This window comes from Ylistrum balloti, unplaced genomic scaffold (assembly GCF_031769215.1).
Source record: "Ylistrum balloti isolate Yb309-2 unplaced genomic scaffold, AGI_CSIRO_Ybal_v1 Utg371512, whole genome shotgun sequence".
Taxonomy (NCBI): domain Eukaryota; kingdom Metazoa; phylum Mollusca; class Bivalvia; order Pectinida; family Pectinidae; genus Ylistrum; species Ylistrum balloti.
In genome coordinates, this window is record NW_026782781.1 from 123,321 (window position 1) to 195,409 (window position 72,089).

Below are 72,089 nucleotides of genomic sequence, written 5' to 3' on the forward strand. Positions count from 1 at the left end.
CCGTGATAAAGTTAGTCATATGTTAAAGAATGTTTGTAATTCTATTTTTAAACCTCTTGAATTACTTTTAAATATGTCTCCATCTGCAGGTGTTTATCAAAAATGGTGGAAATTATAGAAAAAAAAAGATGGCAGACATCTTCTTTCAAATTACCGACCTAATTCTCTCTTGTCTTCTGATCGCAATGTCTTTGAACGAGTTATGTTTAAACATATCTATAACCAATTTTTTAGATTTATTGTTTTGTAAATATCAATCTGGTTTTCTGCCAAGACATCTAACGGTATATTAATCAATGGTTCACATACAAACTTAAATACTGCACAGCTGGTCATTTTTGCAGGTCAAATTATTCGCGATTTTCTTTTAAGACGATCTTGTTATGTTTTGACGAATTAAGATTTTGCAATCTGACAGTAGAAGGACATTATACCAATGTGTTTCATCATTACACGCGCTAAATTTGAGCAATTACTTTTATGTAACACGTAATAATGAAAATAACCGGCCATACGATAGTATGGAATAGATAGAGAGTTATCAAAGATATTTAAAAAAAAAAAACAAAAAAAGCAGATGTTTATTAGTCGTTTCCGAGATTTAATCCTAGTGATGCAGGGTTTTAATTAAATCAAGCAACATATCACAAAAGAAATTTCTAGACGTTATTAGTCTAGTTGTTTCAATATCGTTATCCGATGTAATTGTAATATTAAAATGAAATTGAACATGTACACTACTTATCTCGGTGCTTATTCAATAAGTATGACAATGGCGTTGGTCCACTTTGGTTTGCACGACGAAAGACTACGGGAAAGACAATGTGGCTACAGAAAAGTTCTGAGAACTGTGGTTGACATTTTGTAGCGAGTAAGAATATGTATTTACTCCAACTTGATCATCATAAATTGTAAAGAATGTTTGATTTTTCCACTCTATAAAAGGTTCTCTTGTTATCACAACTGTCTTTGCAATGAAAAGTAAATGGCATTGTATCATAAAAATGATCGATTTTCTAGTTTACATCTCCGTCGAGTTCGGTGGTACATTGTAAGACTTTGAACCTCTGTTGGCTGACTTGTCCTTGTTTATCTACCAGGATGAATTCAATGGTGAGCTTATCAAAACAGGTCACAAAACCCTTGCGAAGTCATTCAATCAATTTTTCTGATAAATTGATGATGATTTTGATTGCCCTTTTGTGAATTTTCCATTTGTAGAGAGCAACATTCCTGTATCACCTAAATTATGGTGTTAACAGGTCACAGTTTATTCGATATTCAAGAGTCTGTTCCCGATATCACGATCTTCGTGCAAGATGTTGGCAACTGACAGACTAACTCCCGACACAGGTTTCGAAAGATGCAGGCTAAGTTTTATGTCATAATGATCTCATTGTGAAATGACATATTTCCTTGTATATGAAATATTACGTGTTTGATGCTCGTTAGTTTACCTGTTGGTTCCATTGTTATTTACCTTGTTCTCATTTGAGAACGTCACATTGATGGTGGATATCGTCTATGAAGCAGAAGACGCTTACTCTTCCCGGGCACCTGGTATTATTCATGTACTTTTCAGAAGCTCCGTGTAAATCTTTCTTTTTTTTCCACATGTTTCCCGTTTTACTGAATTTGAGTCTGGATTATGACTGTGTTGACATGTTAGTATTTTCTTGTTGTTTTTTTTCAGCCCTAGAAACGTCATGTATCGTCTGTATAGTGCAATGCGCATATTGTAAGGTCAGTGTATCTTTGCAATTGTTTGTCAGGACTTTAAAAAGTCGTCTACTGTTTGTATCGTTCAATGAGCTTATTATAGTCCATATATCTTGGCAGATATTTGTAAGTTGCATGAACGTCTTCTACCATCTATATGGTTCAATGAGCATATTATGTAGTCAGTTTATCATGGAAGTCGTTTGTCAGCCCTTGTAACGTCATATACTGTTGCGATGATTCAATGATCTAATTATATAGTCAGTTTATCTAGGAAGTCGTTTGTCAGCCCTAGTTAAGGCATCTACCGTCGATATGGGTCAGTGAGGTGATTGTGTAGATTGAAACGAAGGCGTTGATGTTTGCTCCTGAATGTTCCAAATCATGACCATTACTGTATGATGCTCTTGTGCATGTATAACCTGTAACTAGTCGGACAGTGATGTGACATTACTGTCGAAGTGGAGGATAAATAACAGATAAGTCAAAATCTAGACGGGGAGGTGCGGCATCCAAGTAATTAAATAGTGTAATGCTAGTGTTACTATCTCGTACACTACGTATGTCAGTGCTAGTGTTACTATCTCGTACACTACGTACGTCAGTGCTGGTGTTACTATCTCGTACACTACGTACGTCAGTGCTAGTGTTACTATCTCGTACACTACGTACGTCGGTGCTAGTGTTACTATCTCATACACTACGTACGTCGGTGCTGGTGTTACTATCTCGTACACTACGTACGTCAGTGCTGGTGTTACTATCTCGTACACTACGTACATCAGTGCTGGTGTTACTATCTCATACACTACGTACGTCAGTACTAATGTTACTATCTCGTACACTACGTACGTCAGTGCTAGAGTTACTATCTCGTACACTACGTACGTCAGTGCTAGTGTTACTATCTCGTACACTACGTACGTCGGTGCTAGTGTTACTATCTCATACACTACGTACGTCGGTGCTGGTGTTACTATCTCGTACACTACGTACGTCAGTGCTGGTGTTACTATCTCGTACACTACGTACGTCAGTACGTCAGTACGTCGGTGCTGGTGTTACTATCTCGTACACTACGTACGTCAGTGCTTGTGTTACTATCTCGTACACTGCGTACATCAGTGCTAGTGTTACTATATCGTACACTATGTACGTCAGTGCTGGTGTAACTATCTCGTACACTACGTACGTCAGTGATAGTGTTACTATCTCGTACACTACGTACGTCAGTGCTAGAGTTACTATCTCGTACACTACGTACGTCGGTGCTAGTGTTACTATCTCATACACTACGTACGTCAGTGCTTGTGTTACTACGTACGTTCAGTGCTGGTGTTACTATCTCGTACACTACGTACATCAGTGCTGTTACTATCTCGTGTAACTATCTCGTACACTACGTACGTCAGTGATAGTGTTACTATCTCATACACTACGTACGTCAGTGCTAGAGTTACTATCTCGTACACTACGTACGTCAGTGCTAGAGTTACTATCTCGTACACTACGTACGTCAGTGTGCTAGTCTGATGAAGTACCGTGTAGTCTCGTACACTACGTACGTCAGAGCTAGTGTTACTATCTCGTACACTACGTACGTCGGTGCTAGTGTTACTATCTCATACACTACGTACGTACTAGTACGCTCCACACTGGTCATTTGCTAATGAAGGTGATCGTGTAGATCTCATACACTACGTACATCAGTGTAAGACGCTGATCATTTGTCTGATAAAGGTGACCGTGTTACTATCTCATACACTACGTACGTCAGTGCTAGTACACTACGTCCACACTGGTATTTGTCTGTTGAAGGTAACCATGTAGATCTCGTACATTACGTACACGTTACGCACTGGTCATTTTTCTGATAAAGGTGACAGTGTATATCTCGTGCAATACGAACTTCAAAGCTAGTACGCTCCAAACTGGTCATTTTTCTGATAAAGGTGACAATGTAGATCTCATACATTATGTGCATCAGAGAAAAAAGTTCCAAAGTTTTCATTTGTCTGATAAGGTGACGTGTCGATCTCCTACACTACGTACGGCAGTATAAGTACGCTCCGCACTGGTCATTTGTCTAATGAAGGTGACGGTGTAGATCTCGAACATTATGTACGTTAGTATAAGTACGCTTCGCACTGGTCATTTGTTTAATGAAGGTGACAGTGTAGATCTCGTACACTACGTGCAATAATGTTTGTAAGCTCCTTAGTAGAAATTTGTCTAATGAAGGTGACTGTTGTAGATCTCATACACTACATACGTCAGATGAAGATGTTAAGATCTCATACACTACGTATGTCAGTGCTAGTGCTCTATACTGATCATTTGTCTAATGAAGTTGACTGTGTAGATCTCTCACACTACGTACGTCAGTGCTAGTGCTCCACGCTGGTCATTTGTACTACTGAACGTACAGTGTAGATCTCTACACTGTATGTGAGTGCTTAAACGTTCCACACTAGTCTTATTTGTCTGATGAAGGTGACCTTGTAGATCTCGTACATTACGTACGTTAGTATGCTAGTACGGTGCTAGTGTTACTATCTCCAAAGTGGTTATTTGTCTAATAGTACATGACGTATGTCAGTACACTCCAAACTGGTTTTTCTGATACTATCGTCGTACACTACGTACGTACGGTGCTGGTGTTACTATCTCATACACTACGTACGTCAGTGCTGGTGTTACTATCTCGTACACTACGTACACGTCAGTGCTATATGTGTTACTATACGTTCAGTGCTGGTGTTACACTGCACTACGTACATCAGTGCTAGTGTTACTATCTCGTACATATACGTCGTACACTATACGTACGTCAGTGCTGGTGTACTATCTCGTACACTACGTACGTCAGTGCTAGTGTTACTATACGTCTATGTTACTATCTCGTACACTACGTACATCAGTGCTAGAGCTGGTGTACGTTACTATCTCGTACACTACGTACGTCAGTGCTTGTGTTACTATCTCGTACACTACGTACGTTCAGTGCTGGTGTTACTATCTCGTACACTACGTACATCAGTGCTGGTGTTACTATCTCATACACTACGCACGTGCTGGTGTTACTATCTCATACACTACGCACGTCAGTACTAATGTTACTATCTCGTACACTACGTACGTCAGTGCTAGAGTTACTATCTCGTACACTACGTACGTCAGTGCTAGTGTTACTATCTCGTACACTACGTACGTCGGTGCTAGTGTTACTATCTCGTACACTACGTACGTTCAGTGCTGGTGTTACTATCTCGTACACTACGTACATCAGTGCTGGTGTTACTATCTCATACACTACGCACGTCAGTACTAATGTTACTATCTCGTACACTACGTACGTCAGTGCTAGAGTTACTATCTCGTACACTACGTACATCAGTGCTGGTGTTACTATCTCGTACACTACGTACGTCAGTGCTTGTGTTACTATCTCGTACACTACGTACGTTCAGTGCTGGTGTTACTATCTCGTACACTACGTACATCAGTGCTAGTGTTACTATCTCGTACACTACGTACGTCAGTGCTTGTGTTACTATCTCGTACACTACGTACGTTCAGTGCTGGTGTTACTATCTCGTACACTACGTACATCAGTGCTAGTGTTACTATCTCGTACACTACGTACATCAGTGTTGGTGTTACTATCTCGGACACTACGTACGTTAGTGCTAGTGTTACTATCTCGTACACTACGTACGTCGGTGCTGGTGTTACTATCTCGGACACTACGTACGTCAGTGCTAGTGTTACTATCTCGGACACTACGTACGTTAGTGCTAGTGTTACTATCTCGTACACTACGTACGTCGGTGCTGGTGTTACTATCTCGTACACTACGTACATCAGTGCTAGTGTGCTCCACACTGGTCATTTGTCTGATTGATGAAGGTGACCGTGTGGTCACACGTCACACTCTAATCTTTTACTGGCTTTTATAAGAGCTTCTTTTCTATTGACATTACCAGCCCGAGGAAAATGTTCCGAACTATAGTAGTTAATGCTGTTTGACGTTCAGCCCCGAGATTTGTCTTAACCTACATGACACGTTTTCATTCAGTCAAATAACGGAAACGTTGAGAACATACACATGTGTTTGACTTGCTTTTGAAATTATCAAAGGAATGAAAACTACAAAAATTACTCAACCATGAGGATAGAGCACCTTCTCGTTTAGATTTTGATATTTTCAATCTATTTTGATTTCCCTCAGATGCCTCTTAGCTTTCAAGACTTTGAACCTTTGCATCACTGATAAGTACTAGATGGAGGGAAACAGCTGTATGACGCAGTGTTGTTTATCATTTGGCTTTACCGTATCTAATTCCAAATTGTATTTAAAAGGCGCTTATCATTTGTATGTCTTTTATTCAATTTTTGAACCAGCGTTTTGATATCCACCGAATCCAGAAAATAGGTTGATGGGCTGGAATTCATGCAAATATTTCGAGATACAAACGATAATGAATCATTATAATACTTAACTGTAATCGAGATACTATATTAGAATAAACGATTAAAGTACAATTTCTCTAACTTTACAGATAATTTCGTCAATAGACATAGTGCAGTAGCTGTACCGACAGTCAGTGACTACACGGTACACCTGTCGTCACTATTAAGCCTTTCTACCATGAAACATCATTAGGATTTATGAATGACGTAGATAATCCTGCGAACAATAATTCTGATTTGATTGTTTTGACGAGAAAATAATGTGAAATCTTGTACAGTACTATTACAACAGCAAGCGAGTACTATATGTTATTTGAAACAATGTTGAATTTGAACTAACGGTTTTTCAACGTTGTAAGAATATTACATAATACGTGTATTTTTTATCATCACATGTTCATAAACGAAACAAAACAGTTTCAAGACAATAAAATGGGTTCATTTATATACATACATAATATATAGAGCAAACACGTACTTAGATTTCTATACGAAATATACCACTTGAGTATCAATTCTTTGACAGCTAACAAAACAATAAAAAGGGTGCCGTAATTTTAGATACATAGATATTCATTCAGAAATGAGAGGAGTAGAAGATGGTAGGTAGGAATCACCAAAGAGTGACAGGAGAGAAAAGTGGTAATTGCAAATGTCAAGGAGAGAAAGGCGAGGAAGGTGGCATGTACAAACATCAAAAAGATATAGGCGAAGGTGGCATGTACAAACCGTCAGGACAAGAAAGACGATGAAGGCGGTAGGTACGAACCGTCAGGACAAGAAAGGCGAAGGTGGCATGTACAAACCGTCAAGACAAGAAAGGCGATGAAGGTGGCATGTACAAACTGTCAAGACAAGAAAACGATGAAGGTGGCATGTACAAACCGTCAAGACAAGAAAGACGATGAAGGTGGCATGTACAAACCGTCAAGACAAGAAAAACGATGAAGGCGGTAGGTACGAACCGTCAGGACAAGAATGGCGAAGGTCTCATGTACAAACCGTCAAGACAAGAAAGACGGTGAAGGTGGTAGGTACGAACCGTCAGGACGAGAAAGACGATGAAGGTGGTAGGTACGAACCGTCAGGACAAGAAAGGCGAAGGTGGCATGTACAAACCGTCAAGACAAGAAAGGCGATGAAGGTGGCATGTACAAACTGTCAAGACAAGAAAACGATGAAGGTGGCATGTACAAACCGTCAAGACAAGAAAGACGATGAAGGTGGCATGTACAAACCGTCAAGACAAGAAAAACGATGAAGGCGGTAGGTACGAACCGTCAGGACAAGAATGGCGAAGGTCTCATGTACAAACCGTCAAGACAAGAAAGACGGTGAAGGTGGTAGGTACGAACCGTCAGGACGAGAAAGACGATGAAGGTGGTAGGTACGAGCCGTCAGGACAAGAAAGGCGAAGGTGGTAGGTACGAACCGTCAAGACGAGAAAGACGATGAAGGCGGTAGGTACGAGCCGTCAGGACAAGAAAGGCGAAGGTGGTAGGTACGAACCGTCAAGACAAGAAAGACGATGAAGGTGGTAGGTACAAACCGTCAGGACAAGAAAGGCGAAGGCGGTAGGTGCGAACCGTCAAGACAAGAAAGACGATGAAGGTGGTAGGTGCGAACCGTCAAAGGAAGAAGGGCGATGAAGATGTTAAGTACGAGTGGTCAAAGAGATAGGCGATGAAGGTGGTTAGTACGAGTGGTCAAGGAGATAGGCGATGAAGGTGGTTAGTACGAGTGGTCAAGGAGATAGGCGATGAAGGGGTTATTACGAGTGGTCAAGGAGACAGGCAATGAAGGTGGTTAGTACGGGTCGTCAAGGAGAAAGGCGTTGAAGGTGGTCAAGGAGAAAGGCGATGGAGGTGTTAGTATGAAAGGTGATGGATGTAGTAGGTACTAGTAGTGAATGGTGAGGAGAGAAGTACATATTTCTATATTCATGAATAATATTAAATGGAACCTTTAATGTTCAACAATATATAAATGAATGTCCTTACTAACTGAGGACCACTGTACTGCAGTAGTTTATTTACTGCCTTCTCAGTCACATCTTTCCTGTTACATCATTATCTCAAGGTAAGATGCAAGAACACAGAAAATACACAGGACATGTTATTATATCTAACCACTGTTAAACCAAACAAGGTTGTCCCAGTTACACAGCCACATAACTCTCCCTGCTGTGTACAATGGTAGCTAAATTGTCATGGTTCTACCGCGGGTATACACTTTCACGGAAATTGCTATTTAAACACAGTCACTTCAAATAATATACCACACAGTGTGTCAATGCTGTAGAGTTATTGTTAAGTAGCAAATGTAATGCATCACAGAAATAATGAAACGAAAGCCGACATGTTTGCTCTCATGTCGGCGTGAGAGTCATCCGCTTATGTTATATTGTAATCTGAAGTCACGTCACAAGGTGATATTTGGCTTAGTCAGTGGAAATATAACGGATCGGACTTTCTTCTCTTCGGGAAGCAGTTGATTATGGAACATTTTCTTGCATGGACGCTGTTCATAGCGTGTATATCAAAAGTTCAGTGGTTGTGAGTAGACTACAGTTTATACGACGTGACTTTACACAGAAGACTGCATTGAAACGTCCACTCAGCATCTCTTTACAGATAACACATCCGTTTCCCTACTGTCTGGATCATCGTCTGTATCGGAGGACGGAGAAAACATGGCAGTACCAGAATCCAACAAAAGAGCAAGTTTCTCCCCTCCAGGAGTTTTTAAATCGAGGCACTTCCGGGAAGGTAACAGTGTTTCATCATTTGAATGAAGGATGACTCTTCTATTGTCCATATTTGATGCTGTTATACTGTTGGATGCATCGACTGGTGATTTACTTGTGGAGGGAGTCAAATAAGGTTCCGAGTTACCGGAAATGACGCTGATGCTTCCGTAAGTCTCGGTCGAGCGTGGCGGACTCTGTTTGGGGAATACCTTTCCTGAAATTATATCATCAAAACTGTATTGAAGACGATATACTAAAATATCAAATAATAACGTAAAAGCGAACTCAATTAATAGTTTCATTTCTACAATAAGCGGTTTGGTATATATTATATTTCTTTCTCTTGCGGAAGTTGTTTTTCAGAAGTTACAAACATGATATTAAGCGGGTGGTTTTTCGTATTGAAACGTTTCAAAAATAACTTGCTAGAGTGAAAGAAATACTATACACAATAACCACGAGTCTGTACGACCTGTTTGGGCCCTAATAAAAAGTTATTCCAACCATGAATTTATCTTCCCAGATGTGTTCTGTTAACAATATCAGAGCATAGTGATATGACCAGTCATTGAGAAATCAATACACATAATAAGAAAGAGTGTATTACCTTCAAAGCGAAAATTCATGTTTCAGTCTACCAAACCGCTTTGACAATTAATTCAACATGTGGTATTTATACAACAGTTGTAGCAATTAATTGATTCCTTAAGGGTTAAACAACATCCCCTGTTGTTGTAGAATGATGTTTGCTGACGAACTTGGACAGAATGGAACATTTGACAGAAATAATCTATTGACAAGCATTATTTTCACAATATGATAACTTGATGAATCATCTCCTTTGAACCTATTTTGTTTAGTATGAAGAGGTACTCGCAGGATCGTGTCTTTATCACGTGATTCCGTGATCATTGCTGGATGTTAGGTCAATGATGTGTCTTGATAAATGAGGCGTTGTTAAATAATTCATCATTTTTCCATATGGTATACACAAAATATCTTGAAGTCTGTTTTCAAAAATTGATTCATCATGAAATAATATTGAGCAAATTCTGACACTTTTAAACATCGCAAATACAAGTTCATGGTTTTTACCTTTACACCTTTGGAACCCAGATAGCACACTTTCGACAGAGGTTCTAACTGACATTTAAAACAAAACACCATTGTAAAATTGAATACGGCAAAATTATGAAATTTGCACTTCGAAATGGCCTTTTTCCCTCACTCGTTAATTTACATCAGTTATTAAGAATTAATTATTAACGATAAACAATGATGGGAATATTTGAAGACCTACGTACCTAAAGCGTTTCCGAAACACTTGTCATACACGTCCGGTGTCGTGTCGTCCGCTACTCCGCCCGTCAAATCTAGGTATTCCTGAAAGCAGATGATATTTTAAGGTTGTTCTCTCACACACACAGAAATACTCAGAGACAGTAAAACATGTAACTATCAGTATTTTGGTTCTATCAAATTACATGGTTCTTCTATAGGATGGATTGGTTAGCACTAATAACAGTCGAAATACTTTCACACACTGACAGTGCATGCATTTTGTATCAACGTTTTCTTTTTGTGCTGTTTATCTTTTCACAATTCTAGGAAACACTTCGGAATATCTGGAGAACACAATAAAAGCCCCCATGTGATGTGTTCCCATGACGTACAGTTCTCTGTTGAAGTAATCGATCAAAGATGTCAGTCAGCTGGATAAATGGTGGTCTCTCAGAGGGGTCCGTCTTCCAACATTTTTGCATAACAGCATATCTGTAACGAAGAGATATGTATTCTCATTAGAGTGGGAAAAAACATCTAGGTAGCCCTTCTATAAATACACCGATGTTATCAGACATGATCAATAGTAAAAGTGCGGGTGTAATGTTTGCGGAACGTTAAAATAGCGGAATATAATTATCTTATTATAAGGACGTTAATGTCCACCAATTACAACGTTAGTCTGAACTGTAGACGGGATTTCGTTATCATTATGGTATCGTGCACGCCCGAGGCATTTTAAAGATGGCAAAAAGCATAGTTCAACGTCTCTTGTATATCAATTATTACTCAGTACTGTATTGCCATGGGTCATCGTCCAAGTATCTTCAGCATTTTAATATTTATTGTGAAAGTTTTGATGAACGAGTAAAATTCGTATTTACAAAGTATTGGCAACAGGTGATTTCCCGTAATACGCGGGCACTTGCCCTCTCTCCTCTTAATTATTTGTCAGTAGGAGTTAAACGTGTGATTCTCAATAAAAAAAACAATTCTGGTGGCTCTATGCATGTAAAACCCATGTCAACACTAAAAATACCCGTTGCTACATGTATATCAATAAAACACGATATTTACTCCATGTCAACTCTAGAACTACACATTGCTACATGTATGTCAATAAAACACGATATTTACTCCATGTCAACTCTAGAACTACACATTGCTACATGTATGTCAATAAAACATGATTTTTAAGAGAGGTTTGAGAATCGTTCTATATATTATCTAGAAGTGCGCGCACGAGCCGACTATACTTGACCAGTAATAAAACCCAAAAATGGCTTACAGCTCATCAGTGCAAGACTCTGGTCTATCCATCCTGTAGCCAGCGATCAACAGGTTATAGAGACGCTCCGGGGGTATACCCGGATAGGGCGGGGCACCTAAGAATTAAAGAGAACATTAATGTAGTAATTTTGTCTTCTGTGAAATGACCATATTATGTTAAGTTATGTATTGAGTTACACAGGGTGACGGTTATGTAATGTTAGGTAGTGACTTACCCAGGATAACGGTTATGCTATGTTAGGAAGTGACTTACCTAGGATAACGGTTATGTTATGGTAGGTAGTGACATACCTAGGGGGACGGTTATGTTATGGTAGTAACTTACCTAAGGTGACGGTTATGTTATAGTAGGTAGTGACTTACCTAGGGTGACGGTTATGTTATGGTAGTGACTTACCTAGGGTGACGTTTATGTTATGGTAAATAGTGACTTACCTAGGGTGACGATTATGTTATGGTATGTAATGACTTACCTAGGGTGACAGTTATGTTATGGTAGTGACATACCTAGGGTGACGGTTATGTTATGGTAGGTAGTGACTTACCTAGGGTGACTGTTATGTTATGGTAGTGACTTACCTAGGGTGACGGTTATGTTATGGTAGTGACATACCTAGGGTGACAGTTATGTTATGGTAGGTAGTGACTTACCCAGGATAACGGTTATGTTATGGTAGTGACTTACCTAGGGTGACGGTTATGTTATGGTATGTAATGACTTACCTAGGGTGACGGTTATGTTATGGTAGTGACATACCTAGGGTGACAGTTATGTTATGGTAGGTAGTGACATACCTAGGGTGACAGTTATGTTATGGTAGGTAGTGACATACCTAGGGTGACGGTTATGTTATGGTAGTGACTTACCCAGGATAACGGTTATGTTATGGTAGGTAGTGACTTACCCAGGATAACGGTTATGTTATGGTAGGTAGTGACTTACCTAGGGTGATTGTAATGTTATGGTAGGTAGTGACTTACCTAGGGTGACTGTTATGTTATGGTAAGTAGTGACTTACCCAGGGTGACGGTTATGTTATGGTAGGTAATGACTTACCTAGGGTGACGGTTAGGTTATGGTAGGTAGTGACTTACCTAGGGTGACGGTTATGTTATGGTAGGTAGTGACTTACCTAGGGTGACGGTTATGTTATGGTAGGTAGTGACTTACCTAGGGTGATTGTAATGTTATGGTAGGTAGTGACTTACCCAGGATAACGGTTATGTTATGGTAGGTAGTGACTTACCTAGGGTGATTGTAATGTTATGGTAGGTAGTAACTTACCCAGGATAACGGTTATGTTATGGTAGGTAGTGACTTACCTAGGGTGACGGTTATGTTATGGTAGGTAGTGACTTACCTAGGGTGACGGTTTTGTTATGGTAGGTAGTGACTTACCCAGGATAACGGTTATGTTATGGTAGGTAGTGACTTACCCAGGATAACGGTTATGTTACGGTAGGTAGTGACTTACCTAGGGTGATTGTAATGTTATGGTAGGTAGTGACTTACCCAGGATAACGGTTATGTTACGGTAGGTAGTGACTTACCTAGGGTGATTGTAATGTTATGGTAGGTAGTGACTTACCCAAGATAACGGTTATGCTATGGTAGGTAGTGACTTACCTAGGGTGACGGTTATGTTATGGTATGTAGTGACTTACCTAGGGTGACGGTTATGTTATGGTAGGTAGTGACTTACCTAGGGTGACGGTTATGTTATGGTAGGTAGTAACTAACTTAAGGTGACGGTTATGTTATGGTAGGTAGTAACTTACCTAGGGTGACGGTTATGTTATGGTAGTAACTTACCTAGGGTGACGGTTATGTTATGGTAGGTAGTGACTTACCTAGGGTGACAGTTATGTTATGGTAGTGACATAGCTAGGGTGACGGTTATGTTATGGTAGGTAGTGACTTACCTAGGGTGACGGTTATGTTATGGTAGGTAGTGACTTACCTAGGGTGATTGTAATGTTATGGTAGGTAGTGACTTACCTAGGGTGATTGTAATGTTATGGTAGGTAGTAACTTACCTAGGGTGACGGTTATGTTATGGTAGGTAGTAACTAACCTAAGGTGACGGTTATGTTATGGTAGGTAGTGACTTACCTAGGGTGACGGTTATGTTATGGTAGGTAGTGACTTACCCAGGATAACGGTTATGTTATGGTAGGTAGTGACTTACCCAGGATAATTGTTAATGTTATGGTAGGTAGTGACTTACCCAGGATAACGGTTATGTTATGGTAGGTAGTGACTTACCTAGGGTGATTGTAATGTTATGGTAGGTAGTGACTTACCCAGGATAACGGTTATGTTATGGTAGGTAGTGACTTACCCAGACTTACGGTTATGTTATGGTAGGTAGTGACTTACCTAGGGTGACGGTTATGTTACGGTAGGTAGTGACTTACCTAGGGTGATTGTAATGTTATGGTAGGTAGTGACTTACCCAGGATAACGGTTATGCTATGGTAGGTAGTGACTTACCTAGGGTGACGGTTATGTTATGGTAGGTAGTGACTTACCCAGGATAACGGTTATGTTACGGTAGGTAGTGACTTACCTAGGGTGACGGTTATGTTATGGTAGGTAGTAACTAACCTAAGGTGACGGTTATGTTATGGTAGGTAGTGACTTACCCAGGATAACGGTTATGTTACGGTAGGTAGTGACTTACCCAGGATAACGGTTATGTTACGGTAGGTAGTGACTTACCTAGGGTGATTGTAATGTTATGGTAGGTAGTGACTTACCCAGGATAACGGTTATGCTATGGTAGGTAGTGACTTACCTAGGGTGATTGTAATGTTATGGTAGGTAGTGACTTACCCAGGATAACGGTTATGTTATGGTAGGTAGTGACTTACCCAGACTTACGGTTATGTTATGGTAGGTAGTGACTTACCCAGGATAACGGTTATGCTATGGTAGGTAGTGACTTACCTAGGGTGACGGTTATGTTATGGTAGGTAGTGACTTACCTAGGGTGATTGTAATGTTATGGTAGGTAGTGACTTACCCAGGATAACGGTTATGCTATGGTAGGTAGTGACATAGCTAGGGTGACGGTTATGTTATGGTAGGTAGTGACTTACCTAGGGTGATTGTAATGTTATGGTAGGTAGTGACTTACCCAGGATAACGGTTATGTTATGGTATGTAGTGACTTACCTAGGGTGACGGTTATGTTATGGTAGGTAGTAACTTACCTAGGGTGACGGTTATGTTATGGTAGGTAGTAACTAACCTAAGGTGACGGTTATGTTATGGTAGGTAGTAACTTACCTAGGGTGACGGTTATGTTATGGTAGTAACTTACCTAGGGTGACGGTTATGTTATGGTAGGTAGTGACTTACCTAGGGTGACAGTTATGTTATGGTAGTGACATACCTAGGGTGATTGTAATGTTATGGTAGGTAGTGACTTACCCAGGATAACGGTTATGTTACGGTAGGTAGTGACTTACCCAGACTTACGGTTATGTTATGGTAGGTAGTGACTTACCTAGGGTGACAGTTATGTTATGGTAGTGACATAGCTAGGGTGACGGTTATGTTATGGTAGGTAGTGACTTACCTAGGGTGACTGTTATGTTATGGTAAGTAGTGACTTACCCAGGGTGACGGTTATGTAATGGTAGGTAGTGACATACCTAGGGTGATTGTAATGTTATGGTAGGTAGTGACTTACCCAGGATAACGGTTATGTTATGGTAGGTAGTGACTTACCCAGGATAACGGTTATGTTATGGTAGGTAGTGACTTACCCAGGATAACGGTTATGTTATGGTAGGTAGTGACTTACCTAGGGTGACGGTTATGTTACGGTAGGTAGTGACATACCCAGGATAACGGTTATGTTACGGTAGGTAGTGACTTACCCAGGATAACGGTTATGTTATGGTAGGTAGTGACTTACCCAGGATAACGGTTATGTTATGGTAGGTAGTGACTTACCTAGGGTGACGGTTATGTTATGGTAGGTAGTGACTTACCCAGGATAACGGTTATGTTATGGTAGGTAGTGACTTACCCAGGGTAACGGTTATGTTATGGTAGGTAGTGACTTACCTAGGGTGACGGTTATGTTATGGTAGGTAGTGACTTACCTAGGCTGACGGTTATGTTATGGTAGGTAGTGACTTACCTAGGCTGACGGTTATGTTATGGTAGGTAGTGACTTACCTAGGGTGACGGTTATGTTATGGTAGGTAGTGACTTACCTAGGGTGACAGTTATGTTATGGTAGTGACATACCTAGGGTGACGTTTATGTTATGGTAGGTAGTGACTTACCTAGGGTGACTGTTGTGTTATGGTAGGTAGTGACTTACCTAGGGTGACGGTTATGTTATGGTAGTGACTTACCTAGGGTGACGGTTATGTTATGGTAGGTAGTGACTTACCTAGGGTGACGGTTATGTTATGGTAGTGACTTACCCAGACTTACGGTTATGTTATGGTAGGTAGTGACTTACCTAGGGTGACGGTTATGTTATGGTAAGTAGTGACTTACCCAGGATAACGGTTATGTTATGGTAGGTAGTGACTTACCCAGACTGACGGTTATGTTATGATAGGTAGTAACTTACCTAGGGTGACGATTTCCCACAGGACAATTCCAAAGGACCACCTGAAGAGAGAAAGTCGTATAAATACAATGTTGTCTTTTTTCTGGAAAGTCTAATGGTTCTCTAATATACTACAAATAATACTTTACATGTTACTGTCAATTTATATTTTAAATTAATAATGATCATTTCCATGTAACTAAATGTTACTCGTTCTCAAAAAGGTATTTCCCCATACTGTGACGGTAGTTCCTTCATTTTTGGGTGTTTTACCAAGGATTGAGTATCTTGTGTTAGGAAAGACATGAAAAGGAATTTGTTTCTGTCTATTTCGTTTCCAAGGTCGCAATTTTATTCCATTGTTTGAAATATCGAAGACAAGATCCCTAAAAAATAGCACATTTAAAGGTATTCTGCATATATGAAGTTCTTACATTTTAAAAACGACGTTTTATCTTTGATACAGATAACCACTGACGTATCGCTATGCTACACAAAAGGTACACGCTTTTACTGGTGTAAGGAGAACAGTTTTCACAAACATCGATACTCACACATCACTCTGGGTTGTATAGATCTGTGCGTACAAGGATTCTGGCGCTAACCATTTGACTGGTATTCGACCCTACAATTAGCATACAAGTACATAAATCACAGCTTCTAAATATCACAACACGGGAAATACACGCTGTGTTTTCATGACACAAGTAAAAACATTGTATAGAATAATAGGATTATCCTTCTTCAACAGTCTTGATTTTCTTGAGCTTTTTCCAAGCACAGAAAATAATGACGTAACAATAAGTGTTATTTTTAATGTAACGTAGACTATATTTGGAAAGGTGCTGAGAATATGTAAAACATTTTTTTTTTCATTCAGTCATGAACTGTTTCTAAACTAAAGGTAACTACATGATGACTTTTGTGATATCCAATAAAACAGGGTAACTATACGAGATTACAACTTCAGATGTATGATAATAAAATACTCAATATCTTTGTAAATAAGACATCCGTCATATAAGTCGAGTTAATTCACTGAGAAGAAGACTTCGGGATAGTCCAGACATCATATAACTCCGTAGTTAAACTATACTGAACAAATCATAACGTTGTTATTTAGCAATACCATAACCAGTATTATACCAGGACTGACTCTATGTAGTTAATTACATGGAGCTGTTTTTATTTCTGGCATCTTTGTAAATTATAAGTAGCTTATCAATTAGGATGTACCGACAAGTAAACGTAAACCTAAATCAAAATCAAAGTCGATGAAACATGGACAAATTATGAATGAAGCAAAAACGTGGACTGTTAAAAAGTACGTGCTCTGCTTCAACGACAACACCCGAAGACGAATTAAATGGATAATGACAAGTCAGTCGTTTCACAGTCAATAACAGTCACTACCAATAACATTCAAGTCACAAATAGAATTATAAGTTCCTATACTAAGCTCTGTATCATATGTAAGAATACATATTTACCATACTTGTAAAATACATTAGAATACTTCCACAAAGTTATTTGAGAACGAAATTAGTGATAAAGTATGCTTCCAGGTTTAATTTCGTCTCATCGATTGACTTCACGAATAGATCGCTGACGGAGTTAGGAAGGCTGTTTCTTTTCACAGCAAGTAAACCAAGGCTGCATTGAATGTAACACGTGTCAATGTTACCTTGCTTTGTTTGAGATATGTATCGGCTTCGTAAACATCTCTTGTCAGCCCGAAGTCGGATATTTTCAAAACCTTGCCGGCTGCAACTAACACGTTTCTTGCAGCTAGATCTCTATGCACCAGCTAAAAACAAACAATAATTGATTCAGTATGTTGTCATATTTGATATTCTCGCAGAAATGCCGAGGGACAACTTTTCAATAAACGTGATATGTTGTACAGAATGCTGAAGACATGGAAGGTTACAAAGGAGTTGATTACAGTTGCAGATGGCATAAAACATTGACTGAATAATTGTATAAGCTTGAGAGAGAGAGAGAGAGAGAGAGAGAGAGAGAGAGAGAGAGAGAGAGGTGAAATAATTATTGGTTTGTTTAAAGAACTTGGGAAAGGTGTGGAAATACCCGAACATTTAGCTCTGGTTATATTCTATTTTTTCATCGTACATTGTCCTTCGTCTTTATTATGTCTAATTGGATATTGTTTTTAGATAAAGACACAGACTGCCTCAAATTAGCCATGTTTTCATTTAATCTTTAAAAGGATTGGACAACTGGTCCTCACCTTGATCTCACTGAGGTACTTCATTCCTTTAGCTATCTGCCAGGCAAATGACAACAGATCACCAACAGAGAGCAGCTCAGGCTCCATGTACTCGCCATTCTCACAGTGCTGAGTGAACTCCTTGTGTCGGTAACGATGGTTGACATAACCATTTTCCTCCAACCGTGATCGCCTCAGAAAGGAAAGTAGGGAGCCGTACTCGCAGTACTCCACGATGACGTAGAACGGACCTGGGAACATGGCGTAAGTTAAAGAATACTGAATACGTCACCAACACATTGTTATTCATCGACTGTGTTAGATACATTCTATCTGAGTCAATACTTAACATTTTACAGCTAGGGACAATAAATACCTGCGCGGTACTCAAACTTCCCAAATTACAACAAAAATTCATTTTCATATTTCAGTGCTACACAGAAAACTCACCGTCTCTTGTACACGCCCCTAGCAGGCGTATAACGTTCGGGTGATTAACATCCTTTAAAAGGTTGAATTCTGACAGCAGATCAGAGAGTTCCGAAGAGGATGCACAATCTGAAATAAAAGACACAGGACACAATTAACAAAACTGTAATACTTTACATTAATTGTGTTGACAAGTCGTCGTCCTGTAGAGCCGTTCCGGTCGATACAATCACAAATTTTACCCATCTGAGGGTACGTTTCTGTAGCGTTACAGTCAATTTACAATAACAGAACAAAAGTTATATATAGGTCGGTAAAGTTGAGTGCTCTCGATATCAAGCTTAATACAAGATTCGTCATTAACACTAAATTTGAAGTATGACGTACGTTTGAGCATCTTGACAGCAACTTCTTTATAGCCGTCCTTTCCGTCCAAATTGTATGATTTGGCCTTTACCACTCTCCCAAACTCTCCCTCACCAAGGGTCTTATCAAGGATAAGCTTGTCTCGTTCAAACTCCCACTTCATATCTTCTGGTGTCTGTAGAAGTAGATAACGAACGTTCATTGTACGTTAACTCAATATGCTCCAGCCTTAATATCAGTCGTCTAATGTATCTTATTCTTAAACTGAATGGAAAGGGGCTTTTGATTGATGTGTTTATTTCACGGCTTAAAGTATATAAAATGCCCATTTTATTCCACATAAACATGGAAATATCAACGGGTGAATATAATCATAATCCAACATCCACTAGGGCGACACATGAACAGAAGAAACATCTACAAGGAGACTGTTGAAAAAGTACAAGGATAATAAGACCAGATGTTCCGGAAGAACAGCCCGCCATGTAAATCTTGGTTGATCAAACTAAGAAATGTCACTAGCATCTAACACATCCAGCTTCTAATCGATCAAATAAATATAATATTTCACAATGAGATCACTATGACGACCGTCAAATTTCCCCAATGATTTTCATTAAAATAATATTTGTCAGGAAAAAATACTAGCTGAAGGATTGCATGCCAATATCATACATTATATGGCAAAAGTTATTAAATAGCAACATACATTATATTCTAGTATAGACAAACCAAATAATTTTGATTTACCAAATTATTATTAGCATAGACAGACTAGGATATTGCTTTTGTTGCCAAGTTTTGACCTACTTTGAAAATATAGATTAAACATTTGCTTATATTTGTCAAGCTTGCTGGCTTTCTTACGGGTGTATATTCCAAAGGTCCCTTGTGGTTGGATTGGGGTGCGGTGTGGTAAGTTCTGTCACGATCATCCTGGTAATCTGATGGAATAGCCGACACTGATACCAGACTACCCACGCGCTTTTTAATGTTCTGGCTAGTCTGACATCTGCGTTTTCGAAGACGCCAAACCAGAACAAAGATGCAAGTGACAGCACCAAGACAACCCAGAGTAGCGGCCGTGGTGGTTCTACAGTTCTCATCGCATCCCCCATTTGATGTCTCACTTCCATCGTCTGTGTAAAGACAAAAGATATATTTACTAGCAGTGTTACGGACAAAGGTAAGATAAGCATCGTCCTTCAAAGTCATCTCGCATCCATTGACGTAACATCAGCCAAGGTCTACAGAATCAATCAACAAGCCAAGATATACAGAATTCCAACAACAAGCCAAGGTCTACAGAAGACCAACAACAAGCCAAGGTCTACAGAAGTCCAATAACAAGACAAGGTGTACAGAGGTCCAATAACAAGCCAAGGTCTACAAAAGTCCAACAACAAGCCAAGGTGTACAGACGTCCAACAACAAGCCAAGGTGTACAGAAGTCCAACAACAAGCCAATGTGTACAGGAGTCCAACAACAAGCCAAGGTGTACAGAAGTCTAACAACAAGACAAGGTGTACAGACGTCCAACAACAAGACAAGGTGTACAGATGTCCAACAACAAGCCAAGGTCTACAGAAGTCCAACAACAACCCAAGATGTACAGAAGTCCAACAACAAGCCAAGGTGTACAGAAGTCCAATAACAAGCCAAGGTGTACAGAAGTCCAACAACAAGCCAAGGTGTACAGAAGTCCAACAAGCCAAGGTGTACAGAAGTCCAACAACAAGCCAAGGTGTACAGAAGTCCAACAACAAGCCAAGGTGTACAGAAGTCCAACAACAAGCCAAGGTCTACAGAAGTCCAACAACAAGCCAAGGTGTACAGAAGTCCAACAACAAGACAAGGTGTACAGAAGTCCAACTACAAGACAAGGTGTACAGAGGTCCAACAACAAGCCAAGGTGTACAGAAGTCCAACAACAAGCCAAGGTGTACAGAAGTCCAACAACAAGCCAAAGTCTACAGAAGTCCAACAACAAGACAAGGTGTACAGAAGTCCAACAACAAGACAAGGTGTACAGAAGTCCAACAAGACAAGGTGTACAGAAATCCAACAACAAGCCAAGGTGTACAGAAGTCCAACAACAAGCCAAGGTGTACAGAAGTCCAACAAGCCAAGGTCTACAGAAGTCCAACAACAAGCCAAGGTGTACAGAAGTCCAACAACAAGCCAAGGTGTACAGAAGTCCAACAACAAGACAAGGTGTACAGAAGTCCAACTACAAGACAAGGTGTACAGAGGTCCAATAACAAGCCAAGGTGTACAGAAGTCCAACAACAAGCCAAGGTGTACAGAAGTCCAACAACAAGCCAAGGTCTACAGAAGTCCAACAACAAGACAAGGTGTACAGAAGTCCAACAACAAGACAAGGTGTACAGAAGTCCAACAAGACAAGGTGTACAGAAATCCAACAAGCCAAAGTGTACAGAAGTCCAACAACAAGCCAAGGTGTACTGAAGTCCAACAACAAGCCAAGGTGTACAGAAGTCCAACAACAAGACAAGGTGTACAGAAGTCCAACAACAAGCCAAAGTGTACAGAAGTCCAACAACAAGCCAAAGTGTATAGAAGTCCAACAACAAGACAAGGTGTACAGAAGTCCAACAACAAGCCATTATTCTTTCTAGGAGGTCTCTATGAGTGTTTTAGTTAACTTTTAATATCTTGTTATGGTACAATATTACAGTGTAACCTTTGTCATTGGTGGCGATATCTAAACAATAAAGTGTTAACAGATGGTATATACAGAGCGCCATCATTAACAAAGAATAACTTGATTATTGATTTTAATGTGTAAACGCTCACGCTTTTAGAAATAATCATATCATTTCATAATGTATTTTTCCGTTCGATCGAAATAAAATTGCTCATTGATGTTTTATTACAGATTGATGCGTCTCTCCGTCAGATTTCGCGAAACAAGGTGTCTAGTGTTTCTTCGGGAATTATTTACTTTTCGTGTCGAGGAGTGTATTGATGTGATTATCAGAACAGAATGAATGACCACGGAAATTATAAATGGAAGTCGATCCTGTCAGTAAGTAACGACATTTTGTTTGTAACGGATTCTACATTTGTAATTTGGACTGTCAGATCGACACCTACAGTAGCAGAGGAACTTGACAAACTTGGTAATGATGTATGTTATGGCAAAAATAAATAATTTTGTGGCAAAATTACATGTTTGACAATAAATTTGTAACTGCAATAACTTGATAGCTTTGTAGAGATTTTTTTTATGAAGATCTTACTTAAGTAAGTCCAACAACTTTGCCAGGATATCTCAATATGTCAACACTGTATATTGATACTATACTGAAGTGAAAGTGACCAGCGACCAGTTTTGTTTAACAAGGAGACGTCTCGAGTTTTATCAATTCGATCACCGACCGAATCACTGTAAATCATAGTGGGAGTTCATAGCCTGATATACTCCCATCTGGTTGATCTAGAACTAACGGGAAACCGGTGGTAGAACGGAATCATTTGTGTATAATCATAACGTAGATGAACTTGTAATGTATTACCTTTAGGTCGATAATAAAGCTGTCCATTGGTCACGTGATGGTCTCGGTCGGTTGTATTGTCCGCGTGTCCAGAGTTGTCTAGTTGAGGTGTTTTGATCAGTGTACTCTCGCGAGGTTTGGGTGTAATTCTTGGACTGAGATCCTCCGTAGCACAAGCACATTCGCCAGTGTATGAGCAGAAACAGTTACCAACAGCCTCAGCTATCCCTCGAGGTGGATTAACATTGGTGTTCAGTTTGACAGTTCCTACGGTTTTATCTGACAGATAAATAGGTATCGTCAAAATAAGTTTGATACATTATCTACAGCATTACAAGCATTTACAAATATAAACAACATATATATGATATTGAATGAACGGCATTGTGGTTCACCGTTGAAGGATACGTCAGTATCGCGAGGGTCCAAGCGTGTCGCAATCTTGAGGGGGAGATAAGGAATGAAAAATAAGGTTTGTCGCTAGAAATAATGACCTATTGAAGCGGAAGTGCATAAAAGTCAACTGATTTCTTTAACAAAATATGTTGACTTTTGTCAAATATGAGATGTATAACTTGATACAAGGCAGCTTTAACGTAAATCATTTTTTTTGATAAATTAGTGAAGTACCAGTACTTCATAAAAATATGTATCATAAATCTACCTCACACTATCAGCGATAACAGTATCATACCTAAATGCTACTTAATAAATCTACAAACTTATAGTGACCAAAGGGAATCATGCTTTCTATTTGCTACGATGATATTTTCAATTTTGATGTGAATGACGCCATAGTGTTTGCTTTTCCCTACTGCTAACGAAGCTCACGAATACAAAATGGATGTCGTAAAATTAGTAATATAAAGAATTATTACAAATACAAAATAGGTAACTTCATCAATATCATGCAAAATGGATGTCGTAAAATAAAAGTGATATACATTGTTATACAAAATATGCCTTATTAATACAAGCTATGTACATTATATTTGAATTATATAAAGTATGCTTACTTCGTCCAATTAATGACGTATAGTATAAAATACTCTAAATCTCAAATGAGTTATGTAAGTGTTTCAGTCAAGAAAGAACATTTAGTTCAAATAATATTTTATTCAAAATTCAACATTAGAGCAATATCAAAACAATTCCGATATTATCAAGAGGATTTGGTAACAACCTTCTCCTTACCTAAAACAAACAACATTTGCCCTCTTATACGTGAAATGAAAATATCCAGGAAATAATTACATTTGATCACAAACGAATTGTCTCTGAATGTCATTTATGTTCTTGATGATAGTCTCAGAAGTGGATTTCTTGTATAAATCAGATAGGAAAGGGAGCCGACACTGTCTGTAGTACTTAGCACTCTGTGTGATAAAATAGTGCTTAACCGTTGATAGAGGCGTCTCAATTGCTTGCTACATAATTCTCCATTTGGCCTCTTTAAGGCCTCGGAAGGACTTCCACTTAAATCATTCAGTTTTAAGATATTTTATAATAGTTATTTATTGCTTAAGAAAGACAAGTCGTAAATTTCCATGCGGCGATACATTTAAGTCTAGAATCGATATGTTTTAAATCTATTGGACTTGATTTTAACCACTTAATTAGGTAAGAAGGGTACTGTAACGATACATCAGCGACGGTAGATGTACGGAGAGAGTTAAGAACACGGGATTACACAAACATTATCATTAGTGGTGATTGGTGTTACGTGTGCTTAAAACAAGATTGAAGAAAGCTGTGAGGCAATTATTACTCGGGATAAGTATCAGCCCCTCCTAGATGCTGGTCCAACGTCATGGAAATATAACTGGAACATACTTCATGTTCTATTTCAAACAAAACACGTGACAATAAAAGCATATGTTTTCGGTTATGCGATGCGTGGCCAGAGTATATTTAATATCTTTGGTTTGATATCTTATTGATTACATACTTGTACAATCTTGAGGACACAATTGTGGATTCTGACTTTCCAGCTCATCACATTTTGTATCGGGGCACAAAGCCTTGTCATACGTGCACGTGCCGTACTTGGTGGTCCAGCCGCCCTTCTCGCCCATGCGCCAAACACATGTCCCCACCAATAGTCCGAGTCCACAAGACGATTGACACCCATCTCGTCCATCATGGCGGGAACACGACTCATCTGGTTATAGTATAGAAATAAACACGTTAACCAACCTGCATAGTTACAATTGGAATTCCTATATTAGTAAATATCAAAATAAAATGTCCTCCTTCAAAGTTAAAAATAGACTCATGGTTTCGTAAGTATTTTCCTCATTACTGAAATTCCTTTTCGTGAGAAATTTCACGAAGTTAAGTATATAAAATGACATCTGATCTACTTTAAACGAAACCTTTTCTAGACCGCGTACAAGAAAGATGCTGAACCACTAAGCTACATGACGATCGTGGAGATTCAGTAGTACGTACTGTGATGTTATTTTCTAGATATTACAAAACCCGTATTCCAAAGCTATGTCGTTAACAGATCTCTGAATAGATGTTCAAAGACTTGTCCCCAATATCATGACCTGTGTAACATTTTCTGTTGGCGACACATTGTACAACGCCGGATTTCAGGTCTTTTCACATGTCAAAAAAGGAGGTTTTTGCGGGCTTCAACGCGTCAATCAAGCGTTTCTATACTACGCTGAAGTCGTTTAAGTATGGAAGTACCTGAGACAGACGGGTAGATAAGTCAACCGAGCTCTCCTACAATAACTGTTTAGTCCGACATTACACGTGGTGCAATTTAGACATCTGATTATAATGGGGATGATGTCCAGTCATTTCAAGTGCAATACATTATGTATGATACTTACTGCAGGGAGGTTTCCTCCTGGAGTTTCTCAGTATTTTCACTGTGAGGACAATTTTCTGTTCTCCTTTAGCATCCGAGGCGTATGCTGACACGGTGAAATTCTGCTGTCTACTGCCTTCTAAAAGTGCGGGTTTATCTACGTAAACGATTCCTTCATAACGGGTTACTCCGAAAGCTGAGGCTAGACTGTTGGAGAAATAACTCCTGTGTGTGTTTCCTAATGTATGGATCTGGAACACAAGAATCTCGTGATAACCGTAAAGTTTAACTTACACAGATTACCTATCATCTATATACTGATGGTGTTGCAGCCATTACTACATCGTAAATACACACGTGTAACTTACTCGTGTAAGACGTGCAGCGCCTTCCACAACGGTCGCTGTATAGACCTCTGAAGGAGGTGATGATGTTGTTCTGTCCATCTTGATGTTGACCGTTAGAGTAGACTGTAAATATCAAGAGATTATCATTAAATTCAACAGAAAGCAAAAAGCACAATGTCAACACAATGTCACAATGAAACCATGGAAGGGAAAATGATAATCAAACTATAAGAGAACAAAACCGAGGACATCGAAGTCCAGGAAGTCGCTATGAAGTCACCACATGTGGCAGCTGGTGGTAATCCAGTGTGCCGCGAGCAAAGGTAGATCTCAAATGATTGGCAAACCAACTTTACATCTATATCTTGTTCATTTCAGAGAACAATATTTTAGTCGTGTGCTGGGTAATTTTGTTCATCAAGCATAACAGCTGAAAGAGCTGAAGTTATGAAGTGAAACTTGTTTGACTCCAAAAGTTAGAAGTATACCTGACTCTAAGATCAAAAGATAAACAGAACTTTATTATCATTAACACTTGTATTTTTAATTATCGTGTTTTTATGACAGTGTTTTTTGTGTTGATTTAATAGTTTATTACATGATTAGCAAGTTGGCATGAAATGTGACTCTTTGGAATGTAGTTTTGGAAACGTAACACATTAATTTTCACCTAGTTGTGCCTTAATAAAGTCATACAGCCTTAATATTAATGTAACGTGAATAGATATGTAGTGTCTCTTACCATATTGGAAAAGGACGTAATTCCGGATGGTTTGTACTGAGGATCTGTAATACTTATTATACAGGTGTACTCATCGCGATCGGAAATCTTCTCTCGTTCTACCTGGACCTCTGTAGAATCAAACAATCATATTGTGTACAAACACATGGATAAACTGTATCCTTCTTGTTACCATATGATATGATTTATTTAAAGACTGGAGAAATCTTCCTTCACAGTAAATCCTTGTATATCATGACCAGACAACTTAAATCCTACTTTGTTATACATACGATACTGAGAACTACTTATGTTATACATATTATACTGAGGACTACTTTGTATAGATATTATACTGAGGACTACTGTGTATACATATTATACTGAGAACTACTTTGTTATACATATTATACTGAGGACTACTTTGTTATACATATTATACTGAGAACTACTTTTGTTTACATATTATACTGAGAACTACTTTTGTTTACATATTATGCCGAGAACTACTTTGTTTACATATTATACTGAGAACTACTTTTGTTTACATATTATACTGGGGACTACTTTGTTATACATATTATACTAAGAACTACTTTTGTTTACATATTATACTGATAACTACTTTTGTATAAATATTATACTGAGAACTACTTTGTTATACATATTATACTGAGAACTACTTTGTTATACATATTATACTGAGGACTACTTTGTTAAACATATTATACTGAGAACTACTTTTGTTTACATATTATACTGAGAACTACTTTGTTTACATATTATACTGAGAACTACTTTTGTATAAATATTATACTGAGAACTACTTTGTTATACATATTACACTGAGAATTACTTTGTTTACATATTATACTGAGAACTACTTTGTTAAACATATTATACTGAGAACTACTTTGTTTACATATTATACTGAGAACTACTTTGTTTACATATTATACTGAGAACTACTTTGTTTACATATTATACTGAGAACTACTTTTGTTTACATATTATACTGAGAACTACTTTTGTTACTTTGTTTACATATTATACTGAGAATTACTTTGTTTACATATTATACTGACTTTTGAACTACTTTTGTTATACATATTATACTGAGAATTACTTTGTTTACATATTATACTGAGAACTACTTTGTTTACATATTATACTGAGAACTACTTTTGTTATACATATTATACTGAGAACTACTTTGTTATACATATTATACTGAGAACTACTTTGTTATACATATTATACTGAGAACTACTTTGTTATACATATTATACTGATAACTACTTTGTTATACATATTATACTGATAACTACTTTGTTATACATATTATACTGATTAACTACTTTGTTATACATATTATACTGATAACTACTTTGTTATACATATTATACTTAATACTTTGTTATACATATTATACTGATAACTACTTTGTTATACATATTATACTGATAACTACTTTGTTATACATATTATACTGATAACTACTTTGTTATACATATTATACTGAGAACTACTTTGTTATACATATTATACTGAGAACTACTTTGTTATACATATTATACTGATAACTACTTTGTTATACATATTATACTGATAACTACTTTGTTATACATATTATACTGAGAACTACTTTGTTATACATATTATACTGATAACTACTTTGTTATACATATTATACTGAGGACTACTTTGTTATACATATTATACTGAGAACTACTTTGTTATACATATTATACTGAGAACTACTTTGTTATACATATTATACTGACTGAGAACTACTTTGTTATACATATTATACTGAGAACTACTTTGTTATACATATTATACTGAGAACTACTTTGTTATACATATTATACTGAGAACTACTTTGTTATACATATTATACTGAGAACTACTTTGTTTACATATTATACTGAGAACTACTTTTTGTTATACATATTATACTGAGAACTACTTTGTACTGAGAACTACTTTGTTTACATATTATACTGAGAACTACTTTGTTTACATATTATACTGAGAACTACTTTTTTTTACATATTATACTGAGAACTACTTTGTTATACATATTATACTGAGAACTACTTTGTTATACATATTATACTGAGAACTACTTTGTTTACATATTATACTGAGAACTACTTTGTTACTACATATTATACTGAGAACTACTTTGTTTACATATTATACTGAGAACTACTTTGTTATAAATATTATACTGAGAACTACTTTATACTGAGAATTACTTTTTACATATTATACTACATATTATACTGAGAACTACTTTGTTTACATATTATACTGAGAACTACTTTGTTTACATATTATACTTTGTTATACATATTATACTGAGAACTACTTTGTTTACATATTATACTGAGAACTACTTTGTTTACATATTATACTGAGAACTACTTTGTTTACATATTATACTGAGAACTACTTTGTTTACATATTATACTGAGAACTACTTTGTTATACATATTATACTGAGAACTACTTTTGTTTACATATTATACTGAGAATTACTTTTTTTACATATTATACTGACAACTACTTTGTTTACATATTATACTGAGAACTACTTTGTTTACATATTATACTGAGAACTACTTTGTTTACATATTATACTGAGAACTACTTTGTTTACATATTATACTGAGAACTACTTTGTTTACATATTATACTGAGAACTACTTTGTTATACATATTATACTGAGAACTACTTTGTTATACATATTATACTGAGAACTACTTTGTTTACATATCATACTGAGAACTACTTTTGTTTACATATTATACTGAGAACTACTTTTTTTTACATATTATACTGAGAACTACTTTTGTTATAGATATTATACTGAGAACTACTTTGTTATACATATTATACTGAGAATTACTTTGTTTACATATTATACTGAGAACTACTTTGTTATACATATTATACTGAGAACTACTTTGTTATACATATTAACTACTTTGTTTACATATTATACTGAGAACTACTTTGTTTACATTTGTTTACATATTATACTGAGAACTACTTTTGTTTACATATTATACTGAGAACTACTTTGTTTACATATTATTGAGAACTACTTTGTTATACATATTATACTGAGAACTACTTTGTTATACATATTATACTGAGAACTACTTTGTTATACATATTATACTGAGAACTACTTTGTTATACATATTATACTGAGAACTACTTTGTTTACATATTATACTGAGAACTACTACATATTTACTGAGAACTACTTTTTACATATTATACTGAGAACTACTTTGTTATACATATTATACTGAGAACTACTTTGTTATACATATTATACTGAGAACTACTTTGTTATACATATTATACTGAGAACTACTTTGTTATACATATTATACTGAGAACTACTTTTTTTACATTAGAACTACTTTTTTTACATATGAGAACTACTTTTGTTTACATATTATACTGAGAACTACTTTGTTTACATATTATACTGAGAACTACTTTGTTTACATATTATACTGAGAACTACTTTGTTATACATATTATACTGAGAACTACTTTGTTTTACATATTATACTGAGAACTACTTTGTTATACATATTATACTAGAACTACTTTACATATTATACTGAGAACTACTTTTTTTTACATATTATACTGAGAACTACTTTTGTATAGATATTATACTGAGAACTACTTTGTTATACATATTATACTGAGAACTACTTTGTTTACATATTATACTGAGAACTACTTTGTTTACATATTATACTGAGAACTACTTTGTTATACATATTATACTGAGAACTACTTTGTTATACATATTATACTGAGAACTACTTTGTTATACATATTATACTGAGAACTACTTTGTTTACATATTATACTGAGAACTACTTTGTTATACATATTATACTGATAACTACTTTGTTATACATATTATACTGAGAACTACTTTGTTTACATATTATACTGAGAACTACTTTGTTACTTTGTTTACATATTATACTGAGAATACTTTGTTTACATATTATACTGAGAACTACTTTGTTATACATATTATACTGAGAACTACTTTTGTTTACATATTATACTGAGAACTACTTTTGTTTACATATCATACTGAGAACTACTTTGTTTACATATTATACTGAGAACTACTTTTATACATATTATACTGAGAACTACTTTTGTTTACATATTATACTGAGAATTACTACATATTTTGTTATACATATTATACTGAGAACTACTTTGTTATACATATTATACTGAGTACTTTGTTATACATATTATACTGAGAACTACTTTGTTATACATATTATACTGAGAACTACTTTGTTTACATATTATACTGAGAACTACTTTGTTTACATTATACATATTATACTGAGAACTACTTTGTTTTGTTATACATATTATACTGAGAACTACTTTGTTATACATATTATACTGAGAACTACTTTGTTATACATATTATACTGAGAACTACTTTGTTATACATATTATACTGAGAACTACTTTGTTATACATATTATACTGAGAACTACTTTGTTATACATATTATACTGAGAACTACTTTGTTATACATATTATACTGAGAACTACTTTGTTATACATATTATACTGAGAACTACTTTGTTATACATATTATACTGAGAACTACTTTGTTATACATATTATACTGAGAACTACTTTGTTATACATATTATACTGAGAACTACTTTGTTATACATATTATACTGAGAACTACTTTGTTATACATATTATACTGAGAACTACTTTGTTATACATATTATACTGAGAACTACTTTGTTATACATATTATACTGAGAACTACTTTGTTATACATATTATACTGAGAACTACTTTGTTATACATATTATACTGAGAACTACTTTGTTATACATATTATACTGAGAACTACTTTGTTATACATATTATACTGAGAACTACTTTGTTATACATATTATACTGAGAACTACTTTGTTATACATATTATACTGAGAACTACTTTGTTATACATATTATACTGAGAACTACTTTGTTATACATATTATACTGAGAACTACTTTGTTATACATATTATACTGAGAACTACTTTGTTATACATATTATACTGAGAACTACTTTGTTATACATATTATACTGAGAACTACTTTGTTATACATATTATACTGAGAACTACTTTGTTATACATATTATACTGAGAACTACTTTGTTATACATATTATACTGAGAACTACTTTGTTATACATATTATACTGAGAACTACTTTGTTATACATATTATACTGAGAACTACTTTGTTATACATATTATACTGAGAACTACTTTGTTATACATATTATACTGAGAACTACTTTGTTATACATATTATACTGAGAACTACTTTGTTATACATATTATACTGAGAACTACTTTGTTATACATATTATACTGAGAACTACTTTGTTATACATATTATACTGAGAACTACTTTACTTTGTTATACATATTATACTGAGAACTACTTTGTTATACATATTATACTGAGAACTACTTTGTTATACATATTATACTGAGAACTACTTTGTTATACATATTATACTGAGAACTACTACATATTATACTGAACTACTTTGTTATACATATTATACTGAGAACTACTTTGTTATACATATTATACTGAGAACTACTTTGTTTACATATTATACTGAGAACTACTTTTGTATAAATATTATACTGAGAACTACTTTGTTATACATATTATACTGAGAACTACTTTGTTATACATATTATACTGAGAACTACTTTGTTATACATATTATACTGAGAACTACTTTGTTATACATATTATACTGAGAACTACTTTGTTATACATATTATACTGAGAACTACTTTGTTATACATATTATACTGAGAACAACCTATAATCAACAATTAACAATATTATTCTATTAACTGAACGTAATATCAATATCATGTAACGTGAAGGCCCTCGGCCAGCGCTTGATTCTCGCTTCAAATATTAGCCGAGGACGGTAACGATAAAAAATACCCCTACCTTATCGGAAATATTGCCTGGATATATCATCCCAGTGATCAGCTAATTGTAATAAGTAAGTAAGGTAGTATAAGATCAACATTATAAACGGATCGGTTTGAAGAGAACAAGGCTTTTTAGAGACAAACATAGCCAGCGAAATGACGTTCACTGACGATCACTGCAATCAGTTGGCATGTTATTGGACAAGCACGATTTCCCGGAATTGTTGGCGGGTGGACATGGCTACAGTTGTTGAGGTTTGGCCGACCATATGTGCATTTGTCGTCGGCACGATATGATAAGTCAACTACCGTGTAACAAGCCATCTGCTTCGTAGTTTGGTATAATAACATATCAAATAGCAGATGTTTGTTTTATCGTTTGATACCATAAATCAAGAAAATAAGTGCATCACGAGAAGTTCAGCATCACGTACATTATCAGACCCATAGCACGAACATTAGTCAGACCCATAACACATACATTATCAGACCCGTAGCACGTACATTAGTCAGACCCATAACACGTACATTAGTCAGACCCATAACACGTACATTAGTCAGACCCAAAACATATACATTAGTCAGACCCATAACACGTACATTAGTCAGACCCATAACACATACATAAGTCAGACCCATAACACGTACATTAGTCAGACCCATAACACGTACATTAGTCAGACTCATAACACATACTTAAGTCATGGTCATAACACGTACATTAGTCAGACCCATAACACGTACATTAGTCAGACCCAAAACATATACATTAGTCAGACCCATAACACGTACATTAGTCAGACCCATAACACATACATAAGTCAGACCTATAACACGTACATTAGTCAGACCCATAACACGTACATTAGTCAGACCCATAACACGTACATTAGTCAGACCCAAAACATATACATTAGTCAGACCCATAACACGTACATTAGTCAGACCCATAACACATACATAAGTCAGACCTATAACACGTACATTAGTCAGACCCATAACACATACATTAGTCAGACCCGTAGCACGTACATTAGTCAGACCCATAACACATACATTAGTCAGACTCATAACACATACTTAAGTCATGGTCATAACACGTACATTAGTCAGACCCATAACACGTACATTAGTCAGACCCATAACACGTACATTAGTCAGACCCAAAACATATACATTAGTCAGACCCATAACACGTACATTAGTCAGACCCATAACACATACATAAGTCAGACCTATAACACGTACATTAGTCAGACCCATAACACGTACATTAGTCAGACCCAAAACATATACATTAGTCAGACCCATAACACGTACATTAGTCATGGTCATAACACATACATTGGTCAAACCCATAACACGTACACTAGTCTGACCCATAACATGTACATACAAATACCACGTACATTAGTCATATGTAAATAACATACATTAGTCACGGTCACAATACGTTGATTAGTCAGACTAATAAGACATGTACATTAGTCAGACTAATAAGACATCTACATTAGTCAGACTAATAAGACAACATGTACATTAATCAGACATAAGACAACATGTACATTAGTCAGACTAATAAGACATCTACATTAGTCAGACTAATAAGACAACATGTACATTAATCAGACATAAGACAACATGTACATCAGTCAGACTAATAAGACAGCATGAACATTAATCAGAGTCGTTACATGTATTATAATTTACGTGTGAATTTTATTATATCTCTGCCAGCGAAATATAGGAGTTTATCAGTTTGAAACTTATAATATACGATATATCCCAGATCATATAAATTTTCCAGTGATGATATAACTTTCGTAGTTTTGACCGAGACTGATGTTTTCAAATCACTCCTGTGAAATTCGACAATTTTCGGACGAAACTGAAGCGAAAGTTGAATCAGTTGCAGTTCCATCTCATCAGACATAAATCATGTACATTTCTATGCAACGTAAATCAACTGATTAAAAATGGCGTCGTCTTGTTGTCCAGCGCGACCAACCTCTCTCAGAGTGCATTGTGATAACACTTCTGTAAACAATCTCCACGTCGGTAGTTGAAAAGTGAAAGTACAAAATGTAAACACGACAGTTAAACGTTAAGTTAAACTTGCGCGATATTATCCATAACGTTTATAGCCATATAAACTAATGTAGCCATTTTCCAGACGATCAAACATCTATTTTCAAAATAATAATATAAGTTCAATTGTTTCCTGTTTAAGATCATATATATTTCAGGAGTACGTGAAAATGAACTCGTGAAAAATATAAATATTAATGAAATATATATAATGTCAACAGAACCCAAATAGTGACCAATACACAGCCAGCTGACACACAACAGTGCGAAAAGGTCTAGAGTCCAGATGATGACGCAAACTTACTTAGCCGACAAACGACATGGCGAGAAGGTCCAGAACCAAGATGGTGACCGATGTCGATTGCAGTGTGACTACAGGCGCCACGAGGGTCCAGTGACACGTGCGTTCTGTGATGATCACAACTTAGCAGATCCCGATCATTTAGCACCACACTATACAACTGCAATAAAAATATTTTTAAAGGTCTTAAATATTGATAAATCGCGTTTATAAACATTGAATATAGTAAAGGAAAGGCCTATTTGAAGGAAAAACCATGTGGTTACCCAACTGTTAACGAAATATTTTCTTCGCGAAATGAATAACTTAACAAATAGGATTGAACCACTACATGTACAACAAGAAATACTGTACCAACCATTACACCTAGTTCTGGTTCAGTACCGATAGCCATGAATACTGCTTCCACCTTCAACACGAGATATTGTTATGTTGTGTTGATCCACAAATATCCAACATGATGAACAGCATATATAGATAATGTTTTATACCACCATATATGGTAACCACCATTATACCTGTTTTTCTGATGTGTAATTGACAGTGTCTCTGTCCTTGTTGTTCTGAAATAAAATTGGGTTGTCGTTCGTGTCCCCGATGGCGATATGTACGTCAGTTACGGTCTCGCCGACTAATCTGCCATCCCTGCTGACGGAACACTGTAAACTGAAGCTGACCTTGTCCTCCACTTCTCTGTCGAAGGCCGACAATAAAAACACCTCACCTGAAGCTCCATCAACCTCGAATTTGTCTGACAGAGAATCTGCGGGAGAAGATATTTAAACATAACCCACAGGTAACTTCGTATAGGAAATTCATAAACACGGTATTCATGAACTCGGAGAAATGCCTTCAAACCCCCATCCCCCCTGATCTACAACATCAGGTGTTAAATTCTGAATTTGTGTATATCAGGATACTAACGTTTGACGAAAAACACTAGATTTATCACAATATTTAAACGTTTAAGGAAAAATCTACTATACGGGGAATGTGCTACATTCTATTCACCTAGTCAATTTATGCTCAGTCTAAATATGTCACTTTCTAAAATAATAACACATATTATATCTTTTGTTTTCGTGGTGTTCTATATTGGTTTTCGTGGTGTTCTTTGTTTTCGTGGTGTTATATCCTTGTTTTCGTGGTGTTTTGTTTTCATGGTGTTGTTTGTCTTTGTTTAGGCGGCGTCTACCTTTCATTATTTTCGTAGCTTTCCATCTTTCATTGTTTTCTGAATATTCTATCATTCGTTATTTCGCGGTGTTTAATTTCGTTATTTACACAGTGTCTTATCTTTCATGAAAAAAAACCTGGGTTAGAATAAATTCCATGAAAATATCGTTGATACACAAAGGCATAGTGTGTTTCGTGACTTCTATAAAAAAAAATACACCATTGATGCTTCAAGCTTTGTTTACATCGTAAAAATCTGAACCATCGAATAATGGGAACCAAAATGTAAGCCTGACAAGAAAGAGGCATCGTTTGTTTTAAAATACATGCAGAGCGTCAGTTGAGAAGGTCTTAAACTCGACAAAGGAATTCAGTAAGTATATTTCTAATTTGTCTTGATCGGGAGTAGGTCTTCTAAATCTTGGGATATTCTATGGAATAATTCATGACAAATGGTTTTCAGGGACCACCTTTACTCTATTGACGAGTTAAACTGAGAACTGTTCGCGGTGTAACTACGGTCTTCCTATCATAATTGGAAACCCATGGCTAATTAAAAAAAAACGTTTTTGAAATTCTTCAAAATCCACTATTCTTTAATTTCATTTCTTGAATAAGGGAGTCATCCTTCACAATCAAGAATGATTATTTAAAAAAGGCGGTGAAACAAACGCAATTGAGCTCTAGACGAGTCAGCGATAAAATAGTGTTTTTAAAGATTTCTTTCTGTACATGAATGTAATAAGATCAAGCACGGGTTGGTGTATATTACATGGTATTCTCACAATAATACTGAAGCGTCATAAGTAAACACTGAGAATGGTCTCCTTGGTGGGTAAAGCAATAAAAAACATCATCACACATTTAGAACAACAGGCCTTACAAATTAGGATTGGCACGTGGGACCTAAACAAATTAAACTCTGTGGATCGAAGGGAAAAAAAACTAAAAAAAAAAACAGGTAATTGTCTGTAAAGATGAATCTATAGACAGAATTATCACGAAAAAAAAATGCGGGTGAAATGTTCACATATTTGTTAATAAATTCATTACAAATTGACTGAACAATGCTTGTTACATGGGCACATGTAGAATACGAAGTAGGAAAAAACATCATTGGTTTTATTCTTGGTATTGTAGTAAGAAAACAATTTCCGGTTGTCCAGATATTGGCCAGCTGTGTTTTCTGACATATAGCCCCTGGTATCGACGTGTAGGAAATGGCTAGACGTAGGTGCGACTGCTACCTACAGCGAGCTGTACGGAATATGGAAGTCACACTAAAACGAGCCGAGCTTACCGAGTCTCTTTGATGGTCATACTGTAGGCTTCTTTGACAAAAATGGCTTCCTCTACTGTGCGATGGAAATGAAAAATACCTATTATCTAAGTTCACATTTTTTAGAAGAAACCATATATTAAGACGGGAAAATTTTCACATCGCGAGCGCGGAGAAATTGCCACGAAGGCATCCCTAAATTAACGTAGAGATCTTTGTTGACAATAAGCCGACTAAATTTTCTTCTGAATACAATGGGCATCATACAAGGGCACGTATTATCAACATATCATATAACATGTAGCTACCAATAACCCATGTAACCGTACGTGTAATCAGTTAAACATTTCTAATATGTTTTTGCACGATCACAGGATGATGTAACAACCGTTACAGCGGCCATTATGAAACGGAATTGAAAAATCACAAAAGTCATTAGCCAGAAACGGTTTTTTTCAAGAGGCGATAGAAGTATAATAAACGGCGGAATGTAACATCATACAATAAGAAACGTCATCGCAAAATCTAAGTAATATTTATAAGCCACAACGAAAATTCAAACAGTATGAAGGGGAAACGCGACATAGAGGAATATATATTGCATCTTAAAGGAAACATGTCAAAACTAATTCAAAATAGAGAATAAGGTCATAAATATGTTAAAGTGTTAAAGTTATTAAACATTATTAAATGTAAACGTCACAATTAATCAAAATATTATGACCGGAAACACTCCACAGCCAATTTAGGATATTCCAAAATGAGAACCGAGTCACAGCGAAATTTTAATAGCATGAGGGGAAAAGTGCCATAGCAGAATTTATATAGCATTAAAAAGGAAACATGTAAAAACTAAATATATCACGAAAAGAAACCACGTCACAACTAATTAGAATATAAAAAAAGAAACGTCACCATTAGAAAACAAGAGATCCCAGGGGAATCTTGGCGCCAATCATTGTTTGATCTTTATTTATTTTTTTTTTTGAAAACTGGATATTGTCCTTCTTTGTCGTCTTTTCTCTGTGTCTGCTCTTAATGATAAGGATTTGAACATTAATGCTTTGCAGAAATAGCAATAATAAACTTTAACTGCCAAATCCAAGGTGCTCACTTGGAAGGGATTTTGTTTTTTCTGATAAGTCCCAAAATCAAATGGGCACAACAACGGACAAAGGGGAGCCTACACATGAAATTTGAGAAAAACTTATGCAGTAATTCTCAGGAAAGAGCGATAAAACTTTAAAAGTCAAAATCCAGGATGGCCGTCTTCGGTCCCAAAATTAAACCGGTACAACTAGAGATTAAGGAAAACCTACAAATGAATTTTTAGAGAGATCCATCTGATTCTTCTCAAGGAATAGCGATAACAAACTTCTTTGGAAAAACCAAGATGGTTGTCTGCCGGCCATTTTATTTTTCTGATCTGTCCCAAAAATTATACTCGTTGTGGCGTACCTCCTGTTAAATTCCTACTCGTTAGGACTTACCTGTTGTGATACGGTAAGTCCTGTTAAATTCCTACTCGTTAGGACTTACCTGTTGTGATATGGTATGTTCTGTTAAATTCCTACTCGTTAGGACTTACCTGTTGTGATATGGTAAGTTCTGTTAAATTCCTACTCGTTAGGACTTACCTGTTGTGATATGGTAAGTTCTGTTAAATTCCTACTCGTCAGGACTTACCTGTTGTGATATGGTAAGTTCTGTTAAATCCATGTCCAAACTCACAAGAAACAACGTTTCCTAGTCGGACGGATTTAGTATTTTCCTCAACAATAAAATGCAATTCTTCTTCTTGAAAGCAGACTTTTGAAACCCATGCCGTTGTATTGTGGTGTGGTATCGCACAAGGGCACTGATCATTTGGCTGTATTATAATAGGAACCTTTCCCGAAAATTCACCACCGCAAGAAACTGATAATTCAAGTTTATGTGTATTCTCTGCAAATAACAAAGAAATAGTTGATTACATCAGACAAAATAATATCGGTACATAACAAGGTCCTTATGTGACGAGTTGGGATGTAAATCTGTCATTATCTACAGACTACTGATGTTACAGGTTAAAACTTTCTCGAATATTTCTTGACCAATAATAACAGCTGTCGTCTATAGAAGGAAAAGAACGGTCATATAAAGTTGTCTGAGCTTGTGTAACAAAAATTCTGATACAAATGAAAATTTAATAGGCAATAATGTAAGACCGCTATTAACACCATCCTTAAGACTCCTATCGTGCTATTAACCAGAAACAATGGTAGAAATAAATTACTCTACCAATGCCTCCACATTATAGCCGTTATCGGATTTGTCTGAGCCTTAATTGTAATTCAATTTCTGAAACAAAATGGTTTTACGTTGATCTATTAACACTATAGACACTCAGGGACAAATTCCATCAAGGGAGATTTCGGTTGGATCATTACAATAAACCTGTTGGAGATTTGAGTGTAATTAAAGTGAAGACATCAATTTTCAGTTGAAAATTTACTTTGTCCTTTGAAGAAAGCGTATCGTTTTTTTACCATTTGGCCAGAGGTGTTTGCTCATTCAGTAGTGATGTAATAGTGGTAACTTGTTAAATGTTCTGACGGAACTTACATAATTTTCACTTTCGTAGACTAGGGGTATTTATGATCTAATAATAACCAACCCCATCACTTTATAAAAGGAGTGCACGGTGACCACCATCACAATATGTAATGAAAAACAATATGCTTTGGGGTGTTATTTTGTAAATGGACAAATGCTTTCATATCAATGCTATCTTGAGGAGTCATTTTTGAAAACAATACACAAATATTTAAATGATATTATTTTCATCGATAAACTCAAAAAAATTTGCATTACTTTTTATAAGGCGAAGATAGAACAGCTTCATTATCGCCTTCTTAATGTAAAAGATTTTTTTATTATTACTTTCCAGAAATCACCACTTAAATTTTCTGTTATAAATGAATATTTTTAGGAAAGGTGAAAACCTATGCTTATAGTGCGGGTTTCGGCACCAGTGAGCCATATCTAAAGACAAAAATTTCTTCCGATACTTTTTGTATAAGAATTAGAACAGGAAAGGGGCCGGGTAAAATGTATAAGACAGGTGACATGATAAGTATCAGCTAATACAAGACTTACGCTTTGAAGTAGAACCGTTTATTGATAACGATTCCACGTGCATCCAACCCGATGAGTTGACGCTGAATACAGCCAATGGGTTTCTGCTGACATCGACAGTGTGAAATTGAATGTCCTGGTCGTTACAATGACGGCTGGCGTTCTGGAGTATTTGAACTCTGCCGACAATTGCCCCAAGTCTTACATCCACACAGAACTGATAGATAGGCTTGGGGAAGTAGATGCCGCAAACACCTTTCATTTAAGAATAGAGAAGTACATTTAATAAATCTTCAGTAACACAATTTTCGCGCGATTTGATAACTTTTTAAGAGGACTTCAATTCCGAGCAAAATTGTCGTTCTTATTAATAACAAATAAAATGTATTAACAACAAAGACGGCTGGATTACGTCATTCTTCGTTATCTGAAGGCGTAAGTGTGTGATTTTATATCACCAGAGCTTTGTTGGTTAACTGTACAGTTTGCCAGAGGTCCATGAGGTTTGCAGAACTTTCTAATTGGTCGACTGCTGGAAAAATGGTTATTTTTCGACAGTTTAAAACAAAATGGATGTATTTTTTCACGGAACTCCTGAAACATGCGGCTCTTTTTTATTCATCTACTTTTGTGACTTATTTTTATTAATGAATGTAAAAGCAAAACATCCATTTCAATTTGAAGTTGGTCTCAAACTTACAGGGGTTATCGTAATCATGCATCTGGGATTCATTAAGAAACCGACCAAACGAAAATCTATGTCTTAAATGATGAACTGGACGATGGATAACAATAGAGCTTTGTAGTATATGACCTTGATGTATATGTCAATGTCCAGGTGTAGGAGTGTGTACGTTAAGTATATAATCCATCGTACTTAATGTACTTTATGTGAATTTCACGTGCATAAGTTGTGCTTTCTAATGAAACTATCAGGCGTGCCAAAATGTTTGAATAATAGATAGGTCGTCACCCAGCCAATACTCCGCAGCCTCACAGTACATTATAGCGGTCCATATGTATTGCTTTCTGATTGTTCAGCGCCATACCTTCATTTGTTTAATACTTAACACGGATAGTGAACACAATCAATGATCTCATGATAGATTGTATTTCAATGTGACGAGGAGTTTTCTCTCTTAATAACCAACCCCTGCATCATTAGGAACAAAACGGGCCAGAGAGTGGCACTCCTTAGATATATGTATTTCGTGCACCATTAGGACCAACAAGGACCAGACAGGCTAACAATCTGTACATCATCCGACAAAGTCACAGAGACGATCCTTAGCTAGCAGAGTGAAAAATAATAGTACCAACAAGGACGTGGAGGTGATCCGTTGCAAGCAGTGTGTAAGACATTAGGGCCAACAAGGACCAGAGAGGCGCTCCTTAACTAGCACTGTGTAAGACATTAGGGCCAACAAGGACCAGAGAGGCGTTCCTTAACTAGCACTGTGTAAGACATTAGGGCCAACAAGGACCAGAGAGGCGCTCCTTAACTAGCACTGTGTAAGACATTAGGGCCAACAAGGACCAGAGAGGCGTTCCTTAACTAGCACTGTGTAAGACATTAGGGCCAACAAGGACCAGAGAGGCGCTCCTTAACTAGCAGTGTATACGACATTAAGGCCAACAAGGGTCAGAGAGGCGCTTCTTAACTAGCACTGTGTAAGACATTAGGGCCAACAAGGACCAGAGAGGCGCTCCTTAACTAGCAGTGTATACGACATTAAGGCCAACAAGGGTCAGAGAGGCGCTTCTTAACTAGCAGTGTGTAAGACATTAGGGCCAACAAGGACCATAGAGGCGTTCCTTAGCTAGCAGTGTGTAAGACATTAGAGCTAACAAGGACCAGAAAGGCGCTCCTTAGCTAGCAGCGTGTAAATATAGGGACCAACAAGGACCAGACCTGAGATAGCAAATATAAGTTTATAGGACTCTGTATTACGACTTCCCGGCGCTCGTGGGTGATGAACTGCACGTTATACTGATGAATGACTTGGAATGGTACATTGACGAATCGTTCGAGATGTTTAAAACCTGGTCGTAGATATACAAGAATCTATGGCCCCCTGTTATGGACCGGTCCAGCATATTCTAAGTGCTACCTTGACCTGTGCTGGAAGAAGTTGTTTTCTCTATCCATTAGTTTCGAATGTTGCCAGTCAATGATCTAATGTTGCGGTTTCACGAGATTTGCTGGTCCTGAATTGAAGCTCTGGAATTCTGATTGTTTCAGCACAAAACTGGTCAATTTTCGGACTTATTGGGTTTCCATGTCGTTGGTTTATCACTAGGCTTTTGAAAAGCATAGCCGAATCGACTTTCATGAAAGAGTACATTGAAACCATAGAAGATCTCCAAATCGACCCGCTTTCAACTTCATTCTATTGCTATCTCCTCGCGCTGCTATACTACGTAAGAAAAGTCCTGTGAATTTATAACAATCATATTACCATCTCGTATACTGTGTTCATATGTATAAATACGTTTCACACCTCTTATATGTCTGAAGAAAGTGACAGTGTAGTCATTGTAACGTCACTCATGATTGTTTAACTGGTTTTGATATACGAACTCGCATTCAATATACGTCACCTACCCGACGAAAGTGTTTCGAATTACTTGACCACAGTATCAAACACACATGTTCATCAAATTAAAGTTACTTATTCGAATAATCAGAAATTGATCTCTGCTTGTGTTGAAATATAGTGCATTCTGATCACTATCTTAAAAAACAATAACAATAATAAGGGAGAAATTTAAATAGAAATGAATTTGATCTATCACTTTGTTGATCTCTACTTTCTCAGTGGAGCACGATGCAATTATACAGCGAACCTCGATCAATGAGAACAATAAAACGCTTTGTAAAGTAAACATTGCACACATTTATAAACATGAACGCATTAGTCTGAATATGACTCCATCATGAATCTGCGTAATTGGTCGGAAGTGGGGGCACGTTCTCATTTCCCTGATGTAATAGCAAAAGCAGATGGGTAGATCTTTATTGTACAGGGTTATAGTATATATTGTATAAGTATATTGTACAGGGTTATAGTATATATTGAACAGGGTTATCGTATATATTGTATAAATATATTGTACAGGGTTATCGTATTTATTGTATAAATATATTGTACAGGGTTATCGTATATATTGTATAAATATATTGTACAGGGTTATCGTATATATTGTATAAGTATATTGTACAGGGTTATAGTATATATTGAACAGGGTTATAGTATATATATTGTACAGGGTTATAGTATATATATTGTACAGGGTTATAGTATATATATTGTACAGGGTTATCGTATATATTGTATAAATATATTGAACAGGGTTATAGTATATATTGTATAAGTATATTGTACAGGGTTATTGTATATATTGTATAAGTATATTGTACAGGGTTATAGTATATATTGTATAAGTATATTGTACAGGGTTATAGTATATATTGTATAAGTATATTGTACAGGGTTATAGTATATATTGTACAGGGTTATCGTATATATTGTATAAGTATATTGTACAGGGTTATAGTATATATTGTACAGGGTTATAGTATATATTATATAAGTATATTGTACAGGGTTATAGTATATATTGTACAGGGTTATCGTATATATTGTATAAGTATATTGTACAGGGTTATAGTATATATTGTACAGGGTTATAGTATATATTGTATAAATATATTGTACAGGGTTATAGTATATATTGTACTGGGTTATAGTATATATTGTACAAGGTTATAGTATTTATTGTATAAATATGTTGTACAGGGTTATAGTATATATTGTATAAGTGTGATATAAACAGGTACCCTTGTTTTACACACATAATACTATAACGATATACCCATGTTTTACACACATAATATTATAAAGATTTACCCATGTTTTACACACATAATATTATAAAGATGTACCCCTGTTTTACACACATAATACTATAAATATGTGTCCCTCTTTTACACACAGTATAATATAAATAGGTATTTATATTGGTTCAAAATACTACATTATCTCAACAGATTGCTCTTTCAGATTAAAACTACCCCGACATGAGACTTTAATAAGACGTAAACGCTATTCATATTGAGGACGATAGTAACTTGTCAACTCAAAATAATGTTGACGTTCGTGGAAAACCATCTAGATATGCTATATATACAATAGGTCTCAGTAAGCACCTGTTGGACATTAATTAGCCCAGAGTATAATGCTAAGCTAACTAACCTCACTAGGTTTTGTATTCCGTATCGCAGATAGGCATTACATGTAAAATATGCGAAACATAACTCCCAAAAACTCATGTGGTATTATAACGAGGACCCTAAACAACATTTCACTAGTTTCGCTGACTGATGTATCTGTATCAAAACCATTGTATGTTTGTTAGAATAAAGCAATGCTACATTATTCTTAGGCCGTATCTCTCGAAAAACATTTTATTAAAGTGTATTGATAAACATTTCAGATGTGAACATTCGAGATATTCAAAACAAAACACTGAATATCAAGTTAGAAGTGAACAAAGATTATATCATTAAAGGGACACTTCCTATATATACCTTAACTGTAATGGACCATTTTTTTCAGTTATAGGTAAATTTCCAGGTATGTCCGCGAGTGGTATATAAAACAGAGTTCATTTTTTATCAGAACAACGCATTGTAAATGTGTTTTGAAGTGGAGGATTGCTCAAGAACTTACATTAATCTATTATATTACATAAAGTCGGACACAATCAGCAGGTTGTTCAGAAAAGCGTTTATCCAAACCTCTCTTCATAAATCTTAGTGTTAGGGCTAGAATGTCAAATTTTGACACCATCTACTATAGAAGTGGAATTAATGGTATGTGGAAAAAACCTTAGAGGATTTCTGATCAATCTAAGCTGTTTTACAATTTCTGCTCTACACATTTCAATACATCGTCCCAGCCTTCTCATTCTAATCCGGGAATGGCGAAGGGTAACACAAAGTATATGTTTTTGGATTATGCTGGAAAACATTTCGTGAACAACATACGATTATGACAAGAGATCATGAGATTGATTGAAATTCTAGTTGACAGTTTCTTTGTTGAATTGGGTGGCAAGATCTACTAGCAGACAATAGCCATAGGATCAAATCGTGGTCCGCGTTTGGCTCAATTGGTTTTGTTATCCAACGAGGTTGAATGATTAAAGGGCTTATCAGGGCAGCTCACAAAAAATACTGCAAGCCAAATCATTTCACTTCATCTTCGCATCCATTATGTGATATGTGCTTACCGCAAACTGTCAGTTCTATATTAAATAAGAATGATATAGAGTATGAGACGCTTACCCTCCAGGATCGTTTGGCCTCTTGACATCGACTTACAATAAGAATCATTTCATTTATCACGCCCAAGTTATCACCTTGCTTTTATGCCCCAGCACATTGCGTGCATTTCATGACTAAAACCGTTTTCTTTACTTGCAAGCATTGAACAGTTTTTCGTGTTTGTTACAAACCTGTCACCGGGAGAGCTTACAGCGAAATATACAAGAAAGAAATATAATCATGATAAAATTCGTTGAGAGGTGCCAAATTGAAGATTTTCTTTGACATAAACATTAATTTACAGCTCTATATACCGATATTCTGAGATAAAGCTGTCACGTCTCTAGACTATACGGAAATCGAAGGTTATGTTGAGCTCGCTTGCTACAAGAAACATGCTCCTTTGTTCCTACTAGTAGGCCTACCTTACGCGTAGCAGAAATAATCTAGGTTGATATAAAAAAAAACAGAAGAATAAACGATATATGCATATCTATAAAGGCAGCAGGTAAGATATACATTTAGTGATATCATGAATTAGTCCGGACAGTCTCTCCACTATCAAGGACAGACTGGTATTTATGTACTTCCTAATTTGTTATTGTTATCTCGTCGTAAAACTATATTTTAATTCTTGTAAATATGTCTGCTGATTTTATTGTATTAAAGCTGGTTTTTAGGTTTTTTTTATGGTCAACAGACAATTGACATTGAAGGTTAATTTGTGAACATTATTAACGATAAACAGCGCGGAAGTTTGTGAAGATTTACACCTTGGTAGTCGATGATGTTAATTTCAAATATATTTTGTCCATATTTCCCTCGTGCCATTGATGTTTAGCCTGAAGTAAAATTAACATGGCTACATTTTCTTGTTGTTTCTGGACAAGGATAAAACTGTGAATAGCTCACTAGAGATATTTTATGACAGTGAAAACCTTGCCTTACTAAAGTGTCCATTGTTAATCCGTTACCCTAGGACGGTGTCTCCAGGTGATAATAAAAATAGTGACAATTCGTTCAGACAGTTTACAGACAGGTGCGGTATCATTAACCTAACAAAACAGGATTGTTTCCAACAACTAAATTAATAATACCCCCAAATCAAGAAGAGATTACTCCATATTCACGGTCATTCTCCCGCCATTAAAGTCACTCATGGATCCCTTTTACACGTGGATTGGCAGTACGACCCAGCAAGCTTCTATCAGCTGTATCAATACTGTATGTTTTGTCTCTGTTCTTATTCTGCCTTAATACATTAAATAACTGTTTGCTAGATTTACGATAAAGCATGGCTTACTTTTAGTACGTGCAAGGTATCCACACGCGCACGAATCCTTTGAAACTCTACAGGAACCTCCGACAAGCTTCAGTCACCTCTCCTTTCCACCTACATGGCCGCCAATAATCTTCTGGTTCTGATAATGAACTAACTCTACATTCAGACACTATTACGGACAAAAGCTAACAGGAAACTAGCAAATTGATTTCCAATAACCAACTGAAAAACAATATATTTATGAACAGGAAAATGCGTTCGTGGGGGTAAGAATATCAATCATATGTATTAGATGCAGTGACAGTTTAATTGAAACCTTATTTTCATACACAAAAAAATCCACAATAAAGGGCTTTAATGAAAATTAACTTTTCCTCTTACGTTAATATATCAATTCTCAAATAGATCTGTGCCGTTTAATTCTTCAGTCTGTGTACCAACGTTATACCACATTAATTCCTCGTTAAATTAAAACATTTTATAAGTCGATGTTGTCTTCATCAGGTTAAAGTTTTCGAGGTTTTTGTTTCTTTTCTCTCTTTTCAATGAGTATGATATCAAATAGAGTGAAATCCTAGCCTTGAAATTAAAATTGATATAAAAAACGAATCATGATCAGCCGTTTGGCTTCCAGCTTCTGCTAAAACTATAAAAATGTGAAAATTTATCATGTATTTGAAGAGAAGATATATTTAGCAAAGGAAGATTGGGTGTATAGCAAAGGTAATTGTATAGCAAGGGGAGGTGTATAGCAAGGGAGGTATATAGCAAGGGTAGGTATATAGCAAAGGTAGGTGCATAGCAAGTGGAGATGTATACTAATGGGAGGTACATAGCAAGGGGAGGTGTATAGCAAGGATAGGTGTATACCAAGGGGAAGTATATAGCAAGGGGAGGTGTATAGCAAGGTAAGGTGTATAGCAAGGGGAGGTATATACTAAGGGTAGGTATATACCAAGGTAGGGTATATACCAAGGTAAGGTGTATAGCAAGGGTAGGTGTATAGCAAGGGGAGGGGAGGTGTATAGCAAGGGGAGGTATATAGCAAGGGGAGGTATATACCAAGGGTAGGTATATACCAAGGTAGGGTATATACCAAGGTAAGGTGTATAGCAAGGGTAGGTGTATAGCAAGGGGAGGGGAGGTGTATTGCAAGGGGAGGTATATAGCAAGGGTAGGTATATACCAAGGTAGGGTATATACCAAGGGGAGGTGTATAGCAAGGGGAGGTATATACCAAGGGTAGGTGTAGAGCAAGGGGAGGTGTATACCAAGGGTAGGTATATAGCAAGGGTAGGTATATAGCAAGAGGAGGTATATAGCAAGGGGAGGTGTATACCAAGGGCAGGTATATAGCAAGGGGAGGTGTATAGCAAGGGGAGGTGTATAGCAAGGGTAGGTATATACCAAGGTAGGGTATATACCAAGGTAAGGTGTATAGCAAGGATAGGTATATAGCAAGGGGAAGTTTATAGCAAGGGGAGGTGTATAGCAAGGGTAGGTATATAGCAAGGGGAGGTATATACCAAGGGTAGGTATATAGCAAGGGGAGGTGTATAGCAAGGGTAGGTATATAGCAAGGGTTGCAAGGGGAGGTGTATAGCAAGGGGTGGTGTATACCAAGGGTAGGTATATAGCAAGGGGAGGTGTATAGCAAGAGGAGGTATATAGCAAGGTAAGGTGTATAGCAAGGTAAGGTGTATAGCAAGGTGAGGTGTATAGCAAGGGCAGGTATACAGCAAGGGGAGGTATATATGAACGGTAGGTATATAGCAAGGGGAGGTATATAGCAAGGGAAGGTGTATAGCAAGGGCAGGTATATAGCAAGATAAGGTGTATAGCAAGGGCAGGTATATAGCAAGGGGAGGTATATATGAACGGTAGGAATATAGCAAGGGGAGGTATATAGCAAGGTAAGGTGTATAGAAAGGGCAGGTATATAGCAAGGTAAGGTGTATAGCAAGGGTAGGTATATAGAAGGGCAGGTATATAGCAAGGGGTGGTATATATGAACGGTAGGTATATAGCAAGGGTAGGTGTATAGCAAGGGTAGGTATATAGAAGGGCAGGTATATAGCAAGGGCAGGTATATAGCAAGGGGCAGTATATATGAAGGGTAGGTATATAGCAAGGGGAGGTATATAGCAAGGGGAGGTATATACCAAGGGTAGGTATATAGCAAGGGCAGGTATATAGCAAGATAAGGTGTATAGCAAGGGGAGGGGAGGTGTATTGCAAGGGGAGGTATATAGCAAGGGTAGGTATATACCAAGGTAGGGTATATACCAAGGGGAGGTGTATAGCAAGGGGAGGTATATACCAAGGGTAGGTGTAGAGCAAGGGGAGGTGTATACCAAGGGTAGGTATATAGCAAGAGGAGGTATATAGCAAGGGGAGGTGTATACCAAGGGCAGGTATATAGCAAGGGGAGGTGTATAGCAAGGGGAGGTGTATAGCAAGGGTAGGTATATACCAAGGTAGGGTATATACCAAGGTAAGGTGTATAGCAAGGATAGGTATATAGCAAGGGGAAGTTTATAGCAAGGGGAGGTGTATAGCAAGGGTAGGTATATAGCAAGGGGAGGTATATACCAAGGGTAGGTATATAGCAAGGGGAGGTGTATAGCAAGGGTAGGTATATAGCAAGGGTTGCAAGGGGAGGTGTATAGCAAGGGGTGGTGTATACCAAGGGTAGGTATATAGCAAGGGGAGGTGTATAGCAAGAGGAGGTATATAGCAAGGTAAGGTGTATAGCAAGGTAAGGTGTATAGCAAGGTGAGGTGTATAGCAAGGGCAGGTATACAGCAAGGGGAGGTATATATGAACGGTAGGTATATAGCAAGGGGAGGTATATAGCAAGGGAAGGTGTATAGCAAGGGCAGGTATATAGCAAGATAAGGTGTATAGCAAGGGCAGGTATATAGCAAGGGGAGGTATATATGAACGGTAGGAATATAGCAAGGGGAGGTATATAGCAAGGTAAGGTGTATAGAAAGGGCAGGTATATAGCAAGGTAAGGTGTATAGCAAGGGTAGGTATATAGAAGGGCAGGTATATAGCAAGGGGTGGTATATATGAACGGTAGGTATATAGCAAGGGTAGGTGTATAGCAAGGGTAGGTATATAGAAGGGCAGGTATATAGCAAGGGCAGGTATATAGCAAGGGGCAGTATATATGAAGGGTAGGTATATAGCAAGGGGAGGTATATAGCAAGGGGAGGTATATACCAAGGGTAGGTATATAGCAAGGGCAGGTATATAGCAAGATAAGGTGTATAGCAAGGGCAGGTATATAGCAAGGGGAGGTATATATGAACGGTAGGAATATAGCAAGGGGAGGTATATAGCAAGGTAAGGTGTATAGAAAGGGCAGGTATATAGCAAGGTAAGGTGTATAGCAAGGGTAGGTATATAGAAGGGCAGGTATATAGCAAGGGCAGGTATATAGCAAGGGGAGGTATATATGAAGGGTAGGTATATAGCAAGGGGAGGTATATAGCAAGAGGAGGTATATAGCAAGGGCAGGTATATAGCAAGGGGTGGTATATATGAACGGTAGGTATATAGCAAGGGTAGGTGTATATGAAGGGTAGGTATATAGCAAGGTAAGGTGTATAGCAAGGTAAGATGTATAGCAAGGGGAGATGTATACCAGGGGGAGGTGTATAGCAAGGTATGGTGTATAGCAAGGGGAGATGTATACCAGGGGGAGGTGTATAGCAAGGGCAGGTATATAGCAAGGTAAGGTGTATAGCAAGGGTAGGTATATAGAAGGGCAGGTATATAGCAAGGGCAGGTATATAGCAAGGGGAGGTATATATGAAGGGTAGGTATATTGCAAGAGGAGGTATATAGCAAGGGGAGGTATATAGCAAGGGCAGGTATATAGCAAGGGGAGGTATATATGAACGGTAGGTATATAGCAAGGGTAGGTGTATATGAAGGGTAGGTATATAGCAAGGTAAGGTGTATAGCAAGGGGAGATGTATATCGGGGAGATGTATAGCAAGAGGAGGTGTATAGCAAGGGAGTCAATACACTAACTTCTCAATCAAATGTATGATGCTCTTTTCTATAGTGACAACTTTTACATGTAAGAATCAACAATCAAATGTTTATTTTGTGATATTGATTTTTCTGCCAACGACTTTCATCAAACTAACTGTAACATGGCGTTCACATGTCGTGGCTATGATTATTATCTCTCGTTGGTTTTACACTTTAGAACAGTATTAAATATTGCATAAATCTCGATAACTTTTGAAAACAAATTATAATATTTCTCTTCGGAAATAAAACGAACTTGTTATAACTCTCTAAGTGAAAAAACACATAGAGGATGATTTTAATTGTGTGCACGTTCAACAAAACGCTGAAGGTTAAGAAATGATTATTGTAAAATTTTAAGGACAAACTGTTGAATATGATTTCAGTCTAGAGAAAACCACCCAACCAGGTAACCAAAGAGACATGATTAAGTACGGGTGGTGTCAAGGCCGCCCAGGTGTTAATCATTCGAGCGAACAACCTAGAGACGGCCAGTTATCCTGGTTTTTGTTTGTTTGTTCTCATTTGCTGTTAAACCAGAATTTTTATATTGATTATCGTAGCTAATTTAGTTTTAGTGTCTGATCTAGGAGGCAGCGACATGTAGGAGTCTCAGGCTAACAGTACATCCTGATTCAGAAGGTACTGTGTGGGTCTCATTATGTAAAAGTGGTTGTTGTGAAGGTCTTGTTTAGATGTTGTCTAGAAGGTACTGTGTAGGTATCATCATATAAAAGTGGTTGTTGTGAAGGTCTTGTTTAGATGTTGTCTAGTAGGTACTGACAAGGTCTCAAGGTCTTGTTTAGATGTTTTCTAGTAGGTACTGACAATGTCTCATTATATAAAAGTGGTTGTTGTGAAGGTCTTGCTTAGATGTTGTCTAATAGGTACTGTGTAGGTCTCATCATATAAAAGTGGTTGTTATGAAGGTCTTGTTTAGATGTTGTCTAATAGGTACTGTGTAGGTCTCATCATATAAAAGTGGTTGTTATGAAGGTCTTGTTTAGATGTTGTCTAGTAGATACTGACAAGGTCTCATTATATAAAAGTGGTTGTTGTGAAAGTCTTGATTTTTTAATATCACAGAAGAATCTTAGAATGGTGAAACAGCCTTATCGTGTTTTACTAAATAATTTTGTGACACAGGTGTATATATATAGGACGTGTTGCACGTGAATCAATTCATAAGAGATTGATGAAACCGGTCGGAGATCCTTTTCTATTCTTTTCCCACAACTTCTGATTAGAGTTTCATGAATTTGATATAAACTGATAAAAAGGTTCTGTTTCTCACATTACTGATATAAAAACTCTCCATACCTCTTTCTATTTACACATCTACGTAGACTATACATACCAATCACACTGTCTGTATGTTTCAATACTGATACATTACTCTGCGGTCATTACTATACGAGTTGTACAGACCCAGGTATCAGACCTACACAAATAGTAAATAAAACACATTTTGCTCTTGGCACTATTTCTTGGTTACGGCTCTTTTATTCAGTGCCATTATATTTACATTTCAAAAACATCAAAAAAACATAATAAACCTCATAAAACGCTACGTCAGCAAAGTAGTTCCAAGACCAAATTATTAAAAATTGATACAATAAAAGTTCTTATAACACAACCAGTAGAAGATTAGAGTGTGACGTTTCGATGACTACACGGTCACCTTCATCTTATAATACAACCAGTAGAAGATTAGAGTGTGACGTTTGGATGACTACACGGTCACCTTCATCTTATAACACAACCAGTAGAAGATTAGAGTGTGACGTTTGGATCACTACACGGTCACCTTCATCTTATAACACAACCAGTAGAAGATTAGAGTGTGACGTTTGGATGACTACACGGTCACCTTCATCTTATAACACAACCAGTAGAAGATTAGAGTGTGACGTTTGGATGACTACACGGTCACCTTCATCTTATAACACAACCAGTAGAAGATTAGAGTGTGACGTTTGGATGACTACACGGTCACCTTCATCTTATAACACAACCAGTAGAAGATTAGAGTGTGACGTTTGGATGACTACACGGTCACCTTCATCTTATAACACAACCAGTAGAAGATTAGAGTGTGACGTTTGGATGACTACACGGTCACCTTCATCTTATAATACAACCAGTAGAAGGTTTGAGTGTGACGTTTGGATGACTACACACTCAGCCACCTTCATCTTATAATACAACCAGTAGAAGATTAGTGTGTGACGTTTGGATGACTTCACGGTCACCTTCATCTTATAACACAACCAGTAGAAGATTAGAGTGTGACGTTTGGATGACTACACGGTCACCTTCATCTTATAACACAACCAGTAGAATATAAGAGTGTGACGTTTCGATGACTACACGGTCACCTTCATCTTATAACACAACCAGTAGAAGGTTTGAGTGTGACGTTTCGATGACTACACGGTCACCTTCATCTTATAACACAACCAGTAGAAGGTTTGAGTGTGACGTTTGGATGACTACACGGTCACCTTCATCTTATAACACAACCAGTAGAAGGTTTGAGTGTGACGTTTGGATGACTTCACGGTCACCTTCATCTTATAACACAACCAGTAGAAGATTAGAGTGTGACGTTTGGATGACTACACGGTCACCTTCATCTTATAATACAACCAGTAGAAGGTTTGAGTGTGACGTTTCGATGACTACATGGTCACCTTCATCTTATAACACAACCAGTAGAAGATTTGAGTGTGACGTTTGATGATTACAAGGTCACCTTCATCTTATAACATAACCAGTAGCAATTTGAGTGTGAAATTTTGAAGACTACACGGACACCTTCATCTTATAACACAACCAGTAGAAGATTTGAGTGTGACGTTTGGATGACTTCACGGTCACCTTCATCTTATAACACAATCAGTGGATATTAGAGTGTGACGTTTCGATGACTACACGGTCACCTTCATCTTATAACACAACCAGTAGAAGGTTTGAGTGTGACGTTTCGATGACTACACGGTCACCTTCATCTTATAACACAACCAGTAGAAGGTTTGAGTGTGACGTTTGGATGACTACACGGACACCTTCATCTTATAACACAGCCAGTAGAAGGTTTGAGTGTGACGTTTCGATGACTACATGGTCACCTTCATCTTTTAACACAGCCAGTAGAAGGTTTGAGTGTGACATTTTGATGATTACAAGGTCACCTTCATCTTATAACATAACCAGTAGCAATTTGAGTGTGAAATTTTGAAGACTACACGGACACCTTCATCTTATAACACAACAAGTAGAAGATTAAAGTGTGACGTTTGGATGACTACACGGTCACCTTCATCTTATAATACAACCAGTAGAAGGTTTGAGTGTGACGTTTCGATGACTACACCGTCAGTCACCTTCATCTTATAATACAACCAGTAGAAGGTTTGAGTGTGACGTTTCGATGACTACACCGTCACCTTCATCTTATGATACAACCAGTAGATGGTTTGAGTGTGACGTTTCGATGACTACGCGGTCACCTTCATCTTATAATACAACCAGCAGAAGATGAGAGTGTGATGTTTGGATAACTACACGGTCACCTTCATCTTATAATTCAACCAGTAGAAGATTAGAGTGTGACGTTTGGATGACTACACGGTCACCTTCATCTTATAACACAACCAGTAGAAGATTAGAGTGTGACGTTTGGATGACTACACGGTCACCTTCATCTTATAACACAACCAGTAGAAGATTAGAGTGTGACGTTTGGATGACTACACGGTCACCTTCATCTTATAACACAACCAGTAGAAGATTAGAGTGTGACGTTTGGATGACTACACGGTCACCTTCATCTTATAACACAACCAGTAGAAGATTAGAGTGTGACGTTTGGATGACTACACGGTCACCTTCATCTTATAATACAACCAGTAGAAGGTTTGAGTGTGACGTTTGGATGACTACACACTCAGTCACCTTCATCTTATAATACAACCAGTAGAAGATTAGTGTGTGACGTTTGGATGACTTCACGGTCACCTTCATCTTATAACACAATCAGTGGATATTAGAGTGTGACGTTTCGATGACTACACGGTCACCTTCATCTTATAACACAACCAGTAGAAGATTAGAGTGTAACGTTTGGATGACTACACGGTCACCTTCATCTTATAACAAAACCAGTAGAAGGTTTGAGTGTGACGTTTGGATGACTACACGGACACCTTCATCTTATAATACAACCAGTAGCAGGTTTGAGTGTGACGTTTCGATGACTACATGGTCACCTTCATCTTTTAACACAGCCAGTAGAAGGTTTGAGTGTGACGTTTTGATGACTACACGGTCACCTTCATCTTATAACATAACCAGTAGAAGGTTTGAGTGTGAAATTTTGAAGACTACACGGACACCTTCATCTTATAACACAACCAGTAGAAGGTTTGAGTGTGACGTTTCGATGACTACATGGTCACATTCATCTTATAACACAACCAGTAGAAGATTTGAGTGTGACGTTTCGATGACTACATGGTCACCTTCATCTTATAACACAGCCAGTAGAAGGTTTGAGTGTGACGTTTCGATGACTACACCGTCAGTCACCTTCATCTTATAATACAACCAGTAGAAGGTTTGAGCGAGACGTTTCGATGACTATACTGTCACATTCATCTTATAACACAACCAGTAGAAGGTTTGAGTGTGACGTTTCGATGACTACACCGTCACCTTCATCTTATGATACAACCAGTAGATGGTTTGAGTGTGACGTTTCGATGACTACGCGGTCACCTTCATCTTATAATACAACCAGCAGAAGATGTGAGTGTGATGTTCTGATGACTTCACGGTCACCTTCATCTTATAATACAACCAGTAGAAGGTTTGAGTGTGACGTTTCGATGACTACACGGACACCTTCATCTTATAACACAGCCAGTAGAAGGTTTGAGTGTGACGTTTCGATGACTACACAGTCACCTTCATCTTATAACACAACCAGTAGAAGATTATATAGTGACGTTTCGATGACTACACAGTCACCTTCATCTTATAACACAACCAGTAGAAGATTATATAGTGACGTTTCAATGACTACACGGTCACCTTCATCTTACAACACAACCAGTGGATATTATAGTGTGACGTTTCGATTACTACACGGTCACCTTCAATCAGGTTAAGGAAGCCATCTGGATACACAGCAGCGAGTCAGTACTTAACAGAGATGAAGGGGGACACAGACTCGCAAATCTATGACCGAGTATTAAACTAAGCATAGTCGAATTGACTACAGTTCATTGTTACCATCTGGTGTAATATTTGGTCTATAATCTGTTTACCGTCTCGTCATTATATTCGACCATGTTGTACATAGGATTACAATACAACCGAAAAGGTTGGTCGATCTCGTACCATCGTGAACACTACGTACGCAAGTGCTAGTACGCTCCACATTGGTCATTTGTCTGATGAAGATGTAGTCATCGGAACGTCACACTCTAATCCTCTATTGGTTGTGTTATAAGATGAAGGTGAAAATGTAGTCATCGGAACGTCACATTCTAATCTTCTACTGGTTGTGTCATAAAAACTTCTTTTCTATTGACATTGTCAACCTACACAAATGTTCCAAAATATGATTAAATTGATGCTTTTGATAACTATTGCGAATACATACATCATGTCACATCAAGATGGCTTACGAGTCTCTCCCATGGATGTAACCAATCAGCGCGTATTTACAACCGTTATAAGTAATGATAAGATAAGTACACTAGTGTTAATCTGATCGCAATTATATCGATAAATACACTAAATATTGTCGTCGGTAAGCTTCATCATGTTGCAACGCAAATGTGAGTATGACAAAAGAAAGACTGAAAAATTGTAAAATGATAAAAGAATACAAGAATCTCTAAATACAAGGTCATTTGACCATGTGTAAATAGTACTTATATGTATCATCAAACACACAAGACAACGTACTTCATAGAACTTGTATAATGATACCAAAATAGAAAGAAGAAACAAAAACATACTAAACAAAGAGAACTTTTTTTCGATAAAGTAGAATTAATAAAACTGAGAAGTAATTGATGAAGCCAAGTGTATGGGTGTAGATCTTGATTAATTACACGGGTCATTGGATCGAAGTATTGCGTTTATCTGTATTATTTATGGATCAATGTCATAAAAGATGAAGCATTTCTTCTTCCTTTCACTAATGTCTCATTGTTGACGTTTGCTCGTGTATGAACAAGCTTTATTTACTGTAAGCACCAATTCACGGTAAATACAACTACAGCGATAATTCAATATTTAGTCAATATTTGGCACTCGTTATTACACAGGCGACCACGGGTTTATCCTCCCGTGGTAATCGCATTACGGAGGCAACAGATGTCCCTTATATGGTTAAATACTGCCTCAGAAGCATACGTCAATGTTTTCCAATAAACTTATTATATTGGCATTTTATACTTAAATCAGAGAGAATTGTTTTCGTTCTATCGAAATGCTTTCCTAATTGTTGGCACTAACTTTCCCGCGTTAATATTCACGTAACAATAGTCATATGGTGGACATCATTGAGTAATAGATTTGTACAACAATAATCAAAAGGCCGACATCATTGAGTAATAGATTTGTACAACAATAATCAAAAGGCCGACATCATTGAGTAATAGATTTGTACAACAATAATCAAAAGGCCGACATCATTGAGTAATAGATTTGTACAACAATAATCACAAGGCCGACATCATTGAGTAATAGATTTGTACAACAATAATCAAAAGGCCGACATCATTGAGTAATAGATTTGTACAACAATAATCACAAGGCCGACAACATTGAGTAATAGATTTGTACAACAATAATCATAAGGCCGACATCATTGAGTAATAGATTTGTACAACAAAAATCAAAAGGCCGACATCATTGAGTAATAGATTTGTACAACAATAATCACAAGGCCGACATCATTGAGTAATAGATTTGTACAACAATAATCAAAAGGCCGAAAATCAAATAGATTTGTACAACAAAAATCAAAAGGCCGACATCATTGAGTAATAGATTTGTACAACAATAATCACAAGGCCGACATCATTGAGTAATAGATTTGTACAACAATAATCAAAAGGCCGACAACATTGAGTAATAGATTTGTACAACAATAATCAAAAGGCCGACAACATTGAGTAATAGATTTGTACAACAATAATCACAAGACCGACATCATTGAGTAATAGATTTGTACAACAATAATCAAAAGGCCGACATCATTGAGTAATAGATTTGTACAACAATAATCAAAAGGCCGACAACATTGAGTAATAGATTTGTACAACAATAATCACAAGGCCGACAACATTGAGTAATAGATTTGTACAACAATAATCACAAGGCCGACAACATTGAGTAATAGATTTGTACAACAGTAGTGATAAGGTGGACATCATTGAGTAATAGATTTGTACAACAATAATCAAAAGGCCGACATCATTGAGTAATAGATTTGTACAACAATAATCAAAAGGCCGACATCATTGAGTAATAGATTTGTACAACAATAATCAAAAGGCCGACAACATTGAGTAATAGATTTGTACAACAATAATCACAAGGCCGACAACATTGAGTAATAGATTTGTACAACAATAATCACAAGGCCGACAACATTGAGTAATAGATTTGTACAACAGTAGTGATAAGGTGGACATCATTGAGTAATAGATTTGTACAACAATAATCAAAAGGCCGACATCATTGAGTAATAGATTTGTACAACAATAATCAAAAGGCCGACAACATTGAGTAATAGATTTGTACAACAATAATCACAAGGCCGACAACATTGAGTAATAGATTTGTACAACAGTAGTGATAAGGTGGACATCATTGAGTAATAGATTTGTACAACAATAATCACAAGGCCGACATCATTGAGTAATAGATTTGTACAACAATAATCACAAGGCCGACATCATTGAGTAATAGATTTGTACAACAGTAGTGATAAGGTGGACATCATTGAGTAATAGATTTGTACAACAATAATCATAAGGCCGACATCATTGAGTAATAGATTTGTACAACAATAATCAAAAGGCCGACAACATTGAGTAATAGATTTGTACAACAATAATCAAAAGGCCGACATCATTGAGTAATAGATTTGTACAACAATAATCACAAGACCGACATCATTGAGTAATAGATTTGTACAACAATAATCAAAAGGCCGACATCATTGAGTAATAGATTTGTACAACAATAATCAAAAGGCCGACATCATTGAGTAATAGATTTGTACAACAATAATCACAAGACCGACATCATTGAGTAATAGATTTGTACAACAATAATCAAAAGGCCGACATCATTGAGTAATAGATTTGTACAACAGTAATCACAAGGCCGACATCATTGAGTAATAGATTTGTACAACAATAATCAAAAGGCCGACATCATTGAGTAATAGATTTGTACAACAATAATCAAAAGGCCGACAACATTGAGTAATAGATTTGTACAACAATAATCATAAGGCCGACAACATTGAGTAATAGATTTGTACAACAGTAGTGATAAGGTGGACATCATTGAGTAATAGAGTTGTTCTATGATGTCGCCTTTACACATTTCCTCCAAGTGTGCACAGATGGTAGGTAGCTTTTCAGGGATTATGTTATTAAAATGGTACCACACCGCATTCCAGGATGATCATCAGTGTTTTAGACGTAAGCATTTAAAATACTGTTAATGAACTAGAATAAATGTGCTGAGTTCTACTGATGAAGGATTCAGGTTATTACTTAGATAAGTCATGTTCTTTTAAACACGCATACCATTTTCATTAATTTCGTATCGCCAGTTTTACTCAATTCAAAATGTTCATCCCACATCAGTCAAGGATTTCACCTTGTCTGGTTCATCCTACATCAATCAAGGATTTCACCTTGTCTTGTTCATCCTACAGCAATCAATTATTCCACCTTGTCTGGTTCATCCTACATCAATCAAGGATTTCACCCTGTCTTGTTCATCCTACATCAATCAAGGATTTCACCCTGTCTTGTTCATCCTACATCAATCAGGATTTCACCCTGTCTTGTTCATCCTACATCAATCAAGGATTTTACCTTGTCTGGTTCATAATACATCAGTCAAGGATTTTACCTTGTCTGGTTCATCCTACATCAATCAAGAATTTCACCCTGTCTTGTTCATCCTACATCAATCAAGGATTTTACCTTGTCTGGTTCATCCTACATCAATTAAGGATTTCACCTTGTCTTGTTCATCCTACATCAGTGAAGGGTTTCACTGTGTCATGTTCATCCGATTTCATATTAATTTCTAACATTTTTTCACAGATATATTCATCACCAGTTCGTCACAGATTTTTAAACATTCGTTTCGGTTTTGATGCTCAATGCTGATTTGTCTAAGACTTTTCACTGAGACGTCACCAACGATTACAATTATTTGTGTTTAAATGATAAGTGTAGGTTGCTCTAGTTTATCGGAGCTAGTAGTATATTTCGAGCGGTTGTGTTCGGAGTTCGTTATCACGACCGGCTCTTTAACGATATGGCAATATAGGTGTCATGGGTATAGCTATTGATTACTGTACCAAAGTCACCATATTAACAGAGAAACGCAAAGGTACACCGACACGTGCTGGAAATATGATAGAGGAAGAGTGTCAGGTAAAGCACGTGCTCAGAACAAGGCAACTCGTGCTGTAGATGTCAAACCGGAAATGATTTCCACATATTGTTATGTCTGGACCTAGCAGACACGCGGTTGTCCCTCTCCTAGGGAACACAAGGTACTACGTGTCACACCTGTTTGTATTGCATTTCAGTTGAAGGATTCATGAGATGCACATGCTGGAACCCGATACGCTGCTTATTTTGTTAACGGCTTCTCGGGTAATTCGCTATTATCAACGTGAAGAACAAGTCGCACGCATGCGCGTCACTCAGGTCACGGTTTCTATAGTAGATCATTTTGTGAATTACAAAAAATTACCATGAAAAATGTGACAGAAAGTCGGTGTTGTCACCCGACCCGCACAGTTGTAGTTAGAAAGCAGTTCAATGGGTTATTGTATGTTGGCTTGATTTAACTATCTCTCAATGTCGGCTTCCAAGGGCTTTATCGCTTAATTAGGGGTATTCTATACACACACGTGTCTGTTATATAAATGGTTCGATCACATATCTCACTATTCGTTCAGTTTTCTATCATAATTATTCTCAAAAAGGGTCGATAAGATCAGGTATTGAATACAATGACATTGGTGTTCTTTTTAACGGAAAAACGTGGCCTGTTATCCCTATCTCAGGCCTAAATATATAGCGTTACGGTAAAGGTTGTGATGTCGCTCTGTGATAGGATTTCATTACGAGGCTAACATAGAAGCTGTGTAATTTATTGGTGCCTAATTATATATACTACCACTAGGAAATACAACAACATTACAGGGGGAAAAAGCGCTATCATGACTCGGGTATTTCGACAAATATTTTCCTTAACAATTGAAAGAAAACAAGCGTCACTGTGACTCAGTGATTTACAAATAAACCTTATCAATTACACCTGGATTAAGACTACTCTCAAACGGGAGGTTTTACTGTCTTTAAGCAACAACAGAAAACAAATCCCTGACAGAAATCATTATCAGTGTGTGGGAAGTGAATGAGCTTTGATAAGGGCAGGGATTATGACATACTCAATAGTGCACTGCAATGGCTCCCTAAGGCTCAATGTTCTTCTAACAGTGTTGTTGCTTAAATACATCCTCAACACATTATGGTTATAGTAAATTACATTAACATTCCGAATATGGCACGGTGAGGTCAAGGTAAGGATAAGAATAGGTCACGGCTATTTCCGGCTGATTTCCCTAAGTGTACGATCGTCATGAGTTTGTTTCAAGTCAAGAGGATAATTATTATGTGGTCATTCCTTCACCACTCAAGAATTATCGTCCCCCAAATATAGCAATCTGTAATATTGTAAAATTGGTAAGTCATGAGAGAGGACGTATAAATCGCATTGGAAAAACCAACCCTTCAAATGTAACATCATAAAGTATGATACAACAGTCCCTAAATTCCCCATCCAACACCGTCTCCTTGTGGCTCGGGTCCAGAATTTGTACATGTCTACTGAACACCCTGACCAATTCTACTACTGACTCTGAGAGGAACATTTCCATGCTAAACTGCTTCCTTCATATCGATCAGCCACTATTGGTCCCGGAAACACATATTTACACTATAACGCTATGATTAAAGTAATCATATGCATTCCGAACACTTACAATATTTTTTTTTTTTTTGTAGAAAAACTGCTTTCCTAATGTTAACTTATGCATGTTTAGTTGAGTCTAAATACAACGGCGCGAATATCTAACACTCTACATCTACAACAGTAATCCCTCTTTTGGTAGAAATATATGCCACTCATCTCAATGTTAATTGAGTACTGCATGCTAATAAGTAATCCCGCTACTTGTTCCGTGTATTCAGGCAATGTTTACTCTCGTGTCCACTCAACCTACACACGGGCCTGCTGATCACCTGACTATAAACATTTCTTGTCGATACTATTGTTAAATTATTCAAAGAGATTACACTTAGGTGGCTCGTGCATATATAAAATGGTTGCCATAGTAATAGACAGATGCTAGTTATTCATTCAGATGAACGATACAATCAAAACAGGAGTAAGGGAAATCGGACAGGCTGGAGCGACGGGCTGGAACGGCCCGATGTACAACACTTCAAACAGCTGCTTAAGAAATCACATTCATACGACAAGGCTATTGTTTTAAACAAGTGAAAAAGAATTAGGACTTTAAAAAAAAATCATGATATTTCCAGTCTCGCAGAGTCTACAGAGTCTGTCGTATAGGTATTAGTTATAATTTGTTACCGGATGTACAGTTAGATCCACGGTAACTAGGGTATAGTGTTGGACCGCCAAGTAAGTTCGATCCCGAAGCGAACAGGATGGAGATCCGAAGGAAACAGGATATACAGTTAGGCTCTTAAGTAAACCGACTTCCGGCTAGATCTAAGGGAATCTCAACAGCACGTTGTACACGCCTGATTATTTGGTCAGTACCAGTATCTAATTAAAAAGTAACAATGATTTATGTACAAAATCTAAATATAATAATATCAGCACGTTTAAGTCCTCACCAATAGTGATAACTAAAATAGATAATTGACTTTATAAATAATGAAGAGATGTTTGTAGATTGATATCTTGAAACGAATCAATCATTCGACACTGAAGGGAAGAAACCTGGATAGAATGGGAATCAGTACAACACAGGGTTTAAACTATCGGTCGTATTTCATAACTAACGTGAAATAATCACCACAGGTGTCAATATCAATGAAACCGACGTAATATCACTACCTGTCTAAATATAACTGACGTAATATCACTACCTGTCTAAATATAACTGACGTAATATCACTACCAGTCTTAATATGACTGACGTAATATCACTACCTGTCTAAATATAACTGACGTAATATCACTAACTGTCTAAATATAACTGACGTAATATCACTACCTGTCTAAATATAACTGACGTAAAATCACTACCTGTCTAAATATAACTGACGTAATATCACTACCTGTCTAAATATAACTGACGTAATATCACTACCTGTCTAAATATAACTGATGTAATATCACTACCTGTCTAAATATAACTGACGTAATATCACTACCTGTCTAAATATAACTGACGTAATATCACTACCTGTCTAAATATAACTGACGTAATATCACTACCTGTCTAAATATCACCGACGTAATATCACTACCTGTCTAAATATGACTGACGTAATATCACTGTCTTAATATAACCGACGTAATATCACTACCTGTCTTAATATAACCGACGTAATATCACTACCTGTCTAAATATGACTGACGTAATATCACTGTCTTAATATAACCGACGTAATATCACTACCTGTCTTAATATAACTGACGTAATATCACCACTTGTCCTCATATAAGCGATAATGTCAACACAGGCTTAAATAAAACTGACGTAATATCACAACATATCTTAATATCACCGACGTAATATCACTACATGTCTAAATATGACTGACGTAATATCACTAACTGTCTTAATATAACCGACGTAATATCACTACCTGTCTAAATATCACCGACGTAATATCACTACATGTCTAAATATGACTGACGTAATAACACTACCTGTCTTAATATAACTGACGTAATATCACCACTTGTCCTAATATAAGCGATAATATCACTACATGTCTAAATATGACTGACGTAATATCACTACATATCTTAATATAACCGCCGTAATATCACAACATGTCTGAATATAACCGACGTCATACACTACCTGTCTTAATAAAAAAAAAAGACGAAATATCACCACATGTCTTAATATAACCGACGTAATATCACAACATGTCTTAATATAACCGCCGTAATATCACAACATGTCTTAATATAACCGACGTAATATCACCTAAGGTCTTAATATAAAAAACGTTATATAACCACATGTCTTCATATAACTCACTTAATATCACCACATGTCTTAATATAACCGCCGTAATATCACCTAAGGTCTTAATATAAAAAACGTTATATAACCACATGTCTTCATATAACTCACTTAATATCACAACATGTCTGAATATAACCGACGTCATATCACTACCTGTCTTAATAAAAAAGACGTAATATCACCACATGTCTTAATATAACCGACGTAATATCACAACATGTCTTAATATAACCGCCGTTATATCACCACATATCTTAATATAACTTACTTAATATCACCAAAGGTCTAAGTATACCCGACGTCATATCACCACAGGTCTTAATATAACTGACGTAATATCACATGTCTTAATATAACCGACGAAATATCACCACATATCTTAATATAACTGACGAAATATCACCACATATCTTAATATAACTGACGTAATATCACCACAGGTCTTAATATAGCCGACGTCATATCACTACCTGTCTTAATATAGCAGACGTTATATAACTGTCTGTCTTAATATAACCGACGTCATATTACCACATATCTTAATATAATCGACGTAATATCATCACATGTCTTAATATAACCGACGTAATATTACTACCTGTCTTAATATAACAGACGTTATATAACTGTGTGTCTTAATATAACCGACGTAATATCAGCACCTGTCTTAATATAACCGACGCAATATCACCACAGGTCTGAATATAACAGACGTCATATCACTACCTGTCTTAATATAACAGACGTTATATAACTGTCTGACTTAATATAACCGACGTAATATTAGCACCTGTCTTAATATAACCGACGCAATATCACCACAGGTCTGAATATAACCGACGTAATATCACCTCATGTCTTAAAATACCCGACGTAATATCACATCATGTCTTAATATAAAAGACGTTATATCAGCACCTGTCTTAATATATTCGACGCAATATCACCACAGGTCTGAATATAACCGACGTAATATCACCTCATGTCTTAAAATACCCGACGTAATATCACCTCATGTCTATACCCGATATATAAATGTCTTAATATAACGACGTAATATCAGCACCTGTCTTAATATATTCGACGCAATATCACCACAGGTCTGAATATAACCGACGTAATATCACCTCATGTCTTAAAATACCCTACGTAATATCACCTCATGTCTTAATATAACCGACGTAATATCACCTCATGTCTTAATATAAAAGACGTTATATCAGCACCTGTCTTAATATAACCGACGCAATATCACCACAGGTCTTCATATAACCGACGTAATATCAGCACATATCTTAATATAACCGACGTTATATAACCACCTGTCTTAATATAACTGACGTAATATCACCACAGGTCTGAATTTAACTGACGTAATATCACCACCGGTCTAAATAGGCCCCAGTCTTAATCAACTATTAACACAGGTCCCAGTCTTAATCAACTATCAACACAGGTCCAAGTCTAAATCAACTATCAACACAGGTCCCAGTCTAAATCAACTATCAACACAGGTGCCAGTCTAAATCAACTATTAACACAGGTCCCAGTCTTAATCAACTATCAACACAGGTCCCAGTCTGTATCAACTATCAACACAGGTGCCAGTCAAAATCAACTTTCAACAAAGGTGCCAGTCAAAAACAACTTTCAACACAGGTCCCAGTCAAAAATCAACTATTAACACAGGTGCCAGTCAAAATCAACTTTCAACACAGGTGCCAGTCAAAATCAACTATTAACACAGGTCCCTATCTTAATCAACTATCAACACAGGTGCCAGTCAAAATCAACTATCAACACAGGTCCTAGTCAAAATCAACTATCAACACAGGTCCTAGTCTAAATCAACTATTAACACAGGTCCCAGTCTAAATCAACTATCAACACAGGTCCCAGTCTGTATCAACTATCAACACAGGTGCCAATCAAAATCAACTTTCAACACAGGTGCCAGTCAAAAACAACTTTCAACACAGGTCCCAGTCAAAAATCAACTATTAACACAGGTGCCAGTCAAAATCAACTTTCAACACAGGTCCCAGTCAAAATCAACTATCAACACAGGTCCCAGTCTAAACTATTAACACAGGTCCCAGTCTTAATCAACTATCAACACAGGTGCCAGTCAAAATCAACTATCAACACAGGTGCCAGTCAAAATCAACTTTCAACACAGGTCCCAGTCTAAATCAACTTTCAACACAGGTCCCAGTCTGTATCAACTATTAACACAGGTCCCAGTCTAAATCAACTATCAACACAGGTCCCAGTCTGTATCAACTATCAACACAGGTCCCAGTCTGTATCAACTATCAACACAGGTCCTAGTCTAAATCAACTATCAACACAGGTGCCAGTCAAAATCAACTTTCAACACAGGTCCCAGTCAAAATCAACTATTAACACAGGTCCCAGTCTTAATCAACTATCAACACAGGTCCCAGTCTGTATCAACTATCAACACAGGTCCCAGTCTGTATCAACTATCAACACAGGTCCTAGTCTAAATCAACTATCAACACAGGTCCCAGTCTAAATCAACTATCAACACAGGTCCCAGTCAGAATCAACTATTCACACAGGTGCCAGTCAAAATCAACTATCAACACAGGTCCCAGTCAAAATCAACTATCAACACAGGTCCCAGTCAGAATCAACTATTCACACAGGTCCCAGTCTGTATCAACTATCAGCACAGGTCCCAGTCTTAATTAACTATCAACACAGGTCCCAGTCTTAATCAACTATCAACACAGGTCCCAGTCTGTATCAACTATCAACACAGGTCCCAGTCAGAATCAACTATCAACACAGGTCCTAGTCTAAATCAACTATCAACACAGGTCCCAGTCTAAATCAACTATTAACACAGGTCCCAGTCTAAATCAACTATTAACACAGGTCCCAGTCTAAATCAACTATCAACACAGGTCCCAGTCTAAATCAACTATCAACACAGGTCCTAGTCTTAATCAACTATCAACACAGGTCCCAGTCTGTATCAACTATCAACACAGGTCCCAGTCTAAATCAACTATCAACACAGGTCCCAGTCTGTATCAACTATCAACACAGGTCCCAGTCTAAATCAACTATCAACACAGGTCCCAGTCTAAATCAACTATCAATACAGGTCCCAGTCTGTATCAACTATCAGCACAGGTCCCTATCTTAATCAAGTGATGATAAATGTACATCTATTATCCCGGATATATTCCTCATACTAATACTACATTAGTTGTTTCACTTACTATTTTTTGGTTTTGCTTCTGTACTTTTTTAAAACAACATTTATGAATTGTTCTTAAGTACATTTAGTATTCGTTTCTCAAAAATGTACTTTTGAAACCTACATTGGGAACTAAGTGTAGACACTACCGTATATGAAAAAATAATAATACAGATTTTTAGGGAAATAAGAGACTTTGGTGAAGATGATAAATTTTATCGGAAGCTAGGTAAACACTAAACTAATCACGAGATTTAAACAAAGGAGGGGTATTTGTTCTGTGGCACTGTGTACCTTGTCGAAATAACCCCTTTTTTCCAAGCTTCACCTATTTTACTGATCGCCACATGGATAGCGAGGCCCGTGGAATCCTCGTACCAGCTCCACATAGTATGCAATTAAATATTTGAATGTACATAATTCATTATTGACGTGCCATTCCTTATCATAGACTATAAAAGAGTATGACTTTGTATTGTTTACACACATTTACAGAGCGAGAGAGGTGTTGATGTTTTTCTATTATTACAATCAATTTCTGTGTTATAAGACAGAGTAAACAGCAGGTGTCAGCGATAGGTATCTACATCAGACGACAATGAAGTACACGCACGTTTTGTATGGGAGCTTGTTAGGGATGCTCCTTAGGTGTACACTAAAGCAGCCAAAATATCTATTCAGTGTTCCGTACATTTTTCTAGTTTCATTTGTCCAAACACTTTACAATTATATTGATCGCATTTCTTTTAACCTGTCAATTTAATCTAAATCATATTAAAATTTAACGATTTCTGTGAAATTTTGTCAACTTGATAACCAAATTACTCACCTGGCAATGTTAATAACAAGACAAGCCAGCTACACCGGCAGACTCTCTCTCCTGTCATCAGGAAGCCGGAGACACTCAGGTGTGGCTAAAGTTAAATCCGTAAGCCTTGAATTCAATAAATGGTTATAAGCACAGACCAACTCCACTAGATTCCATATTCAATTAACATTGAACTTTTACATCATTCTATTCTCAAGTGAATAAACTACACTCCCGGCCCATTTCACCTGGAGTAGAGCATTGGAAACGGTAGGCAGCACTCGTACAAGTCACAGTGCGATCAGGCACCGTTATAACACCGCGACACGCATACTAGCTTCTGAAGCAAGTCTCGCCACATTGCTTGCTTTCAACACATCAGAGCTCATTCAAGCATGACACGATAGATCGATATAGTAGAGGGCAAGTGACTAAGTGACGAAGAAATGCTATGTTTCTGTGTAAGTACTGCCAATTCAGAAGAGTACTAACCCAATTAAGTATTTCCTTTATGTGTCGTGTGTTAGCGCTGCTACAGATAATTCTTTAGAACACTGCGCGGGACGATGCTCTAGCCTTAGGACCCGTTTGAAAATTGAATGGTGCAAAAGACCAACTATGTTACGTAGGCATTCAATGTTTACTCCACACTGTAGGCCTACTGCTAGTCATCAATATCTCAACCTGTCCGATCGCTCGAATTTATCCCACGACAATGCTCACATAACATTGACTTATGTGCAAGGGCTGAACTCATTTAACACAAAGTATTTCTATATAAGAATGAGATTGGAAGAGAGATGGCTTAGTCTATTTATAAGGGTAGAAATAATGATGGAATACCAATTATTGCAGCAAAAATGATACAAATTGAAAACAAAATATATTTCCTAGTGTGATGTAAGCTTTCTGTCAGCTATGTAACAGGAAATAGGTAAAATCTAACAATGGTAATTTAGGAGTGTTAGATACCGAAAGAAATCATTGAACAATGTATGTATGTACGAAGATGGATGATAAACAGAACGTCACACCTATTCATGATGACAAATGATACAGAATATTACACCTATTCATGATGACAAATGATACAGAATATTACACCTATTCATGATGACAAATGATACAGAATATTACACCTATTCATGATGACAAATGAAACAGAATATTACACCTATTCATGATGACAAATGATACAGAATATTACACCTATTCATGATGACAAATGATTTACATGAGACAAATATACAGAATATTACACCTATTCATGATGACAAATGATACAGAATATTACACCTATTCATGATGACAAATGAAACAGAATATTACACCTATTCATGATGACAAATGATACAGAATATCACACCTATTCATGATGACAAATGATACAGAATATTACACCTATTCATGATGACAAATGAAACAGAATATTACACTTATTCATGATGACAAATGATACAGAATATTACACTTATTGATGATGATAAATGATACAGAATATTACACCTATTCATGATGACAAATGATACAGAATATTACACCTATTCATGATGACAAATGATAATTCATGATGACAAATGATACAGAATATCACACCTATTCATGATGACAAATGATACAGAATATTACACCTATTCATGATGACAAATGATACAGAATATCACACCTATTCATGATGACAAATGATACAGAATATTACACCTATTCATGATGACAAATGATACAGAATATTACACCTATTCATGATGACAAATGAAACAGAATATTACACTTATTCATGATGACAAATGATACAGTTGACAAATGATACAGAATATTACACTTATTCATGATGACAAATGATACAGAATATTACACTTATTCATGATGACAAATGATACAGAATATAACATTTGTTATGATGACAAATGATACAGAATATAACACTTATTCACGATGACAAATGATACAGAATATAACACTTATTCATGATGACAAATGAAACAGAATATTACACTTATTGATGATGACAAATGATGCAGAATATAACACTTATTCACGATGGCAAATGATACAGAATATTACACTTATTCACGATGACAAATGATACAGAATATCACACCTATTCATGATGACAAATGATACAGAATATAACACTTATTCATGATGACAAATGATACAGAATATTACACTTATTCATGATGACAAATGATACAGAATATAACACTTATTCATGATGACAAATGATACATGAATATTACACCTATTCATGATGACAAATGAAACAGAATATTACACTTATTCATGATGACAAATGATACAGAATATTACACTTATTGATGATGATAAATGATACAGAATATTACACTTATTGATGATGACAAATGATACAGAATATGATGACACCTATTCATGATGACAAATGATACAGAATATAACACTTATTCATGATGACAAATGATACAGAATATTACACTTATTCATGATGACAAATGAAACAGAATATTACACTTATTATGATGACAAATGATACACACTTATTCATGATGACAAATGATACAGAATATTACACTTATTCTTATTGATGATGACAAATGATGCAGAATATAACACTTATTCACGATGACAAATGATACAGAATATAACACTTATTCATGATGACAAATGAAACAGAATATTACACTTATTGATGATGACAAATGATGCAGAATATAACACTTATTCATGATGACAAATGATACAGAATATTACACTTATTCATGATGACAAATGAAACAGAATATTACACTTATTCATGATGACAAATGATGCAGAATATAACACTTATTCATGATGACAAATGATACAGAATATTACACTTATTCATGATGACAAATGAAACAGAATATTACACTTATTGATGATGACAAATGATGCAGAATATAACACTTATTCACGATGACAAATGATACAGAATATAACACTTATTCATGATGACAAATGATACAGAATATAACACTTATTCATGATGACAAATGATACAGAATATTACATTTATTCATGATGACAAATGATACAGAATATAACATTTGTTATGATGACAAATGATACAGAATATTACACTTATTCATGATGACAAATGATACAGAATATAACACTTATTCATGATGACAAATGATACAGAATATTACACTTATTCATGATGACAAATGATACAGAATATTATACTTATTCATGATGACAAATGATACAGAATATAACATTTGTTATGATGACAAATGATACAGAATATTATACTTATTCATGATGACAAATGATAC

At 36.6% G+C, this 72,089-nt stretch overlaps 1 protein-coding gene across 1 annotated transcript; it reads right to left on the reverse strand.

Moving 5' to 3' along the window:
- Nucleotides 1-10,288: 10,288 nt before the first annotated feature.
- On the reverse strand, nucleotides 10,289-35,719 carry LOC132562790 (proto-oncogene tyrosine-protein kinase receptor Ret-like; the record flags this gene model as incomplete). The annotated part of the gene is made up of 17 exons (XM_060227560.1): nucleotides 10,289-10,324; nucleotides 10,615-10,714; nucleotides 11,511-11,607; nucleotides 16,111-16,151; nucleotides 16,644-16,714; nucleotides 17,774-17,896; nucleotides 18,338-18,567; nucleotides 18,767-18,874; nucleotides 19,133-19,286; nucleotides 19,979-20,250; nucleotides 22,652-22,909; nucleotides 24,579-24,791; nucleotides 25,474-25,702; nucleotides 25,820-25,921; nucleotides 26,541-26,650; nucleotides 34,960-35,116; nucleotides 35,475-35,719. Coding segments are annotated over 17 exons (2,546 nt in total), but the record flags the coding sequence as incomplete, so codon positions are not given.
- Nucleotides 35,720-72,089: the final 36,370 nt, after the last annotated feature.